Source organism: Primulina eburnea, chromosome 16 (assembly GCF_022965805.1).
Source record: "Primulina eburnea isolate SZY01 chromosome 16, ASM2296580v1, whole genome shotgun sequence".
In the NCBI taxonomy this organism is placed as follows: domain Eukaryota; kingdom Viridiplantae; phylum Streptophyta; class Magnoliopsida; order Lamiales; family Gesneriaceae; genus Primulina; species Primulina eburnea.
In genome coordinates, this window is record NC_133116.1 from 10,585,437 (window position 1) to 10,657,525 (window position 72,089).

The following is a 72,089-nucleotide window of genomic DNA, read 5'->3' on the forward strand; positions in this document are numbered from 1 at the left end:
GTTGTTCTTTACATTTATAGTAAAATACAGCAAATGGAAGAATGACACATGGATTTGTTTGTTGCAACTAACATGCCAGACTATCATTCAGTTGGTTAGATTCGTGAGTGGGCATTCATCAGTGTTTTCTTGATGGGCCAGGCTTTGTACACATGATTATGGGCCTTGAATCTTTGGTCTCTTGACTTGGTCGTCCTCAGTCTTCTTTCTCATGCCTATTATCGAATATTCGGGTAAAATCTTTTAATTTCATAAAAGCATGACATATAATCATTTAATCATGCAATCATACATTTAATCATTTAATAAATGTCATGCAAGCATTTACAATTAATTAAATAAAACAATTAAATATGTTTAGAATTTGCATGCATGTGGTTTATATAGATTTGATTTTTCGGACGTTACACAAATACCAATGCTTACTAGTCATATCATATATATTTTCAAATGGAATCACTTTACTATATATCCTGAGGTAGGAAACGAAACATAGCTGTGCTAGGTGTGGTTGGAGGAATCTACGTCAGAAATTATCTGTTGCGACTGTGAGGTTGGACTTTGAGCAGCATTCTATATAACCCGGTTGATACAACATGACGACGCTCCGGTCAAAGATGTAAACTATTCAATTTATTATACGAAAGAATGATAAACCATTAAAAAAATTAATCATATGAAATATGATACATAGACTGAAAACTTTGTGTAATTGCGTGTCTTTGAGTTATATTCTTTTAAGAACATGTTCGATAGATATAATATGTCAGCTATTATAATTATGAAAATTGATGATATTTTTGAAAAAACTTAAATGATTAGAGAGCTGAAACAAACATTTGAAAGAATACAGAGTTAAAGAAAAAAGTTATATATGAAGATGAGAGTTATTAATAGTTTGCCCAAAATATTTGTATTTTTATTTTTTAAAAAGAAGTAAAAGCAAAAGTCTAAAAATAAAAATTCTAGTTCCTAAAAAAATATTTTTTAAAGTGTTTTTTAAAAAACAATTGTAATAACCACACTATATTTAAAAAGTGTTTTTTGTCCATTAATTTCTCAAACCAAACACTCGTAATACACATAAAATGTAACTTAAATTTGAAACATGCCAAGTCACTATACCGACTAAAGATTTAGAAAGGCAAAGAGGAAAATTATGCCGAGTAGATAACAAGTCACGCCTCACTTGGAAGGACGTTGAAGAAATGATAAATTTCATCTTCATCAATCACTCCCACTTTTGTGAAACAAACTGAGCAACACACATTTTTAAACGTTTCAGCGGCTGCTTCCGTCTCAGATCCTCTTCTGTCCCTTTTACGCTTGCTTCCTGGTTGCGTTGCTTCTTCTATGATCTTGCAATTTACTACAAATATTGCTCGGTACCGGGTGACGATTTTTTCGTGCCTACAAAGTTTGCAATCAGAAAAGGTCACCAGTTGCTTGTAATAACCTTCGGACTTACACATTAGGGTAAACTTAGGAGGAACGAAAATTTGGCAGATATATAATATTTTTCAGAAAAAGCAGATAACACAAACGAAGAGAAGTATACCAGAAGGAAGAACCTTGATATATTTGTAATATATTCCTAAAAAGTAACTGACGCCAATATGGGGGTGCAAATGAGTCAAACTACCGTGAGCGGCTCGGTTAAAACTCAACTCGAGCTTATTGATTGAGTTCCAGTCGAGTTCGAGTTTTTAATGTTTCTTACTAGCTACAAGAATACACACACACACACACATATTTTAGAATATATATATAATTTAGGAGTATTTTTGTCCATACAATGTAAAATTAAAATAACCTAAAATTTTCGAGCTCAAGATCCATTATGCTACATATACTTTCGATCTTTTCGAGCACGAGCTCGAGTAAATCGGTATTTTCATGAGTTGAGCTCGCGTGTGAAATTGAATACTCAATCGAGTTCGAGTCGAACTCGAACCTACAAAATTTAAATCGAGCTCGACTTCGACTTGACTTGTGTGGCCTACGCCTATATTAGGTGATGTGCTCATGCTGAGGATCATTCATTCCGTAATATCATTAATCAATTAATCATTCTAAAACACTCACATGGCATACTTGAGCTTGGTTCATTTTGACTACCCAGTTAAACTTAAATCTGATTGTTGAACACCAATATCATAGACATCCCTAACAATGCGGCAATCATTGTAGAACTACGGCTCGGAGTTTTTACCGCATGGAATATATAGTCAAGAGAACAACAACAAAATAGTCAAGCTGCACTATAAGGAATATCTTCTTTATGAACATACAAGTCAAGTATCTTTTTCTCATCCTTGTACGTAACCACCTAGCCGATAACCTGTGACTTTGCCAAATCCAAAAATGGTTGCCCTGCTGTGTAACTAAAGAAGATAAAAATATCACACAACTCATAGAGATCCTGTCTTGCCCTACGTTACCATTAGTAAAATGCGTCGCCTAATTTTATCGCCACCAACCGGAACAAGGTAGCACAAGTTAAAATCTAACATCTAAACCTCTTCAACACCTAAAATATCGATTTACTCAAATTGTTCTCAAAACTATTGTGCCAAAGTTACTGGATTGTGATAATCATGTGCTTCAAGAATGATAGTTTAGGAAAACCATAGGTCAGCCTCTAAATAGAAAAAAATTAAGATTTCTATACATAGTTTCATAAAAGTGAATGTTCCAGCCCAAAAATTCACAAATCATTCCCCTTCTCCTCCCCTACTCGAGTATCTTCACATCCACCATAATACATTAATACAGTTGAATCATCTACCAGAGCATCAAATATAAAAGAAACAATTACACAAAGTTTGCATATAAAACAAGAAAATCAAACAAGAAACCAAAGAAGACACCAGGAATCCTTTTCTACTTCCCAACTTGGATTTCTGAGAAACGTGGAATCCAAATATAGAAAAGAAAAACTTTATTTTCTGAATTCGTGGAGGAAAATGAACATACCTTTGAGAATCTAAACACAAGGTAGTAAAGCAAGCTGGGCAACTGAGAACAGCATCAGAAGTATGGCCTCTTCTTTGTTTCCGAGCCCAAATCTCATCATTCTCGTCAAGTTCTGGGCCGTAAAATTCAGGCTTCGAGGAGTAGTCTATCTCATCGTCGTCGGAAACTGTTGAATCTCAGGATAATTAAAATAAGTAAATCCCTAATACAACATCAAAATCCACAAATTTCAGCAAAGTTGACGCATATTTCGAATCTAAGAACAATAAAATGACACAAACAATCGAGATGGAGAGAAAATTACGAAGAACCTTGAGATTCACCTGTTTGCTGGGAGATTAGAGACGCGGAATCATCTCCAGTTCGTTCTTCCATTTTTGCAGCTTCTCTGATGAACGCAGCTCTGAGGTTCTTAATTTACGAGGTTATTTACGTTTGGACCCTTTGATTATCCAATAACAGCGCTTGAGATCGTTTCCAAAGTTCACACTCTTGTTTACACGCTGGATTCGAGCTTTTATTATTACCGGATATTTTGCACTAACAGATTTTTTTATAATTATTTATAGATTAAAGTGAAATTTGACAAATTATCGAAAAACTAAAGTGCTATTTGAATAATTGTAATTTTAAAAAAAAATAAAAATGTTGTTTTCTGAAATTAAAAAAAAAACAAAAATTTAATTGTGATATAAAATAAGGTCAAAATTTGGAATTCAAAAAACAGACCAACTTTTTGTCACTATTAGAGAGATTCTTAATAGATAGTAATAGATTATGTTCGAGTTCCAACTCGACTTATTTGAAATTATTAAATTCATGAATAGTTTGAGCTCGATTTATTAATAATCTGTTTATCATGTTTAACGAGTTTGACTCATCTCGGTTAAAAATGCTCATTTTCGAGCTCGTCGAGTATTTTTATCCAAAAAGCTAACTAATATATGAGAACTTAAGATGTATAATTATCATTTCATAATATCTCAATAACTTACATTTCAATAAAATAACAATGTGAGTAAAAAATTAGTGGTCCAACAAACTAGCCAAAAAAAAAAAAAAACTAGACGAGTCGATCTCAGACTCGAGTTCGAGTTATGGCTCGAGCTCGCGAGCGTACGAGACAATTATCCTTAAGCTCGAGCTCGGTGCGACAAAATAGTTGAGCTCGAACTCGACTTGATAAATTTAAAGAACGACCTCGAACAAGTTTCTTACCGAGACGAGTTACGAGTAGCTCACGAATGGCTTGATTCGTTTATATATCTAACAATATGTGGTGTTGTAGTTATTGAAATTTATAACTTTGCTCTTGTGAGTTGCATATTATTTTTGGTCTGATTATTAATTAACTTACCATTTTAGTCAACAAATTTGCATCTTAAAATTAAGTAATGTACAACGCCACATTAGTACACTTTAGTTCTGTGTCAACATTTTTCAGTATAATATAGCGTTCTGATAAAAGAGTTAAATTGAAAAAATGCAAATTAATTGACCAAGACAGTAAATTGACTGACAACAATATAAAAAAATACAAAAATAATGTAAATTACATGACAAAAATATAATTTTTCATATTTTCTATAGATTATGTTATCAATTTTGATTATATATCAGACAAAGAGTTTGCCGTTTTATAAAAAACTATAATTTTAGTAACAATATAAATACATCGACTCGAATTCTATATTACAATCGTAATTATCGTGCTTGAGACGCTCACAAATTAATTTGTGCAAACTAGTATTATTATTTTGTAGAGGACCCAACCAAAACCCATCCTCTGAAGCCCCATGCATGCACATGCAACCTTTTGCCCACACCTTCTCCCATCATGCTTCCTATCAAGGATAATTCCAAACACTCCCTTCCATCTATACATTTCATACCATTTTCAAATTACTACAGGCATATATATTAGGTTTAATACATCAAGAATATATATAAAATTTAATTCAGAAAAACAGAATAATTAAATTTGAGTATATATATTCGGCGTTTACGTAACCTATTTCGAACAATCTGATTTTTTGATATCGACTTCTTGTTCTATTGACAAGTACTCGTTACGTCACACAATGTCATATATTTTTCATGTGATACAATGTATTGATTTGTCAGCCTGAATAAAAAAAACACGTGCGTTTATTATCGATAAATCGATGTATGGATAGAGGTAGAAGACCATCTTCCCATCGTTATCATATGATATAGTTAAAGTGATGCACTGCATACAGTTTTAAGTCACCGTTGAAAAATTTAATGGCGATGGTTGCCGTTGCATGCAGATTGCATATATGGATGAACAAAAACCCTCCAAAAAAGGACAAAACTAAATTAATAAATTTTAAAATATTATTATTTTTGTCATGGAAAATATTTTATGTTTGGAAACGATATTTAAATTAAATTTACTATTATTCTAAAGAGAATAAATAATACAACTCGAGAATTTATTATTTTTTGAACAAATATTTGGCCAAATCAAATTTTGGTTATTTCGAATTACCGAAGTTGAGATTTCGAGTTCGAGATTTAATTTGTTTTTTTTTAACCAAATCATAAATTTTGGTTATTTCGAATTATCGAAGTTGAGATTTCGAGTTCGAGATTTAATTTGTTTTTTTTAAAGAAAAAACGAAAACAATTAATTTTTATACCGTTGGTTCACATCAAACGGTCAAACCATCTCGGACCAATCAATTTCACCTCTCATTGGTATCTACACTTCATCCAATAAACATTCGCCAGCTGTCAGTTTCCCATTCGTCCTTTCCTAAGAATCCTATGACCCCGAGTGTACTATATAATAAAGCAGTTACTCTGATCATTCCTTACTTGTGTGCTGAGCCAAATGGCGCTAAATCCTCCCCAATTCCCGGCAAATCACCGATCATTCTCCACCGCCGTCATCCTCCTCCTCCTCCTCCTCTCCTTCCTTCACCACCACTCCGCCGCCGCTGGTCACGACTACCGCGACGCACTCCACAAAAGCATTCTTTTCTTCGAAGGCCAGCGCTCGGGCAAACTCCCCCCAAACCAACGCATCCGGTGGCGCAGAGACTCCGCAATGCATGACGGAGCCTCCGCCGGAGTAAGAATCGTCACACTCCTGAACATCTAACGTCTGATCTACTGTACATCGATTGAGATGATTTTTCTGAAAAAATTCCTTTCGTTGCATTCAGGTTGATTTGACTGGAGGTTACTACGACGCCGGGGACAACGTCAAGTTCGGTTTCCCAATGGCGTTCACCGCCACATTGCTGTCGTGGAGCATCATAGACTTCGGGAGGAACATGCGCGTCGCCGGGGAGCTGAACAACGCTGTGGCCTCCCTGAAATGGGCCACCGATTACTTACTGAAGGCCACAGCACACGAAGGCGTCGTATATGTGCAGGTGGGAGATCCGTCGTCGGATCACAGCTGCTGGGAAAGACCTGAGGATATGGACACCCTGAGAACTGCGTATAAGGTTGACGCCAACCACCCTGGCTCCGACGTCGCCGGAGAGACAGCCGCCGCGCTCGCCGCAGCCTCCATCGTATTCCGTTCACGAAATCCCGCCTACTCGAACCTTCTTTTGAATCGCGCAATTAAAGTAAGTGAACATTAATGCCGTTTGCTTTTCCTATGTCGACAAATGTATAAATATACAAGAACACAACTTTCTTATATTTTCTATTCATTCATTTCCTTAAAATCAGGCTTTAATAATTATTTATTTTTTAAAAAACAAAATTAATAAAAATATTATTCTATAAAATAACGACTCTTAATTACACATTAACTTTATACAAATGAATTTCGAATACTATTTTTGGAAATAACGTAACTATATTAATATTTGGGCAATCCATATAATTTGCACGTATTTTTGAATAAATAAACCACCTAATCATTGAATAAAATCGAAGTCTTAATTTATAACAACATATTTGTAATTAATTGAAAAAATGGAGTTTTTTTAGCGATTACATAACATGAACTAATTACAAATGTTGGTGTAGGTGTTCGAGTTTGCAGACAGGCACCGAGGTCCTTACACTTCGAGCCTACAGTATGCGGCCTGCCCTTTTTACTGCGATGTCAATGGTTTCCAGGTATTCTTAATTTACCTTATCTAATTACTAATCTTACAAGCAAGAAATTCACATATATACATATATATTTTAAAAGTTACATTGGGTTGTGTGTTCGAACTTACGTCTGATCTCCCCGACTACTACTCCGATATGGTTTATATAGATATATATATATATATATACACGTGGTGTACGTATATAGGATGAATTGCTATGGGGTGCGGCGTGGTTACACAAAGCATCGAGGAGGAGAGAATACAAAGAGTATATAGTTCGGAACGAGGTGGTATTGAGAGCTGGAGACACCATTAATGAGTTCGGTTGGGATAACAAACACGCAGGCATCAATGTTCTCCTTTCCAAGGTTACATATAATTATTAATATTAATCATCCCCAACTTTTTCTTTTTCTTTTTCTTTTTTTAATTGGGTTGGTTACTTCGATTCCATCATCAAGTGTTATAGGAAAAAAAGATTGTAAGTTTACCTAAACAAATCTAATGAATATCAAACCACGTAACCAACCATGTTGAATCGATTATATTTGTATATTTTCTCTGTATATAGAGAGAGATAAATCAAATTTTTGATTGATATTGTGATCCAACAAGTCTTTTTTGACCCAACAATCCGAAAGTACTCTAGAGATCATAACATGCAAATAACTTTTATTAGTGTAGCATTGAGAAAATGACAGTAACTAGGTTACTTTTCTTGAATGAAAATGGAAAGTTTAAAAAACGAGAAAAAATAATTAAATAATAATCGTACGCGGGCTCTGGTTAATTTTCGCCAGTGCTGCTGTATGCATGTGCAAAAAGATCAATGGCTCTGATCTGCGCAGTTACTTTTCACTGGGAAAAATGACCGTGACTTCACAGTAAGTACTCTATGGATCCAATTCCACAGTACTTTGGATTTTCTATAAGACAAAGAATATATATATATATATATGTGTGTGTGTGTGTGTGTGTGTTTGGTTTTGAACTTTTATTTCGAATAAAAAAATTATTCATCTTTTCTTGAAAAATTGTGAATGATTCTGTGGCAGGAAGTGCTAATGGGAAGAGCAAGTGATCTAAAATCATTCCAAATAAATGCAGATACTTTTATATGTTCCTTATTGCCAGGAATTAATTCTCACGCTCAGGTTCAATATTCTCCGGGTATGTGTACAAAATGTTAATTATTCTGTATAATTTCTATTCAGCATTTGCGCAAATTATTCCTTTTTTTAATTGAATTGATTTCATAATAAATTTAGTATCGCTGGCAATTTATTAGGAGGTTTGATATTCAAGTCTGGAGGAAGCAACATGCAGCATGTAACATCCCTATCATTTCTACTTCTGGCTTATTCCAACTATATAAGTCACGCCAAGCACGTCATCCCGTGTGGCGCGACGTCGGCCTCCCCTTCACTTCTCAAAAGATTAGCCAGACGCCAGGTAACATAACCCTTTGCCCGTATGAAATAATGACACAACGGCTAGTAACAATGTGAGGATCACAGCATATATCTTTTTTTTGTCTATATCTACATGTTTCAGTTGTTATTCTTGGCCAACTGTCAATGAGTATGTAAATTTTGTCGGAAAAATCTATGTTACACGGGTGTACTAACATCCACCATTCATTTGGTATGAGAACCACATATTTGAATGGCTATGATCCATCGGGTGAAGCAGTGGACCCATGAAATTTCCTACTTGACCAAATTTAGTCTCTCTTTTTTTTGTTGAGACGAGGATTAAAATTTAAGTATTTTTTATGATAGTCGCAAATACTAGCATGGTTTAATAAAAAAAACATGTTAGAAGTGTAAAGATACTATGACAAATATTGTATCTTGGTTATAGTATCATCCATCTCCATTCGATAAACTAGCTCATTCCATGTCAGGTGGACTACATTCTAGGTGATAACCCATTGAGAATGTCTTACATGGTGGGCTACGGTCGACGGTACCCAGAGAGAATCCACCATCGAGCGAGCTCGTTGCCATCATTGGAAGCCCACCCTTCTCGCATCAGATGCAAAGACGGGACTCGATACTATTTGAGCCCAGCTCCGAACCCAAACTTATTGGTTGGTGCGGTTGTAGGCGGGCCTAATAGCTCAGACTACTTCCCAGACTCGAGACCTTTCTTTCAGGAGTCCGAGCCAACCACATACATCAATGCGCCTTTAGTGGGTCTGCTTGCTTACTTTTCAGTCCATCCTTGAATTTTCAGACCGATGAAGAAAGCAGAGTGGTGGGCAAATGTCACCCTCTTTACGTACTTTCTATGAAATCAAATAGTCTTAATTCTATATTTTTGTACGATGACATTATCTGAAAATTTGGGTCACTATGATTCGATTAGATATGCCTGTGCTTCTTATACCCCACCGAACTATATATATGTATATATATAGTTTATATATATAATTTCTCCTACCTATATTCACAATGCTTCCTAATATCCCGATAATGAGTAGCTGACATCTGGAATATGCACATCAATATTTCACCACAACTCAGATAGGATATTTCGACCCGAGTATAACGTACAACTTGACCAAAGATCATTCTACTTTTTCACGAGAGCACATTCCCACCTTTTCGCTCCAAGGATTCTCCCTAGATGGAAACCTCTGTCCAGTACCCTTGAACAAAAGATCATTCTACTTTTTCACGAGGTCACATTCCCACCTTTTCGCTCCAAGAGCACAGCCCATCGGATCAAGTGGTGTTTGGGGAAATTTTTGGATGAGTTGCAGCATAGATGGAACAATTCACATCAGCTTTCAAGTGTGAAAGAAGATGTTGCACATCTGGACGTAAATTTTCGGCTGCTCTTCCAATGAGAGCAAGGATTTCTGGTCGTGGTTTACTGTTCGCTTGTACAGGACCTCCTTGCCCGTCAAAATGAACAATATGATGCCTGAAGAAACATTGAACCATTTACAGATAAGCTCACCGCAGATAAATATACCACATGGTATTAAATTATTAAATGCCATTATAATTGAGAAAATATTGGCATACAAGAAGTCAATAATGTCTGCAATCTCCGGGGCTTCAATAGAAGCCGATTGCTGGGAGTTCCTCCCAAAGACATCAACCATGATGCTCAAAAGCAACGAGAGTGTCTGAAAGATGATGATATGAAATAATCAACATGGAGAAAATATAATCCAGAAATTAATTTTGTTCAACAAAAGTGGGTGAACATATTTCTCGCTACCTTACTGAAGAGGGTGTGAGCATTGACCACTCGAGGAAGCAATGGACTCATAATTCGGAAAGCTATTCTCAGAGCAGCGATGGATGTCAACGGTCGCAGATGCTTAATGATAAGATGTGTTCCCTCTAGCCATTCCAGGGGGAGGTTACTGAAGAAAGAGTGCAACAATGCCACAACATTGCCTACATGAAAACCGTCAAGTAAAAATGATCTGCATTCTAATATAAAAAACATAATGTAGAAAGGAAAGAAAACAATGAAGTTTACTCTTGGCAGGCGTAAGACAATGAGTCAACCACAGTAAACCAAAGCAGATTTAATGTACTGGATGCTACAACCATTAGAAATGTCCATTTTGATTAATTTTTTTTGTTTAAATTTAGATTACTCCACGTAAAGTCTACAGATTGTGTGTTGCACAAAAAGTCTAGCTTAAACTACTTTCAAGTAAGAAATCAAAACCATACTACTGAACTCTGGCAAAGTATTACAATCTTATTTCTAGTTGAGATAAATTGGGATGTAATTTACCCAAAGAAAAATAATAAAAAACCTCAGCCCTCAGGATGAATATTTCTACGCAACTGTTAACATTGTAGCAGAGTAGAGTAATAAGATGGATCGAAAATGACACAGGCCAGCAGTGGATAAAGTTGTGCAAACATTCAAATAAATTAGAGAAAATTAAAGAGATGAAATATCTCAGTGAATGATTTCCTCAAAAGATGCAGAAAAAGTGAAAAACTGGAGGAACATACCAATGGCCGTAGAAGTATTGTCCTGAGCAGCCCATGTTGGATCTAACAAAGCATAGCTGACAGCCGATTCTAGTTCACCAACCGACCTTTTCCCATCAGCAAGCCACCAGCTCTCTTTTATAACACGTGCCGCCTCCATATAGAGTTGAACATGAAACTCAGCGGGAAGCTGTGCTAAAAGAAGACCACATGCTTGGATCAACAAGCATGATAGTTGCTGGCATGTATATCCACTTCTCCAGACAAAGCTGGAGGAATTTATTCCTGAAACCAAAGGAGTCCTGGTTGCACCAAAGGAATCGCTGCTTCCGCCAGATGGAGATGTTGGCAAAACCGAACTTTGTCCAACTCCATTGGATAGAGCATGTAGTCCATTGCTACATTGAATCAGAGTCGGTTGTATGTGAACAACAATTTGCACAAGTGACGAGACAATTTGGGATGAATTTACAGGAAGAGAAAGGATTTCTATGACAGCCGTCTCGAGGATCAGCTGGGTATGTGTGCCAGGATCTTGGATTTGATAGAATGGTTTCTGGCCCTCAGGAGTAACTGTTGGGACTGGCTGTGCTGTGGCTTGAGGCTTATTATGTGGAGCTCTCACTGAACTGTTTGAGACATCTCTCGTTGGTCCATTTTTGGAGGAGTTGTTCAAAGGAGGAATAACATTATTCACTAAACCTAATAAAAGGGTGGCAAAGTAGTCCAGTGGTGGACAAATGGCTGCATTAGATGTATTAGACGAGTTAACGTGCTGAGGGAAGGACTCCGAAAAGGGAATCTGTAACAAATAAGAAGAAAACTCAAGTGAGAAAAGGAAAGGTTCCAGAGAAAATAAAAAAGAAGAGTCATCATTACCTTTTTCACATCTAAAACATTTAATATCCTAAGGACCAGTTTCCCTGAAAGATGACCATAGAAATAGCCAAGTATATCCCGCACAAATGTAAAATTCAATGGATAGTAATGAAGGAATGTTGAATAAACTTGTAACACTCTGTCAGCAGCATCAATAGCGTCATTTTCAATAAATCTGTAGATGACCAGAGGGATCACTGGGAGCAGACGTGCGGCGATATCATCAAAAAATGTTGGATACCTGGAGCAAACTTAGATGTGAGGACCAAATTGCATTAATTAAAAAAATGAAAATACAATTGGGTTGGGAAAATTACGAAGTTACAAATACTTAACATGGGAAACGAAACAAGTTACAACAAACTTTGCGCATGAGAAATAAGTCAATAACAAATACGGAACATTAATCTTTTAAAATCAAAAGTTTCTGCAAAGCAATATCTGTAACCACACATCATGAGTATAAGCCATTACCATAACACCTTTAGTTGCAACCGTACTGAAACTACCTGTCATTGTTGCATCACATGTCAACTTGTCAAAATTGCTGTCAATATTAGAGGTTTGCAATTATGCCACATACTCTCGTGATTCCAAACTTTAAATGGGGAGGAAAATATGACCTCCTGCATGCTTTGGGCATCGAGGGTGTTGCAAAATCACTTTATTTATGCTCATTCGTTAACATACTAGACCATTTTGCTAACAAATGTCCAACAATCTCCGGTCAATTTGATCTAGACTGGGATTTTCCGTCCATGATCAACTTAGTGTTATAAAACTGAACACTGGGAAAAAAGGACTCAAAGTGCATCAGCCAAAATTCTACAAGTGCGTTAAATCAAGGATCTGTTTAAACTTTAAACTTCACTTAGATTACTAAACAACATTCAAGTACACAAACTATTTTAACAGCATTTTCAATAAATCTCATGGTTTAAAAACTTACCTTTCCTTCCATGATAGATGATTTCCCAGGGCCTTCTGCAACTCAGTTCGCTTGAAAGTTCCAGAAAAAAGCCAATGCTCTGGGGGACCATGATTCATAAGATACAGTTTCACTCTTTGTTGCAGCTCCTTACTGTCAAGCAGGTTAATCTACAAGGAAAATAACCAAACAAAAATATCAACTGAATTTAAATACTGTGTCATCTCTGCAATTCATCTGATTTCAATCGAGAACTTGAAACATTGAATCACATGAATTCAAGTAAATTTTAGACAAACCGGCTTCGGATAAACATCTTTTTTTTCAAAAATTACTTAAAAACATTCCACTGCTCACCAGTAATGGACTACAGAATAAATTTTGTTCTTACAATAACTCATAAAAGTTAAAAATAATACTAATTAAAAGAAGATTTACTATATACTTTGAGAGGATCACACAATGAACCAGATTTCCTCACACATTTTCTTCAACCATAAGTAGCGGCCAGTCTATGGCCTCGGATAGAAGAAAATAAAAGTTCCTATAGCATCGTTAATATTAACAGAATGAATAAGATATCGAACACCTTGCTACAAAGAGACATACCACAACACTCAACGAACCTGCTTTCTCACATTAAATGAAATATCAACGAGAAAATATGGATGCAACTACATCCCATTCAAGTTGGACAATAGATAACACCAATTATTCCAATACCGCTACAGGCTTCTGAAACAACTGCTGTTTTCAAAGACAACTATTCAGCATTACACAAAACAACAGAAAGAAAGTGTTTCGCTTTAGTCGATGAGTTATAGGCCATTATGATGAATCAACTGATGGAAGAGCATTGAAAATTAATAAATTGAAAAGGCTTAATAATAGAACATACCACGATTCTCAAAGCATGGGGGTCATCATCACGGTCGATTAATGCTAATAGTAAAATGTCCAAAGGTAGGAGTTCATGGGTCCAGATGAAGAAGGAAAGATTAGTGCATGCTTTCAGCATAAGATCCTGAATTGCAAAAATGGGAACTTTGAGCTCACAATATTTGGTCTGCAATTTAGCTACTTATATAACCACCTCAAACGAACAGAATTGAAGAACGGTAATATGACTCGAATACAAATAACGAGAATAAATAAAACAGAGAAAAATTTCAAGAGTATTTATATTAATGGTTTTGGTAAGAAAATGGAAGTAATTACAATTAAAAATCACTCCAGCGATGGAGAATGACCCCAAATTTATTCCCTTTGTTAACACTCCCCCCACCCCCACACACACACAAAAAGAAAAAAATTAATAATAAAACACATGCAAATATCCCATCCTTTTTACCCCTCATGGATCCTCCTGGATAAAGTTTTAGTATATAAGGTTTTGAAAAATTAGGGATACCTCGTCAGTGTGTTGACCGATTCTTTAAAGCCCCTTATCTACAGTATAAGATTAAAAAATGAAATACAAGCTATGGCAACTCAAGGAGAATACACCTGCAAGGAACGTCCACGCTGCAGTTCCAAGCTAAAATGATGCAGTAGAACATCCACCATTGTGTATATGTTAGCAGTCACTTCTTCAGGTGAAAACTCCCTCAAGACACGACCCTAATCATCAAGGGACACGCGAGTGAACTCAACCAAATGAATGAGAGAGATGTTACAAAACTCCTTTCCCAACAAAATTGATGAAAGAATATCAATCTTCGTAAATTAGGTTACTTACAAGATGCAAACTGTTAATGCTCTCGGGGTGGCCATACATTAGAATCCATGCACCAGCACAAAGATATTGGCGGTGTTGAGGAAAACTGTGATTAATATAAGTCGTGACATAACTTGGATCAGCAGATGTTGAAAGAAGCTGTGTGCATTGGTTAATCACAGTTGTCTCTGCCTGTCAATAGCCATCAACATTTTAAAACGAGGTATTGGTGTCCAAACTGTATAAAATATTCAGGAGTAGTATGTTTGCCATATCTAGCAAGTGATTTAAAACTTCAACGCAGAGTAACATTTGGGAAGTTCATACACTTGAGGAAATTGAATGATTCAAGGATATATTTTCTAGTAACCAAGATTACAAATATTCACTATAGCGTGAATCAAGGAGAACAAGAGTTCGAGATAATTTGTAAAAGCAAAGGCTATTTTTTACCAAGAACTATTTTCGTTTACCTGCTGCCATAGCTGAATGGCCAAGCCCTTTTTATCTACCCGTCCAGCCAAGGCATCACGTAAAATAGAAGGAAAATAGCGAAGGGTCTTCTCCGACCATGCATGTTGACTTGTGGCAAGTATCTGTTCCAACATCGTTTGGAGGTATACCAGGTGCTCTACCTCTGGAATGCCACGAGTTTTGATGATGATAGCAAGGTTAATTACTGTTATCCGGTTTAAAGTTTCAGTGAAGTCAGTTGGACCCTGGAACAGGTACATTGGTGGGGCTGGAGATCAGTGTCATTATACCAAACAAATTTAAAAGATATACCATCTAAAGATTGTTTGCCCACCTTCCCTTCCCTCTTCACAAAGAAAAATTCCCTCATTGATGATATAAGATTCATGCATAAATTTTCTGCCAGCCTAAAAATACGATGATCTCCACGTTTGCCCTTCAATGTAGCCACCATTTTGGTGATATCATACATCAGACTTTTGCTCTTCCCTTGGTACCTTGAATAGAAAATATACAAATATTTGCTACTGAAATTTGATTGCATAAGAGAATTGATAATGCCAAAACTAAACCAATACATTAACATCAAGCAATTCAAGATCCTCCCTAGTTTGGGTTCAAATCTATCGAGCCACTGTTCAACTCTATTGGTATGTCGTTCGTTGTCGAAGGGTTGTTTCCCACTAGAAGCACACTCAACCATCGGGTTCACGTGAAATCCTCTCTGATGCCAATTTTGGCTCAGAGGAAGGGATGTTTAAACAAAATAATTAAAAACTCAATTGAGAAATAGTATGAATCTAAATTGAATGTTTGATACTAAGCCTAGTTTTATACCAAGTAGGACACCAAAAATCCTAATAGAATACTAATACTAATCCTAATATGGTAAAAATCCGGAGATTCCTGATATAACTAAAATACTAAGCAATTAAACTAAAAGTTATCATTATTGTTGCATCATTATTGTTTACCAATACTTCATATGGTAGACTCAAGAACAAGGAAATCAAGGTATAAAGCCTCTAATTCACTTCGTTCTTAGGACTCTAGTCAATATCTCATGTGATCTATAAACAAGGGAAGATTATAAATAGTTATCTTCGGATTTGATTTATCATTAGTAGTTGATATAGAGTAGATTTTGTATCTATATGCAGTCGAAATGAAAATAAAAAATTAATGAAAAATTTTCTCAATAAACATATTTCTAAATTATTGAAAGATTCTCTGTAACAGACCTCAGTCCAACCATTGAGGCCACAGGTTGAAATGGGAGAAAATCTAACAAGAAAAAGAACCACCACCGATTTTGAGGATTTTTCCAATCCATGGTCCCATGACAAGATCCAAAACTCAAGATCGTTGCGAGAATGTGACATAGAGGACACAATTTCATGAATCATACCATATATAAAATTACATGGAAAAACGAGAAAAAGACATTGAATTCCGTGTCAATTTTCATAAGCCATGTTCGGTGTTCCCGTGTTCTTGTTGAACACCTAAAGTGTTCCACTAGGACACATTCAACATGAATACAGCATGCCTTAGTTTATCAACTCTCTTGACCTCCAGTAGTGTATACTGTATAAGTTTGATGAACCAAAAAAATCTTCTGACTAATAGAACACTCAATACTTCACCTGTAAACTGATAGCAACCGGTAGTTCAGAAGTTCAAACACCAAGATAGAAGCAGCAGGTTTACTGAATGAGGTTTGATTCCTCTGGGCCAGAAGCTGCAATTGAAATTCTAAATTCAATGACAGAGTCGAGCAAGTATAATAAAATTGTGAGAAATCAAAGTAGGAAAAGACAGAAATCAATCATATATACAATGTTTTCACATGTTAATACAAGGAAAAAGTAATCAAACATATACAAATCAAACTTCTTTAACCAGAATTCATACGAAACCTCACTATGAAACCAAGGCATCTAAACACGCCTATCTTTCCAAAACATCTTTTGTTATTCATCCCTACAACCAGCTTCTTGCTTACTATATTCCATTTTATTTACAGTATGTGCAGAATGCGAAAAAGCGGCCGCAAACACCATAGTTGCTGTCTCAAAATGAAAAGCTATGGAAAAACAAAACAAGCAAAGAAAATGAATTTTATTGCTCTCCTCATGGCCGTGTCACGAGGGTTACCATAGGACAGATTGGGCACATAATCTAATACAAGCACCACAGAGGTATATATAACTTTTTTTCTGTAGGTGAAACACAAATTGAACACGAAGTTCTGCCCCACAAACAAAATGACTCCGCCAAGCAAATAACAACAGGATGTAGTAAAGCAGTGATGCAATAGACAGTTATTAAAGTGGAACATTCGATACGGGAAATTAAGATTTTTGTACTTTGACATACTCCTCTGCTAATCAGTAGTGGGATCAGAAATCTTCCCTTGAACATCTAGGAAATATGCCCCACGATGAGACAATACCTTCAGACCATAATATAAGACAACTCATCAAAAGAATACATCATGTATCATTTAGAACAATTTGGAAGGTTCACTAGGCTATTTGGACTTAACCAAACGGCTAGTGATGCAGAAAATGCTGCAGATCTTCATGATCTAGGTTTTGGAAAAGACTTGCAATAATTATATCACAATCTTCCCTCAAAGTTCAAATGGCCTTGTATTATTATCTTCTTCTTCTCGTTCTGTTTTCAGCCTTTTGCCCTTATTGCCCAATTTTCCTCCTCAGTTCTACAAACAACTAAAGACACTTCAACTCATTGCAGCGGTTATGTTCAGTACTAACTGCCGAAATAGAAGCTCCATCATCCTACTACGTCTGATAGACCGCATTGGGAGCTCTATCGCTGATAGACTGTTATAGTTTTTCATTGTCTATCTCACCGCTCGTCAATTTTTTTCCTTCGTCTTCTTTTCTAAGTTAATTTACAGGGTGATAGATTCTACGTTAAATGTGACTTGACCAAAATCTTATAATGTTCCTAGATAGTTGCTTTTGAATTAGGATAGAATTTAGGTCTTAAATACACTCAACAAATCCTAAGGTCATTTTCATGAGGTGTCATACATAAAATTCTTGTTATAGATTTTCCTTGCAAAGCAGTTATTCACGACTGGAGACTGAGGATCCCTATAGGATAAATTTTACTGTCCATATACTTGATACAATAGTTCAGACTCTTAAAATTGAGGTCTTCTGATCATCAAATTTATACCCAAGTTTTCCTAATAATCAAGTTCCTAGAACACATTGTTTCTCTGTGCACCTGCTTTCAATAGCATTCAATATCTATACAGAAAAAAAATTATCGACAAAATAGCATTTGTCTTGCACTTCTTTTTTTATTTGGAAATTCATTCATCTTATTTACTTTCTGAGGCTAACTTTATTCAGAACAATTACGAGACACCGCAAAATCATAATTTCACTGTAATAAGTACAAGGTTTTCAGCATACGTCCAATATAAAAAAAGACTACGGTGAAATATCATGTGTAAATCATGTTCCCCAACTAGTAATGAAAATCATTAAAGACGGTACAAACTAATATATTGAACCATCAGATATTCCTAAATTGGAAGAGTAGAAATTTTAATGAATAAAATTGCATCAAGCACACAAAACCGTGGTATCATACACACATGAATGGCATCAAACAAGAAGATATCTAGATCAAGGTATCATCATAAACTAAAACTAGTATAACATGGTGACTATATCTTAATTCATTCTCACCTGGGGATACGTTTTTTTGTCATTTATTTTAATGTCAACATTAAAAAGGAAACAATAAACCTTGTGCCATAGTTGAAAAGGGGTCATCATTTAAGAGACAATATAAAGGCTAGTATTCAGTAAGTGGAATGACTTTGATTGGAATTTATAAAGCAATGGCAAATTGGAAAGCACAACTTTTGAGAACATAAAAAAAACTTACGGTCAAGAGTGAACGGAATAAAGCATGGGGAGCAACGAGAAGCACTCTAACATATGTTTCAACCATTGCAATGCTTGGCACGATCTGTTTCAAAATGCATCATAGTCAAAATAAATGTCATACACAATTTACTCATCAACAAAAGGGTGATTATCACAAGGAAAATCATGACCAGCTTCTTATGAAAGTAGGACCAGCATCACAGCAATGACAAGTGACAACAATAAGGTTCCATTAATATGCAATCCACATAATTAACTCATTTGCTGAAAATACAAGTACAGTATTCTCCAGCAATCTTGCTGACGTTGACATATTCATATTTTTTTTCTTTATCCAGTGTTATATCTTGTTACTGTAAGGGTGTATCTGATGCATGTGGGTAAATGTGTGGGGGAACTCATGAATTTGCATGTGATTGAGATTAAAAAAAAAAGTACAGCAATAATTTACCTGCCCAGAAAACATAGATTCTTCCATCTGATATACAAGTTTCAAACATAAATTTATGGAAAAGCCAGATATTAATGACATAGGCACTGGGCTAACTTCCTGCATCACCATCAGTCTCTCATTTGACTGTAGATTTGGTCCAGATATTACCTCTGTTACTCCAGCAGAGGTTAACCAATTCATCACAGTTTCACAAGCAGGTTGTGCCATGGTATAAGAGACAACCCAAAACATCCCAATCGATCTTTCATCCATATTCATGTAGTCCATGATCCGTTCACCTAGTTTTAAAGGGAAAGTGAAAAGATTTGAGAAATAATAAATTTCAAACTATAAAATTTTATGCCCTTCGTGTGGGCAATATGGAACCTACCAAAGGTTGAGCCAAAATATGTTTTCTAAGTGGCACAAACAATAAGAATCGAGGGATCCCCATAATTCTTATACCAACAAACTCAAACTCGCCTTCATTACTATATAAACTCCTAGTGGCCTTCGTATAGTCACTGCCCTTTATCATCACTATGTCATCAAGTCTTCTAACATTTGCTACAGTTCCCTATTTCTGCCATTTCGAGTAGCAATTGCAGCACCATTAACGGCCTTGTGACTCAAAAAAAAAAACCAGCATATTCAGCTTCATTTTCTCAACTGCTTGGGAACAAAATCTACAGTCTTTCATATAATTCTAACAGCAATGAAATGACATCAATTTTGGAGTTGTGGAGCTTGGCCAAGAAGTGTGTCAACCTACGCGGTATGTGGCATAACCTGAGCTCCAATCCCAGCATTTATGGTAAATTATTCTTAAATTAATGGCTACCTAACTATAGATCATGGATCCATACCTTTGTTTAGTTGCCTCCACCATTCATCTATTTGCTTCCCCTTTTGCAGCTGCTCATTGTTCAAATATTCTCTGGTAGATGTGTTTAATGTCCAAATACGTAAATTCTGGCAACTGCTAATGAAATCCAGTAAGATACTTTGGGGGTTATTGGGGTCAGAGCTTCTATCTTCTTTATGAAATGAAAGGATTTTTCTGGTTGTCTCCACCTACCAGCAGATTGAAATAAAAAGTCAAAACTATAACAGATTAAATTAATTAGAAATAGACAGCTATTCTAGCGGTTAGGAATCAAAGATTATACATAAATGGCTGTTCGAGTGTCCAAGTGTAAAAAACTAGTGATAATATATGAAGAAAACGTGAAATGAGATTGAACTGTACAACCATAAAACCTCTTTTATTCAAAAGGTAAAAGATTGGAATGAAAAAGAAAATATGATAAGCAGAGGAAGTCTGTGTTCAAAGCGTTCATTACTAGCTCAACCCTTATAATTTTAGCAAGCAACCACGTAAAACCTCTGTTATTCAAAAGGTAAAAGATTGGTATGAAAAAGAAAATATGATAAGCACAGGAACACAAGAAAGCGACCTTTCTAGAGTCTGTGTTCAAAGCGTTCATTACTAGCTCAACCCTTATAATTTGAGCAAGCAACCACGTAACATGATTTGTCCTGAGAATATGTTGATCACCATCTTGAAGCCGCGAAACCAACTTGTCCACAAAATCAACAAAATCAATGCATCCATGTTTCATGAGAAAAAAGAAAACATCTGAAAATATAAGCCACTCCTGCCAACAATTCATCTCTGCAGATTCATAGACAAAAAAACGTTACTAGAAACACAAAAGTGTCAGCTGATAGACAAATTATTTTGAGCTTTCCAAAAGGTAAGGTTATAGATAATGTAAGGTTATAGATAATTTTCTTGGGACAAATAATATAGCAACAGAGGGTGAACTACAATGCGAGGAAGCATATACAAATTCTCGACTAGGAATAAGCATCTAGCTTTATCGCAGAAGTATTTTCACGCATCACAAGGGATTATAACCCTTCAACAGTGCAAAAAACTTGTCCTGTTGGCAGCCAAAGCTCATTTGTCAGCTATGAACACAACCTAGGCTTTGCTCTAGGAAACCAATTGAGAGGGAGATACAGAGAGTGCCAAAACCCTTAACCGAGGATAACTAATTAATCAACATATATCATTCCGAGAAGGTTTTTGACAAAATAATAGATGTCATCCAGACAAAATGATAGATGCCATCCAGATAAATAAATTTAATAAAACTGCATAAAGTTATGAACGGATGACTGGATGCTGATAAAAATGAAATCGGTGCAACGGTCATTTCGGGAGATTATAGAAAGGACTTCGGTTTTTTGATAATTTATGTTACCTTAAAACTTGAAATGGAGATACGGGAGAGTAGAAGACAAGTTATAAATGCATTATTGCAATAATTTCTCTTTCAAAAAATTACTAAATTTGTGATAGTTCACAACAGTGAGCGAAAGATTTGGTAATTGAGGTTGAGCCATCTATTACTGAGGAAGTTGAGGCATTATCGTAGTCATTCCCTACTTGACTTTAAAATATGAATAATGAGGATTTGGTTTGGTTTCCAAGAAATGGAGCCCCAAGCACTCTCTAATTAGAATATTTTACAATATCCATCCATTATACCAAGACAAGTGAATTTATAATTATCGTTGTAAGAAGTGATATGCTTGAAGAACAGATGAAAGGAAGCACAGTACAAAATTGAAAATTTTCAGAAATGTTGCCTGAATTCGTCAGCTTCAGTAATTCAACGATCCTATCAATTGTTGCTTCGCTAATCATTTCAGAAGTAAAAACTGCACCAGGCGTAGGCCCCTGTGATTGATTCCTGTGACAAGGTGCCAAAAGCAACACTCGCCTCCACCAATCAGGAGATGGAGTGTTGCGAAAAGCATGCCTCAAACATCTAAGGGCTCGATCCCAGTCAAGACTTCCTCTCCTGATGGATGCTGCAAGTTCCTATGCTCCAAAATAAATAAAATCAAATGAAGTAACAAGCATTTAGGAAATCTGGTTCTATATTATTCTGCTTAGCTAAATTAATCGTTCAATAGGAAATCGACAAATCCATTTGCTTGTTGGCTTCTCTAACAGACATACTTTTACATTTCAAAAAAGGGAAGGCCGTACAAATTAGACATCAAACTCTAGGATTACATCACACAAAAGAGTCTCACAAAGGCTGAAGGTAGATATCTTCATGCCATATTGATGTAATTGATTGAGACCGCAATACACCATCATAACAGAAGATGGAACTTTGATGAATAAATGTCGAATTGATCTTTAATGCACACAACTATGAATTGCTTGGTAAAAACAAGTGGTGCAGTTTTAAAATTAATACAAACTTTAATACAATTGAGGTCTTGCAATTTTGTTGCAAGTAAGCTGCACAATTGTCCAAGTAAAAATTAGATTGTTAACAGAATAAATTGTGCTGATTCACAAGGAGATTGGTTTAAATGTCACTATAATAGACATCATTGTCACAAATTCAAGTGAAACATGTTAATTACAGGAAATGGTATTACCTCTCCATGCAAAGGTTCTCCAAGAACACTTGGATATGTAATCGGTGAATATCTCATGTTAGTCACTGGTTCGCCAGATACATTAGTAGTGGCCTGAAGCAGAAGTCGAGGAGTTCCAAAAGTAGGGCAGTGAAGATGTTGGTCTAACATCTGCATGTGTGTTGCCATCATATCTCTCCTCCTATGAATCTCCAGAATAAGCGTAAACAATGCCTCATCATCTGGTATATTCTCAATAAACTGTAAGCCACTACGTATTAGTTCATAAAAGGGCACACGACATCTATTATCCTCAACCAACAGCCAAATCACGTCTAGACAGCTGTGTAACCATTCAATTAGGGCTTTGTCAGGTTTCCATAATCTTGCAGAATCAAATTCATCGAGCCCCGGTTGTTTTTGATCCCAGTTAACAAGCCAATTCAAGATGTGATAAAAAATATCTGCATGCGTGACAGGTCTTAGATTAGAGTCAAGACCGATCAAAACTATTTTGCAGGACAATTGTCGTAGACTGCTTATAGCATTTTCTCGAATCGATAGATTTGCTCTTGCTGACTTTTGGCTAGTGTAAGTACCATCATTTGACTTTATGGGAGATATTGTGGCACCAGATGATGGCTCAGCTGCCGACTGGGATGGGGAACCAATACCAAGAATCGAAGGCAATGGAGATACAGGATTTGATGGTGGAAAATTCGTGATATTAGGAACTGTATTTGAAGGTGGCAAGGTCCCTGGATGTGATGAAGCAGCAGAAGTAACAGCTGCCACTGTTTGACTTCCCTGACCAACGGACATCTCTGCAGAAGAAACTGAAGAGAGAAGACATGGCAAGAACGTATCCCAGTTTATGTATCCTATTTCACACAAACCGTGTAGTGCAAAGAGCAGAAACTCTGCCCTTGGGGCATGACTACAACATTGGATAACTAGAGATATTAGGACAGATTCAGTCACAGCACGTACTTGTTCCTGGTCCTGAAAAAAGATTCACAGGATTCAAAATCAAAAAATTTATGTGATCAATCAACCAAACGACATCACAACATTAACAACAGTTTAAAAGTTTCATGGCTCACTGGGAACTGGCTCTGTAGTTTCTCAAAATCAAAGAGAAATTGTTCGTTAGGAGGAGGAAGTTCTCTGTTGATTGCAGTGATGCGCTTCTGTGTCTTGTTCCTGTAATTTACTTCTGCTGAGATCGATAACAAAGGAACTTTTGCAAAAAACAGAATGATGACAGAAGGTACCACTCCCCCAAAAACAGGTCATTTCACACCGATCAGATACGCAAGTAAATGGCATTTGCAATCCCAACCCAGTCATCCAGGTGAATAAAAATTCGTTTAAAAATCAACATATTTTTTAAACCAGAAACAAAGCCAAGGCATTTCCAAAGGCAATCCCAGTTAAGGTACATAAAACTTGTTTCAATCAGATACAGTCACCATTTAAATAGCACTCGAATGCGAAAAGAAAAAATATATTTACAAGTGATCACAATCATTATTATAGCCGGTGTTCTAAAAGACGTCGCCTAGGACTGCAACGCCCACCACCCCAATTTTTGGATCCACCTAGACGGCCGCCTAATATAATATATAGAATTATAAATTTTTAAAAAAAATAGTCAAATGTATTTTTAAATCAATTTGTATCGGTTTAAGAGGAGGATATGTCGTTGATTTTTAGTTTGAATCCAATATATAGAAATAGGAAGATGAACAAAGAAAATTAGATATTTAGTCAAAAATAAATCCCCTCTACGCTGGCTAGGCAGTGAGTGACCGTCCGACTACCAACTACCGCCTGCCATGTTTACAGAAAAATGGCCATCACAAGATTTCTATTTAGAAAATGTCAAGTTTGCATTCCATGTCTCAAACCCAATTTAATGCCATAGTACGAAAGCCATCATATACAGCTTCCTACAGCAATCAACAAAACAAAGACATAATTAAAAAATACTTGTTAACTTACGGAGGTTCTCCCACTGATTCATCCGATTTCTGCCCTGAACTTCTCTGCAAAAAAATCGACAAAAAAAAAAACTCAAATCAAATCAAATGAACGGCAGTGAATAAACTACTCAGTCGTAGAATATCTTCACTACAGTTTATCAAGCTACCACGCCTAAGTAGAGATTGAAGAGGTCTAGTATGGCGGGGCGGGCCGGGTGGAATTGGTGGGCCCGAGAAGACGAAGACGAAGAGACCCGCGGTTGATGTTGCTGGAGCTGGGTGCCGGCGGCGTTCTGCTGCTCCATTTCGTATATGGGCTGGGTCGATTGGCCCGGTGTTGGAGCCCGCAACATTTTGGTACCTTCAAACGAAACTTTTAAAAACGCAGTCTGGCACCGCTTTGTCGCTCGGACCGTATAATTAAGGAAATTTAAGTATGAATGATGAGAAAAATTGAATTTGTAGATAAATATTTTATATTGATAATATGTACGATAAAATGATTCTCCTTCTTTGTTTCGTCTCTAAGTAATATTATCTTTTATTGTGTATTGTGATTTGTGAGTTTACGTGGTAAATAGTTGTTCAATTCATAGTTGCTACGGAGAAAAAGAAGTTAAAAAGAAGAAAATCAAGTCGATCAAAACATGAGCTCAAGAGACTAAAAGAAAATTGGTTATCTCGTCGAACTCTAAAAATGATGGGAGAAGATCCACCTGACTCAAGTGTTTAGTGTGGCCAAGAAGGTGGCTGAGCCTAAGCCGAAGGCTGAGAAGCCAAAGTAAAAATTCAAATTGATAAAATACTGTGTTCTTATCTCCAGTCTGATTGGAGTGAAGATAATCGAAAGAGAGGAAGCGGATACTGTCCAGGCTGCCAATCATCAACCTCGGGCCATGGGGAAGCAAATCTTTATCGAGCTTGTTAACTGCCATCCATCAACATTGCCTTATAGAGATTTGATGAAATTTCGAATGAAAGAATGAGCATGTTTAATACTTGAGTGGATTATTGAACCATTGTTCATTTTGACAGAATCATAAAGAAAAAAGAGCTCAAGGTCGTGGCTGAACTTGAGCAGAAAATTCTGAATGGGCCGAGACTGAATTGATTTCTGAAGCCTTGCAGCGACGGGACTTCATTGAGATGGATCTAAGGGAGAGAGTGTTACGCCAAATCATCAGACAACAATGCGAAAATTTTGATGCACACCGCCCAACACCTCGAGATGATGTTGCAGTCATTAGTCAGCTTGAAATGGATGCATTGTCCATTTCCATGGCTGTCAAGAGGCGGAAATATGAACTTTCTATAGCATAAGAATAAGATTTTAAACAGATTTTGAACAATAAGGAAATCAAGCTGGCGACCGGCCAAATACTGAACAGACTCAAGCCAGAGTCCCGCCAACTCTAGCCGCTGAGAAATCATCTGAGGAAGATCTACAGACTTAAGCCGCTCCAACTCTCATCCAGGCAGAGCCTACAATTCTGACTTCTGAATCGGTTGCTGATCTAGTACCATCATCTCCTCAACCTTCCACGGAAAATCAAACTGGTGAATTTCTAGATATGCCACTTATAAGCACGAATTATATAGCGTTTTAGGAACTTTATTTTGTCATATTCGTGCTTATCTGGCGTTTTTATTCCGAGTTTTTTGCGCTTTATTCGTTCTATTGTTGCTATTTGTAGGTTTGACCGAAAGATGGTTAAAGCCAACGAAAGGGAAAGAAAGTCAAGCTGCGCAACGTCATGTCAGAAATACCCGGAAAAATAGGAAAATAACAAAAAGAAGTATCTGGACCCCTACACGGACCCCGTGTAAGGGTCCGTGCCTTAGAAGCCGAGGGAAGATTTTGATAGATTCTACACTGACCCCGAGACGGACCTCTACACGGGGTCCATGTCCAGTGTTTCCGAGAATTAGTTAGTACACAGACTACACGAACCCCTTTCCTGATGTATGCACGGGGTCCATATACATGATATCGGATTCAGATTTGCGAAGATCTTGTGGAGATTGGAGGAGGAAATAAAAAGGTAAAACCTAAGACTTTTGGGAGGGACTTTTTCCAGACGAGAAGAAATGGAGACTTTCATAATTTGTTGACGGCGACAGCTTGGGAGAAACAAGAGAAAACTGCACACTTCACACGCAAGATCCGCGCACCATCGCTGAGATTTTCTCCTTTCTTGTTTTCTTATTTTCATTCATGAATTCGAACATTAGATTTTATTCTAGTTTTGAATTTATAGAGTAGTTTTTTGTGATCGGGACCACGATAGGAACAAACTTTTGATCTTGTTCATTCACTGGATTATTTGATTTACGAATTAATTTATGTTATTGATTATAAAAAAAAAGAAGATAAAAAAATAAAAAATATATAAAAAAAGAATAAATAAATGTAAACATATGTTATGATAACTGAGGAAGAAGATGTCCAATTTTAAGCTGAGTTGCAAGTTACGATTGATTACTCACAAGATCAAACGGCTAAGGCTCAAGCTTCACATGTCTCCAGCCAGGCACCGAACCGACATAAGAGATTCGTGAGGATATTCTTGTGCAATTCTAACCGGTGGGAAACTTGTCATTCATATGGCTTCCAAACTCATCCTAATCCTCTCGATATACAAGAATGTCCCTTCAACATCTCATGGCGACCAAGTTTTTGAGCCTGATGAAGAATGTGATGAAGACTCTATGCCACAACAAGTGATGAATCAGTTGCAAGATGTCTCCAAGTCCATCAACAATTTGGATATCAAGCATTTTCCACATTCTATGACATTTGATAACTTCAAGTCACATATTCTCAAGGATATAAGTTTCATTGGGAAATTCTTCAACAATCTAAATTCTGACCAGCTTACATGGATGTGAGGCTCGATCATCTTCAGACTACTCTTGGTAGCCAATTACAAGAAATTCTTGAATTTATGCAGCGTGGTAATACCGAAAAAGTGGAAACACAGTACAAGAAGCTGAATGAATAAGAAGAAGGACAGAGAGAGCCAAATATGAAGAGGACAAGAAAGCTGAAGAGATGAGAAGGAATGAAGAGGAAGACAGAACAAGGAGAGGTAGTGACAGTGGCAGTGGCGGTTCAACTCTTAGAAGATAGATTTATTTTAAGGGATAATAGGTTTTAATTTTTCATGCACATGTAATAATATCATTTCATTTACTCAATAAAATACAGCTTCTTTAAATTGTCTCTGCTTAACTGTTTGTATGTAACAATTGTATTTTGTCTTCGAGCTTGGTTTTTTAATCACCAACAAGTGATTTTTTTAAAATTTAAAATACCATAAGTTTTGGTAATGACAAAAACAACATCTAGCTATTTCAAGTTCACGTTATTCTCATGTAATTACAAGACTCAAGCTGCTGGACAAATCAAGATGTTCATATTCTATCAAAAACTAAAGTTGCAGACATTATCAGAAGATCATTACTTGTATCTATTTATAACCAGATCGATCTATCGTAGAAATGCTCAAGTTTTGACCGTTCAGCTGTAACCAATCAAATATTAATAGATCAATATGAATACAACAACTCAATTTGTTCACTGGATATGGGAAAAAGCATCAAGCACGGTGTCCTACCAACTCCCGACATAAATGTTAAGAGCCAATTAACTTTTCAGAAGTCAAAAGAACAGAAGCCGTAAAAAGCAAATGAACGTTAAATGAGTTTTAATGCAGCGTACGATGAAGAGAAGTTGACAATACCAATATGTGAGGATAAAGTAAAGATGATCATTGATAAAGTTTTCTGACTGTTGGAAGGCTTCGAGTATAAATATGCATATTTAGAACTTCATATAAAAAAAGAGAGAAATTAACAAGTTTCAAGCTTCCATAATCTGCCATATACAATATTTCAAGCATACTTATTCTTTCTAAGATATCAAGTTGTTCACCTAGTACATACTTATTTATTCATATCGGATCATTGTTGATCAACTTGTGTAAACCTATCAAATATAGTCGTCCAAAGCTAACCGTTGAAAAATTTGTTGTCTTTGGTGAATCGAGAGTTCTTAAACAAGTCCAAAACTATTTTGTTGAGATATTACTTAGAGTTTTAACTTAGGCAGTGTGATAAGTCTTAGTCGAAATGGGTTTGTACAAGGGTTTTATCAATCAAATATTTTACTGAGTTCGTTCTTAAGTGGAAGAAAGTGTGACGTATAAGTTTTTTCTCCAGATATCCATATAACTTGTTTACTTAAATTATACACTTACTTCGGTATTTATTTATCTAATTATTGTGTTGATTGATTGTATGCGTTGAATATATTATGCATATATAACTAGTCTAATCGGACTATTTTAGTATTTAAACTATTTTTAGTAATCTAGTTAAACCTAATCATTTTTTCTAAAAAAAAATTGGCAATTAATAACTATAAATACAACCAAAATTTTAAAAAATATTTTGAAAGACTATTTCGACCTCAACACAAATATATACTAATATGTGTTTGTATTGTATGTACTATTGTGCTGACTCAAAAGGCCAAAGTACATGCATCAACTCTCATCTCTTCTTTCTCAAATCTGCTGACTATAATATGCTTGCTTAGCGTTTAAGCAAGTGTTTATTGGAGTTTTAATTGTTTTTGCTGCCCAAACTTTTTGAGTTTTTTGACATCGAATGATCATATGTTTTTAAAAATTCGATTCGAACTTGAAATTCAATATTTTATTAAGTTCGAATCTAATCTATACAAATAATATGATATTTGAGCTCAGATCGAACTTATGCACATCTTTATTAAAACTTGAAATTTAATATTTTATTAAGTTCGCATTCAGCTATCACAAGTAATATGATATTTGAGACCGAATCGGCTTATGTACGCCTCTATTCCATACAATTAATAAAATGATGACGATGATGATAATCAAATTAGACAAAAATTTGTGTGAGACGGTCTCACGGGTCGTATTTGTGAGACGGATCTCTTATTTGGGTCACCCATGAAAAAGTATTACTTTTTATGCTAAGAGTATTACTTTTTATTGTGAATATGGGTAGGATTGACCCGTCTCACAGATTATGATCCGTGAGACGGTCTCACATGAGACTCACTCATCAAATTATTATTAAGAACTAATCCATTATTTCCATTAATCGTGTGCGCATCACAGTGACAATTCTTTGGATTAAATAATAAATATATATATTAAAAAATATGATTAATAAAACAACTTATGACTCCAATTAATGCACATCATAAAATAAAACAATTCATACATTATCATTGGTTATCATTATCATACAACATATTAATCAAAACAGAACTTTGGAATTTTAAAAATTATTTCAAATTCGGAGCATAACTTTGTCTATATGTTCGCCTTGACCATATAAAACATTTCATGCACCCCAAAGCAAAAGAGACCATCAAGGCAAGTTGACAGACGTTCTTCTCCCAGCGCCAAACCAGCCAGCCATTTCATCCTCGTTATCATCACCACCAGATTCAAGATATTCACTTCTTCCATGAAAGATGTAAGAATTAAATCTGTTAGTATCGTCTCCTGCAGCTCGAAATGTATCTCCGATCTTATCACCCACTTTCATTCTCCATAATTCTTGCTTTCGGATATCCCGGGACATTTCACTCTTACCTCCAACTACAGGGAAGTCCATAATACCCGGCTCCTCATTCCATGAGCTTAAGCTACTCTGATCTTGATCGTCATTCTTGACAAATTCATAGGACTTATTATGACACTTGTTGTCCTTAGTTTGGTTTTTTTGTCCAAACCAAGGATGTGTTAGATGATTCTTTACCGTATTGCTAAAATGTTCAGATGCGGTAACGGTAGCATTAGATGTGATTGGTCTCTTATGATCGCATTTCAGGCATATCATATTTCTCCGGAAATTGATATAATTACATCTGCAAATACTCATTATTTGGAAGTGCATCACAAGCATATAAAACTTCGATAAAAAATATTAGTGATAAATTTGCTTATGTTGATTTTGAAGAGACAAAAAGGAACATAAAACTCTTACGATTCACATTCCCACTCCCCAGGATTGAGTTGCCGCTTTGAAGGCTTCTCATGACACATCAAACACCTAGTATTTCTTGCGAAGTTCAAGAACTTACATCTGCAGAAAGTTAACCTTCTGAGAACAAATATAACGAAGGCAGACTACCAGTTCAAATCTAGACGATAGTGAAAAACACAAGTAAACTAGATTCCGAAAAATCATTACTTATCACATAGCCAGTCTCCCTTCTTTAATGGAAGATACTCCATCTCCTCCGCTATTTTTGCCAGTCTTTCTCGTGACAAGCTGTCGCATCGCAAGCACTTGAAATTTTGGGTGAGATTAACGGACTCACATCTATAAAATAGCAGATTATATTTTTTCAATTTTACAAACTGTAAGAAAACTATGGGATTTATAAATAGATGCCCAGAAGAGTGATGACATTACTTTGGGCAAATCCAACTGTCTTGCTTTGTAGGAGATTGAACTTGATTCCTTTCTACGCCATCTCCATTTTCTATCATTGGTTTAAAATCGCGTTCCTCGATACTTATTACGTCCACCATCTCTTTCAGCAAGATCCTGACTGATTCTTCAATCTTTTTATTTAAGCATGGATTGTTCTCCACTGAATTGACTAGGGGAGCAAGACTGTACGTCAACAAGAGGCGCATTACATCGACGGTCCTAACACCTTCATCTTCATTAGCCTTTACATATGCCCTATCGCAATCTCCCCTTAAAATGCAGGAGCTGCAGACCTACTAAAAACGAATGCCATAAAAAATACTACTGATCAAAATACTAACTCTGAGTCAAATGCACAATTAAGACATACATTTTCTTCAGTTGCTTCCTACATAAGCTCGTAGGCGCTTTCCTGAGTTGACTACTTTTCTATCTGTGCTTGGACATCCAGTCCCAGCAATCTCTAGAATACTTTCCCGGGACAAGTATCTGAGAAAACAAGCATTTGTCAGTTGTAAACAGCATAGAAAAATATTTCAAGGGGGTGATAAAATTTTGTTGAGAGATTGTATAATACTTAAAATGGATTTGTAGTGTAACATGGAACTAAACTAGCTTTGGCAATAAAATCTAGGGGTCCAGAGAATAAATTATGCCTCGGAAGAAATATGTAGATACTTTAAGGAAACAAATTCAAACAGTCCATGAGTAGGATACAAAAGGTGGTTCCCAGTGGCAAATTCGCAGCCATTATTTTCAAGATTTCAGTTACCTTCTCTTTAGGGAAGAACCAAATATCTGAGTAAATAATTAATAATAACAGCTTACACGAGGTCAAATATTTTTCATATTGTCCCAAATATCAAACATTCAATCTTCTTGCAGTTACTCTGTTACACAAACAAGATTTTTTTACTCGGACTCGTGGGGAAGAATCAGCACCTTATAAGTTGATGCTGATCACGAGCGAAATTCAAGCAAGCACTCCTGATCGAATTCGCCTCCTTGCTTCCCAGCTCTCCATTTCTGGCAAAAGGGTTTGCAGTCGCATCAAAATACCCCTTTTTCAACAACTCGTTCATTAAACTAATCCATTCACGCCACGGGTGTGAAATCTGGACATTGGTTAGAACCGCACTCTTTTCCGGCGGAAAAGAAGCAGAACCGAACGATGTGTCTGAATAACGCAGTTCTTGAGCTTCATCTTGGATGATCTGGTTTGCCGGGCTGGTGATCGGAGGTTTCCCGGAGACGTGCTTGTGGAGATGGGAAACTGGTGAATGAAATCTAGGGTTTTGGAATTGGGCCTTGAATGATTTGACGTAGAAACGAGCTTTGAACATCACTGAGAATACCGAGCTACGGTGTTTTGCGATCGTCTGTTACAAATATAAACAAGCACATGAATACTCATCATTAATAAATCAAGTTTATTTATAAATAACTTTTTAAAATTTTAAATTATTATTTAGATAAAAATAATATAATTATACTGTATATGTGATTTGTTGAGATAACATGTGAATTTTTAAAATAGATTAGATATTATAGTGAGTGGGTCTCATATGAGACGTGTCAGCCCTACTCATATTCATAATAAAAGTAATAATCTTAGCATAAAAAAATAATATTTTTTCATGGATAATCCAAATAAAAGTAATAAACAAGTTTTGCCTATTACAGTTATGAATAGATTATATATCGTAAAAACTAATTCGTGTCACAAAATCCAAAGTTAAAAGTTTTCATATTTGAATGATAATTATAAAATTATTGACGACGAAGTATTACAAATTTGGATAAAACTTGGTATGTTTTTTTATCCCTAGTGTGTAAACAATACCACTCCAACTTGGTTGATCTGAGACGGAAAACAAAAAAAAAATTGAGTTCGGGTTGCGATTATGCTCGATTTTCGGACGCGGCCGAGATTCATGAAATTGCAGCGGCGGAAAACAATTTTGGCTCGTAATGAAAGATGGAAGAGCGTGGTTCGATTTCAGCAGATAATCCATTGGCATCCAGATACTTGTTATTATTTATGCTAGTGATCGAAATTTGTACCAACTAGCATAGTGGAAATGTTTGTCAAAGTAGTTGTCCTAGAACAATGGGTCCGGTAAAACATACTTCGTATTCGAGTACAAACAAATCAAATTGAATCAAATATTAATAAAATTTAAAATTTGAATTCGACTCTTATGTATATTCGAGTTTGATTTGAAACTGGAATACTTAAATTTTTTTATTCGAGTTAGGTTCGAAATGTTAAAAACTATCCGTCAACTATTCAAATTATTGTTCGGACATTAAGGGTTGGTTAGAAGCTTGAAATGTATATATATCAGTTTAGATTAGAAGTTATTTTCCCTCGGTAGTGTGAGAACATCTTTGTTCAGTTCTCATACACAAACTCTCTCAACCAGTCAAATATATTCTTGTAAAAAGACGTTAAACTCGTGTATGTAGTGTTTGACACATAGACATTAAAGAAGTGTTGGCTGGAAGGTGTTGATGTAAGTCCTAGCTGAGTGGGTTTATACAAAGTATTGTATAAATCAAAGTCTGTTTCGACTTGGGTTAAGGAAAATGCAGATTGAGTTACGAATTTAGCAATCCATTTCAAAACAGGTCAAAATAAGTTTTTTTTTTTTTTTTTTGGGTTACGAGTTGGGGCAAGTTTGTCCGCCACCTTTTTTTATACAAATTAATTTTTGTCAATTATTAAATAATTATTTCTCAATTCTATTTTATTTTTATGTGGTTGTGTAAAATCTGGGAGACTATATTATGTATATGTAATGAGATTTATATACGTGATTAAGCAAAACGTGGTTTTGACACTAATAATTTCAAAACTAAAATAGATGTGATGAGTAATAAATTATTTGAAAAGCAAATATTATAATAAAAACTAGGCAAAAACTTGTGTGAGACGGTCTCACGGGTCATATTTTGTGAGACGGATCTTTATTTGGATCATCCATGAAAAAGTATTACTTTTTATGCTAAGAGTATTACTTTTTATTGTGAATATGGGTAGGGTTGACCCGTCTCACAGATTGTGATTCGTGAGACGGTCTCATGAGACCTACTCTAAAAACTATATTTTGTTATTGGTGGGAAAGGTTTTAAAAAGATATGACATTTTAAAAATTAAATAAATTTAACAATTATCCTTTATCATATTTAATACAAAATAGATTTATATGTGTGTTGAGTTCTTAAAAATATTTTTTTTTTAAATATATGAAAGATTCGTCCATCTAACCCGTAACCCATGGTGAGTTGATCTACCTAACCACAACCCATGGTGGGGTTGGGTGAGATTTTCCAAACCCGCAAAACAACGGTCCACCCGCCCTTCTTGATGATGGGCTAAAGTGGGTCGGACTGGCCCGTTTTTAGATATTTAATGAAATATGTTTCTTCAGCATTTAATACAGATTTTTCATGGCTTAGCGGATTTACCGGTTTTCTTAAAAAAAAGACAAAACATTAGTTTATTTGTCTTTCATGCTATTATCCCAAAAGTGCCAACTGTTTTGTTGGTAATAATATAATGTTAGATCCAATTTTCTAACATTGGTTTAGGAGTGAGCTTCATGTGAGACCGTCTCGCGGATCTTAATCTGTGAGACGGGTCAACCCTACTCATAGTCACAATAAAATGTAATACTCTTAGCACAAAAAATAATATTTTTTCATAGGATGACTCAAATAAGAGACCCGTCTCACAAATACGACCAGTGAGACCGTCTCACACAAGTTTTTGCCTTGATTTAGATCGCATGAGCCACACATACCTAAATTAAAATTGAAACATTTTATCCGATATATCATATCGCTATCAAATTAATATTTCATCGATTCATACCGTCACCCTATCAACATGTTGGTCTTCTATTTTAACTTATGATTCTCATGAATTGCTAATTACTAGTTATATCTATTTTTTTTAAAAAAAAAAAAACACCACATAAAAAATATCTATTTTTTGAGTTAAATTCGTTTTGAAACACTAACCATTAGTAAATATATAATATATTTAAAATTTATATTATGATAATTATAGTCTATATAATAATCACTATAACGATGTACAATAGCATTACAATTTTACAAATAAATTATAAATTCATTTGTAAAAAAATATATACTGAATCAACTACTTTTTTTATTCATATATAAGCTTCAATAATTTAACATGCTTTAAATTAACCCTGGACGTTATTGTTGTATTTATAGTGCATTGTGTATTATATAATAAATAATTTAGTACATGAATGTAAATTTATATGTTTTTTAATATTTTATATTTAGATATATTTAAATTGATTTTTATAAGTTTATAGAAATTATATTTGACCATGAGATAACAATACGCAGTTTTTTGAAATTTAATATAAATACATGTATGTAATAAATGTTTACTTTTCACAATAAATTTTATTTTTATAATATGTGTTGGTTTAAAAGTAGACAAGAAATTATAAAATTGCGACAACATATGATAAAATTTAAGGATTTGTATTGACATATAAATTATTAAAATAAATTTATTACCAACTACGTGAATTAAAGCAAAATTTGCTAAAATTGAAAGCTCCCACCACAAAATAAATGACTTGACATGTGAATGAATCTTTTGTCCATTTAGACACACCATAGGACCACGTAAGAACCATATTTTATGAATGAAAATATTCTATATTATATTTTACTAAATCTACTTAATGGTTTTTTTTATTCTAAAAATTATTTATAACACAATTACGTGAATTCTATGTATATCTTTGGCTAATGTTATTTAAATTTTATTATAAGTTCATGATGATTTTACTCATAAAATGAGGTACATTCAACATAATTTGAAATGCAAATGATGTCAATTGATTTTTGGATTAAAGTATTCTTATTTTGTAAGATAAGAACACACACATATATATATACACATTTTTTATATGTTGCACACTAATTGTGAGCATCTATATAAACGAAATTGATGTTTCGTTCACATATTAGATGTGATGAAATATATGACGAATACAGTGTCACTTCTCTATGGAATGTGACGAATGACGTGACACCTCATGGACGGGTACTGTGGATGGATTGGTGTGTACTTGTATCGAGATTCATATAAATGTTGTAGTAAATCACAAAAAATATGAAATTCGACCAAAATACAAATATTATTCAATGCATTTTTATTGATAATTTTTTTTTTTTTGCAAGACTTCTCAATTTTCTTAAAATAATTACATGTGAATTTAAAGATATTTGAAGATATAAACTTCATTTATCTTCTGCATTGATTATATAAATTTTTTATCATTTAAAATTTGAATTTATTTTTTATATCAATTTCAAATATAATTTATGAATTTTATGTTTTCAATTTCTTTTACTCAAGTTGAAATTGGTCTCCATTGAAAAATTAAATAATTTTTAAAATTTTCGTCATTATATCATTTCGTTTAATATTTGCGTTGATTTTGTGTTACTTTAATATTTTAATTGTTAATATAAACAGTATAAATAATTTAGTACGACGTCACGTTAAGGCAATAAATTTTCAAACAGAATAAGAAAATGAATCCCATGTTTGTGTCATATGTGAGGTAAATCATTCAAAAATTCATTGAATGTTTGAACTCTGATTAATTCGTTGATATTTTTTACGATCTATTCGTGTATTGAAACAATGAAGATTTAAAATGTATCTTCCATGATAAAGAGGTTATTATTATTTTTCATGATCAAGAGATTATTTTTTTTTCATACATTTTATTTTTATAATTATAGTGATATTGTTGAGGTACAAAAATTGTCTCTGTTAGCAGAGCGATCTAACTACGACGCTTGAGTTGATATACAGTTTAAAAGATTTGAGTTACAATGTTACCCGTAAATATAGCTTTTGGTAAAATGACAAATGCCCGGTCCTACAATTAATATCAAAGCTTAGGTCATTAGTTCGATTCTCATTGATTGCAATGAGTGGAAGAGATATTGTTGATGTGAAATAATTGTCTTTGTTGGGTAGAACGACCGAACCATGACGATTGAACTGTATATAGTTTAAACTATTTGAGTTGTACCGTTACCACTATCTATAGTTTTTGGTAAAACAGCAAACGTTCAACCCTACGTAAATTATTAGATTTTCTTTATATTTTAGGGTTCAACACATACATGACACAATCAAACGTCCGATCATGGAAACAATGAAACATATTCTCAAATAATGTCATATATTTTCAAAAAAAAAAATGTCATCGTGGAATAAAATATCATGAAGTAAAAGACAACAAACACATATTAATATTTGTCATTAAGAATCATATATGCAAGGTCTTTGGTGATATTAGATATTTAAATATTTAAATTTAAAGACAAAAAAATACCAGTGACATATAGGAATTAGTGATAAAATAATAATAATTTAAATTATTTACTTTTATATATTTAATTTCACTATTCTCTATCATATTAAATCAAATATAATTTTTAATATAATATTACGGTTTTCGAATTTTTTTAAAAAAGTCATCCTGATTTTTTGGTATGTTAATTGCCTGTAAATTGTTATTGTTATTATTATGTATGTTAAGTTAGAACTTTAATATAAATATTTTTTAACATATCCTAAAAATAATTAAAATTTTAACCAAAATTTATTCACCTAATAAATTACAAATATTTTGATTTTTTCAATAATATTTATTTATTTTTAAAACATTTCATAAATAAAATAATATATGATTTAAAATATTTTTTATTATTTTATTAATAACAATTCCAATCAAACAATATAAAAACTAAATATTGATATCCTCATTTGACCTAACATTAATGTTTAAAATTTAAATTTATTCAAAAACTAAAAGATACTAATTTTAATAATTAATGACCTAACATAACATACGTGGGGATCATATGGATGAATTACCACTTAAACAAAAAAAAAAAAAACACATAAATGTGTGTGTGTGTGTATAAATATCTGGCTCTACTAACTGCATGACGTGGACGATCCAGTGTGGCAGATTCGGTACAGATATTTTCCCAGCTAAAATATCTATCCTACGAGGAACAATGCTTTGCCTTCTTCTTTGACCTCCAATTTGCATGAAACTACCAAAAAACCCATGCCTTTCAATAAATATCTCGCGCATATTTTCCTTTACCGGATTTATATAAATAGACAAGTAACGCTGCGTTTGGTTGGAGGATAAGGTGGGTTGTTTGGTAGAATTTTTATTTAATTAAGTCAATCGTTCTTATGAATGATTATGTTATATAACTGTGATAAAATAATCACTATTCACCCTATATGATTATTTATCCTATTCTTTTTTTTTGACGGCATCTTATTCTTAATCCATCATATTTTTTCAATTTTACCCTCTCCTAAATACAAACTCACCACCACTTCCTTCCATCGACCATCGCCCGATGCCGCCTCCCGCCGACGCCGCTGTCGACCACCACCTTCGACTGCTACCGACCACCCCCTCCTTCTGTCGACCGACCGGTGCTGCCGCCGCATCAGACCACCTCCACCTCCTGTCGGCCGCCAGCCGTCGCCGCCGCCGCCTTCGGCCGGCCGACTGCTTCCCCGCCGTCAATCACACCGTCGGCCGACCACCACCGCCGCAAAAGTGGAAGGAAAATTTTGTTAATTCATCAAAAGATTATTAATTATCCAATTCTTAACCATCATACCAAACATAATATTATTTTATCATTATCTATTTCAATCATTTTTTTTATCATTTCTCTTTTAATAATTTCATAATTTTATCCTCCAACCAAACGTATCCTAAAACTTAAAAAAACCAAACAAATAATCACATGACATAAGACGATACATAAAGAAAATGTAAACATGATGACAAAGAAAATCGAAAAATAAATAGATTTATCCAACCTTTGATTTTAATTTCTAAGAAATAATTTTTATTTTCCAAAATAAAATAATATAACCACATAGTTTATTTTTAAGGGAATCGGAAAAGTGTGAAATCAGGTGAACTCATGACCAAAATTGGAACTATAAATTAGTATTACATGTTATGATCTTGTAGTTATTACACATTTAATTAACTAATTAAACAAGTTGATCTATATAAATTCAATTTAAACCTAATTTTTATTTCAATTTTAAAAAAGGTAAAAATTTGTGTGAGACGGTCTCACGGGTCGTATTCGTGAGACGGATCTCTTATTTGGGCTATCCATGAAAAAATATTATTTTTTATTGTGAATATGAGTAGGGCTGATCCGTCTTACATATTAAGATCCGTGAAACGGTCTCACATAAGACTCACTCATTAAAAAAATCAAAATCATGATATTATTTTATAAACAATCAATTTCTTGTATACGAGAAAACTATATTTTATTAATCAGATCGAGTTTAAGATCCGTGCACGATGAGATTGCTATTTGTTTGAACAAGGTGAGGCAATTTCACGTGGAGCTAAATTATGTTAGGCGGATGGTATGGTTTTCGTTCAAAATACTAAATCGATGGCATTTCCGTAATTTCAATTCCTTCTCGTCCAATTCCCTAACGTCCCCGAAAGATATCTCCCGTCACACTCAACACAGTATATATATTCATGTGTGACACATGTATGCATATAGGAGCAGGAATTTGGAGTGGTGAGGCAGATATGGGGATGGAGGAAAGCCAAGAGGAAGAGGAGGAGTTGTTTCGCATGAGCTGCGGGAAGCGGCTAAAATTCGATGGCGGAATGGAGAAGGATGAGGTGGACCTGGCGTCGCGCATCGGGGAAGATCGAGTGTTCTACGCGCCGGCGGCGCTTCCGACGTCGATCGTTGTGTCGGATGCGATGGAACCGGATTTTCCTATCATTTACGTCAACACTGTCTTTGAATTCTCCACCGGATTTCGTGCGCACGAAGTCCTTGGTCGCAACTGGTAATTTCCATTAACAGTTTGTGCGAATATGCTTGCTATTTTTTTATTTATTTTTTGCAGAATTTCCTTGATTTGATTTTTTCTATAGCTTCCGTGCCATAAATTTAATTTGTTTTGAGCTTCTGTGCTAAAACAATTTACGAATATCCTCTTAACTGACTGGTTAATTATTTATTTATTTTTGGTATGAAGTGGTGGTGGCAGGTAGATTTTTGCTGTTTATTTTCTTCTTCTTTTAAATTTTGAGTGGCAATTTGTGAAGATCTAGGAAATTCCTTGGTCCTCTATTTAGTCCCTGTGTTAGTGCTATCAGTTAATTCTTGACGATAGATCCTCATGCCCACTCCCCTACTCGGTGGCAAGGAAAATTCCAACTATGAAAATTCATTTAGAAATTATCTGCTTCATCTCCATTGAGATTGTTTCGAGAAGTATGTTTTGCGGATTTATTTTGTCTTGTGGGTTTCAAATAATCAAGCTTGGAAAATGAAGCATGCCATATGTACACGTGTGTTTTTTACTGGGTTCTTTGTCTGCTAATTTTATTGAGCAAGTGCTCATTTGTGTATCTGCTACATTTCATTTTAAGCAGTTGGCTTAACGGTGTTTTAATACGGGAGGAAAAAGCAAAAGGTGTTTTTAAATGAACGCTATATGGTCCCTAGAATGAGTACCTCTACCTTTGCATGGATGAATCATGTCTTGTCCGTGGTGGCGTATATGTCTTTTCTCGTCCATAAACAGACTGCCTAAAGACTTGACAATCTCAGTATCACCCACAAGTCCTTTACACTCCCTATATTTGCTTCTGGAAAAAATCAAAGGACGAAGATGTCAGTATATGGAGACTATATGCGGGCAATTGCATCTATTGGTAATACTAATTTTGGGATCGAAACACGATTGCTAACACGTTACCATCTTAACGTGAAAGAAATTTGACAAACTGTATCTATTTACAGTGTCAATCATGTAACCGAGTGTAAATTATTTGAGATGGGATCAGGAAGTCATAGGTTTGGCCCATAGGATCATTGACCTGGTCGAATGAGACTTGAAGTGCACAGTTTGTGAAAATCCTCAGAAATCAACACCAAGTTTGTTTCAAAACAATACGTGGGTACTGATTTGTCAAAATGGAGATCTGATTGAGATCCAATGGGCATTGAGGTGTTTTTTATTGGAGTAATCTAATGGTTTGTGGTTAATGATATATGGTCATTACTACCCTGCATTATACAGGAGCTCTATGTGGCAACATCTGCTGTTAGCCGTTCTTATTAGACATAACTGTTTGCACTACTTTGACCGACATAATCCAAGGAAATAATTAGTTTGAGGGATCAACTGTGGAACAGCTGAAGAATTAGCAGATGTCTCATTGCTTGTGGCCTTTAGGGGAATCCACCCACACATGGATTTTCGAGGCGAGACAATTATTGGGCAACACATAGTAAGTTGTTACTGATGGAATGACTAGAGCTCAAAATGAAGGTTAGTGTGCTAATATCTATTGTTGATCATTTCATGTCAAGGCGTTCAATGCAGTAGATCTTCTTTTCATTTGGTATAGTAATGTGTCAGCACTAAAACTAGCAACCGTCAATCAAATACTATTCTTAGGATCTTTGTACCCGTGAAATATACGAGCTAGAACGGACTTATGGGTTATGTTGTTCTGTTTAGCGAGTGTCTATTCATGGTGCTGCTGGAATTGGAAAAGCTATTCATGAATTGGCTTGTTTAGCATGCCTTATGTGATTTGGGTTTATATTAGATTTTTATTCAAATAGAGCATCATGGATATAGAGGAGTCATCTAGTTGGTTTTATTTAGTTTAGGGACTAATGCTACTTGATGATAATGATGAATTCATTTCTGTTACTAATGGTGTTTTTCCGATAGCTCTTATTTGAGAGGTGATATTCTTGCTGTTGATCAATTATGTGTTGGTATGCCCTTGCCCAAGTGCATGCAAGCAAATGCTACTTTAATAGATACTTATTGATTGAAAATTAAAGAATATATGACGTGCATTAAATTCTTCAGCCGGTTCCTGCAATTCAGAGACCCGCATGCCAATAGGCGTCATCCTTTGGTGGATCCTGTTGTGGTTTCTGAGATCAGAAGATGTATCGAGGAAGGCATTGAATTTCAAGGCGAGCTCCTTAACTTCAGGAAAGATGGTACTCCCTTGGTGAACATGCTAAGACTTATTCCGATTCATAGTGATGACGGCATGGTTACCCATGTTATAGGCGTCCAAATATTTACTGAAGCCAAACTAGATCTGAACAATGTATCGTATCCAGTTTTCAAAGAAACTTGTCAACAGGATAGCCACAAGTCAAGTGAGCCCTTTTACCAGGGCGGACAGTTACAATACACCCATCATCTGGAAATGTGTGGAATCCTACAACTATCAGATGAAGTGCTAGCTCAAAATATTTTGTGCCGCTTAACGCCTAGGGATGTTGCATCGATTGGATCAGTCTGCAGAAGGATTCGGCTATTAACAAAGAACGAGCATGTGAGGAAAATGGTATGCCAAAATGCATGGGGAAGAGACGTAACTGGTGCACTGGAATTGATGACTAAGAGATTAGGATGGGGACGTTTGGCTAGGGAATTGACAACTCTTGAAGCAGTTCGTTGGAAGAAGTTGACAGTTGGTGGGGCAGTTGAGCCTTCACGTTGCAATTTCAGTGCATGTGCTGCTGGAAATAGGCTGGTCTTGTTTGGAGGTGAAGGAGTCAATATGCAGCCGATGGATGACACATTTGTCCTTAACCTTGATGCAACAAACCCAGAGTGGCGTCGTGTGATTGTTAAATCTTCTCCTCCAGGACGCTGGGGTCACACACTCTCGTGCTTGAATGGTTCCTGGTTGGTGTTGTTTGGTGGGTGTGGTAGTCAAGGATTGCTGAATGATGTTTTTGTTCTTGACTTAGACGCCAAACATCCAACATGGAGAGAAGTGTTTGGTGGAACACCTCCTCTCCCTAGATCTTGGCATAGTTCTTGTACTCTGGGGGGCTCAAAGCTAGTCGTGTCTGGTGGGTGCACCGATGCCGGGGTCCTCCTCAGTGACACGTTTTTGTTGGATCTCAACATGGACAAACCTACATGGAAAGAAATTCCCAGTCCCTGGACTCCACCATCTAGATTAGGCCATTCACTTTCGGTTTATGGGAAAACGAAAATCTTGATGTTCGGCGGTCTTGCTAAGAGTGGTCACCTGCAGTTGAGATCAGGGGAAGCCTATACAATGGATATGGACGACGAAAAGCCACAATGGAGGCAGCTCGAGTGTTTTGGTGGCCAAAACGCGGTTATTCCACCTCCCAGACTCGATCACGTTGCAGTGACGTTGCCTTGTGGGAGGATCATAGTTTTTGGTGGTTCAATATCTGGGCTTCACTCTCCGTCTCAGCTCTTTCTGTTGGATCCCGCTGAAGAAAAACCATCCTGGAGGATAGTGAATGCAGCCGGGAAGCCACCTAAGTTCGCTTGGGGTCATAGCACGTGTATAGTCGGGGGAACTCGGGTTCTTGTTCTGGGTGGACACACTGGAGAAGAATGGATACTAAGTGAATTGCATGAGTTGTGCTTAGCATCTCATCAAGATTTTAATCCTTGAAGTTGGAGCCCCTATTTTTCAACATAATGTTGCTTTCCTTGAATTTGCGGTGTCTTGTTTTCTAATTGTGTGCATATTTTTTTTAAATATTTATGTTAAAATGACTCTTGGTCATGTTATATTTGTGTTATTAAAGATATGTTAATAATATTCTCCTAGATTTTTGAATGGCCAAATTTATGTATCTTGCACCAACATGAAACTATGAGTCAAAAAATTATATAATTATTTTAATTATTCATATAAAAAAATCATCTATGACTTTCTTAATTTTAACAATATAATATTTAAGAATCTGAATAAAAAAAATTAATATTTAAGAATCTAATAAATTGATCTAATTTACATTTTTAGGAGGCTAGAATGAATTTAAACAATTTATTCATGTGAAAAATTTACCCATTAAAAAATCATGACAAAAACTTGTGTAAGACGATTTCACGGATCGTATTTTGTGAGACAGATATCTTATTTGGGTCATTCATAAAAAAATTATTTTTTATGTTAAGAGTATTACTTTTTATTGTGAATATTGGTAAGATTGACCGTCTCACAGATAAAGCTTCGTAAGATCGTCTCACAAGAGAGCAACTCAAAAATCAATGCATTAATATATGTAATAAATTTAAGATGTCATATATTTATAAAGCTTATAGAAACGATCGAACAAGATAAATAGTTTACACTTGCACTAAAAATTTCAACTCCTTCTACGGTAAACAAAAACAATATATCTTAAATATTTCGTTTTTCGTTCCTTGAAAACATATATATACTAGTCTCGGACATACACACTTTGAGTGAACATTATATGTATATAATGAAAAAAAGTATTACAATGTTTTTATATATAATTAATTTAATTTGAATGAAAAAATAACATACATTTAAAAAGACGTGTTTGAGTGAACATACACACTTTGAGTGAACATTATATGTATTACAATATTTTTATATATAATTGTATTATTTAAATAGTTGTTTAAACAATAGAGAAAATGTAACGTAGAGAGAAAATTAAAGAAAACAAAGGTAAGAAGTAAAATAGATTTTTGTGAAAGTGTGTTTATTTTGTTTGACGGTTTCATCTATCATTTTCCATGATGCCGATCAAGTCAATTAATACTTAAACCGAAAAGTAATATTTTAAACATAAAAATTAATAACTTTTCATGAACTTGATCATGATCCGTCTCATAAAATTGACTCGTGAGACTGTGCAACATGATTTTTTGGGTTTATGATATTTTTTTAAAAAAACTTCACCAACACACCAATAAGGAGTTCAAATTTAGTATTAACAATATATTTATATATTTATACATGTGTTTAAGTTTGTTTCAAGGAACAATAGATCGTTTCGAACAATTTGTGCAATTTTCCAATGACATATAAAAGTAGTAAATTAAAAACTCTAATTTTATGCAAATTTTTAAAAAAATGATTGAACACGGGAACGTAATAAAATTAGTTACATTGAGTAATAAAAGTAACTAAATGATTGAACACGGGAATGTAAATGATTAAAAAAATGATTGAACACGGGAACGCAAATTTCCAAAGCCATTTTATCCTAAAAAGGTTTTGCAAATTTTTTACATTGAGTAATAAAATTAGTCATGTTTGGATGGTTTAACAAAATGCCAACTAAAATTAAGAGAATGATTGATTACTGAATTTTAAAAAGATGATTGATTTGAGAATCCTATCGAATCATAAATAAATTAGTCAGACTTCTATTACAAACATTCCCTGGAATTTGTCAGTTTACTCCAAGTCAAGGATCAGAGCTCAGCTGAATTGTCAGATAAATTTTTCCGTATTTTAATAGTCTTTGATTTCCGTTAGAATGTAGAATTCCGTAAGCGTTAATCTCAGTGTACTATTGTCAGAAATGACAATGAAATGAAAAATGATGTGACCGATAACTACTCTATTCGGAACGGATATCAAATTTGATTTTATCGGCCATTTGGTCAAAGTTTAGAGGAAGATATCACTTCGTCTATCCCTCTAGCATCTTTGAAAAAGTTCAAGTATTCTCAATCTTTCAAGAACTCAACTGATAAAAGTTTTCAAGCACATACTTGATTGTTTTAATATGATCATTAAGGATATTTGTGCTTAGTATTTTATTTCTGAATCACTTGTAATATGACAATAAATGTGCATATTAGTTTTGTTGAGTGTATTAAGATTTTCAGCTAGGAAATGTGGTAAGTCTTGCTGAAATGAGCAGTAACAAATTGTTGTAATTGTCAGTTTTTAAGTGAAATCTTTCCGCAACGAAGAAAGGGTGACGTAGGATTATTGAACTCTCCGAACATCTAGAAACAATCTCGTACTACTTACATTACAGTTAGAATTTTCTTGTTCAATATTTGTTAGCCTAACCCCTCTTATCTTAATCCATTTTTTGTGTTCAAAACTTATCAGTGACAAATTAATCTCTTATTGATACCCATCTGACAAGAGTTTCATTTCAGTATTTCTAACCCAATAGAATATTTTCAAAATTTGTTGAAATTATTTATTCATCTTCTCTAAATCAATCTCCGATCCTAACAAGTGTATCAGAGTGAGTTAATTATCATCTCTGAACATTAAAATCTAATGACCTCCTTCACTAAAATTCTCATGTTCTCCAAAGAGGACTTTGATGATTGAAAATCAGTATGCAAGCTTATTTAACTGCACAAGATGTTGATATGTGGTACGTAATCACAGACAGAGCAATGAAGATCATGAAAGCAAACTGTTGGAACATTTCATAATCGCAATCTTGATTTTGATGGTAACAAAACTTGTTATTTTGTTTCTAATTATTTACTTTAGTGCGAAGGTAGCTGAAACTGATCAGGCTTCGAACTGATCAGTTAAGCAAGGTAAAACTGAAGCTATCGAGATGTTAACTGAAAACACCAACCGATCGACCAAACTGAATCAGTTCAACAGACCTAATAAAGAACATTTCAACTGATTGTCCAGCTGATAGGTGGTTCAACAGAAGACCTTCAAAATCCCGGTCAGCTGATGAAGAGTTCAACTGATGAAGAACCCAGCTGATCAGTTCAACTGAAAGAGTAAAATTAGTTCAACCGACAATTCAACTGATTTCACTAGCCCAACAGAAGATCAGTTCAGATAACTAATTAGGAACATCAGTTAGGAACCATTCAGTTGCAGATCAAGACAATCTTATTGAAACGTCTGCTATTCGTTTCCTTAAAACGTGTTAGAATTTTTTTTTCCAAACCTCACTTAGCATTCGGTCGAACCATAAAATATTTTTGACATCATTTTAAAGTAATTCAATCGACTAACATTTGAAAACCAAAGAAAATAGTTCATACTATAACATCTCAAAAACCACTCATAATTAATTACAAGTCATAAAAATATTCTTAACATAACTTAGAATTATAAATAATAACTAGTGCGAAAAACTAGCGTCGGTCGTCGGGTTATGCCACCTTCAGTCCAGCAAAGTCAACTATCAAGACCTCCATTAACATTTTATCATAATAACCTGCATCAATCACACCTAGTGAGTCTAAAGACTCAACACACCATAATCTTGATAACAAGTAATACGTATATCGCATCTAACAATGAAAAATACTTGTACTTAAAATATCGTTTTCATGAAGATGCATAAACTTAATGCATAACATTTTCATAATTCCTTTTCATAAACATATTCAAATCATCCTCAACATATTCATATTCATATTATCATCAACATATACGTATTCATTTTTCCTTTCGTTGAATTCAAATCGTTAATTGTGACTTTCGTGTTCATCTACGTCTACGTCTACGTGTTGGGCGATGGATCCATCTACATGTAACCACAGTACTGGACGGTGAGGACACCAACAACACTCTCACCGGTCAACTGGGCCTTAGCCCTACGTATTAACATATCATCGTATACTTATACATATTCATATCCGTGTCCAAGGAAACACGATCGTCGGGCTCTCACAAAGACCATAACCCTCACGAAATTTTCAACATATCATCGTATTAGTTACAATTAGTTCAATTCCTTCAACGTTTCATATTATCATCACTTTATAAAATTTAAACATGCATGTAACGTTTTTTTTAAACCAAGCATGCGACATTTCTTTTAAATGTCAAGATTAAATCATAAAAATCCATAAACGTTTAAAAATCATAATTTAACATATTAAAACCATAAACATCCATAAAATTTTTAAAATAAACATTTTAACGTATTAAAAATCCGTAAACATTTAAAATAAACGTTATTAATATTTAAAAATCATAAAAAGCCGTAAACATTTTAAAATCCACATTTTAACATCATAAAAATTTAAGTCACAAACATTTAAAATAAATGTTTTAGCATATTAAATCATAAGACGTTAAATATATTAACATCTTAAAAATCCATAAACATTTAAAATTGACATATTAACATACAAAAATTCATAAACATCCATAGTCATTGAAAATAATCATATTAGCATATAAAACAGTATTCAGGACACTGCCATGACGTTTACTAATTTCTAAGTATAAAAAGACAGTTTTACCCCTGGACGTAAAATTTCATGTTTTTGACATTATCTTAATTCCATTGACTCTAACATGTCCCAAATAATTATTTAAGCCTACATGAATTTTCTCATATTTTTATTTAGCTTAAATCGAGAACTTTTAAATTAATCTTTAAATGTAACGTATTAATGCGTTTTAATCCCGAATTAAACCAAATCTTAATATAAAATTCTCAAATTTAAAAATCTAACTTATAATAATTATTTAAGCTTAAATATAATTTTTCATAATTTTATACAGTTTAAAACTAGGCGTTTCAATTAACTCGTTAATTAATGTTTCGTGCGGCGATTAATTCCCGAATAAATCCAAAACTCGTTTTTGATCCCAAACTTTTAACATAACATTTTTATGATTTATTCTACCATTCCAAGTCATTATCCACACCCGTGGACCCATGAAATCAATTTTAGTTATTAAAATCTCGTTTTTGACACATCGACGAACACACCGAGCCATCTCCCAATTTACTCGAGCCACGCCCGAGCCACCTTGAACCAAAACCTAGCCACCCACCTAGGGACCCTCTTGACCAAGCCCAACCCAAAGAACCAGCCCTAGCCCGCTCAAAAACTTCCTGGAACTCGACCCAATATTTTGCTGTGTTGTATGTGTGCTTCCTTGTATGTCTAGTACTCCTAACCCAACTATGACTCTCCCAGCCGAGCCACCACCAAGCCCACACGACCCTAACCTTCTCTGACCACGCCCAGACCAGCCCACACCATAGAACCGAAGCTGCGAACACCTGGACTCAAGGACTGCAAAATGCGCGTTTGCTGCCATCCTCACGTTTCCTTGTTCTCTCGAGCCACCAGCTAGCCAACCCACACCAGCCCATAGCCTGACCCTAGGCCATCTACCTTAGACCCCATAGGACCCACCGGGCTCGCCCCCAGGCCAGTCGTGAGCCCTTTCATCAGAAAGTCCAGAAACCTGCTCTTGCGCGAGGAGTCCCTTTTGCATGGGACTCCTCCAAAACTGCGCTCCAGGGGTCCTAGCCATGCTAGGACCCTTCCTGACCCTGACTCACGACCAGCCCGAGCCCCCCCTTGAGACCTGGTCGAACCCCAAGCCCCCATGCATAGTGATCAAGTCCCCTGAATTTTTTTTGCGAAAATCACGACCCCTACTTGCTGTTTTTTTTTCTATTCTACCATTCCAGGTTTCTTTTACTCTTGTTTGAAGTGTTTTGGGGTGATTAGGACTCTTTAAACTTGTGTAAAACATGACCCTAACATCTCCTAATCATGGCAGCCCCTTAGATGCATGAAAGTCATGGTTTTTGGATCAAAATTCATGTTTTAAAAATCATATAATATGCATATACGAAAATAATAAGGTGTGTGCCTTGTTATTCATGCAAAACAATTTTAAATAATTACTATGGTGTGAAAAATGAGAAAAGGAAGAAATATGACGTGCCTTTACGTTTTATATGCACGAAATAACGTTGACGACGAAGAACGGATCGAAACCTTGGCTTGTTTCTCCTTGAACCTTCGAAAAAGCCTTCAATGTGATGTGTAGGTGTGCCGTGTGTGTTGTGTCTTTGTTTGGGAGAGTTTTCTGAATTTTTTGGGAGAGGGAGGCGTTACTTTGAGGGTAGGGTTTTAGGTGATTAGTGTATTAAATAGCTAATTAGATACTAACAAGGCTTTAGGCCTATTAAGCCTCTAAATTAAGTCCATTAGTCTTAATTAGAATTTAATAAAATTTTATCAAGGTTTTTTGTTTAAATAAATTTGTGAATTTATTAGCTGGGTTGCTAAAAAGTTCGTATTTTTGTTGAAAATTTAACACCATAAAAATTACGTACCGGCATATAAAATCACCTCAAAACCCCTTATTTTCAAAAATAATAAAAAGCATCACCCTTAATTAAAATAATTAAAAACAATTATTGAATGAAATCATTTTTTATTTTTCAGCCCTCGGTCTCCGTTCCTCGATCGCAACTCGAATAACCTTTAAAAATACATTTTATGCAATCATGTAGAAAAGTATATTTTAAACATGCAATTATGCACAACATAATTAATTAATACAATTAAAACATTTAACTAAAATACAAGATAATTTAATAATTGCATACATGTGGTTTGCGTGGACCTTTAAATTTTCGGGGCGTTACACTTATCTTAGTGGACTCCAGCTACACTCAAAGATACAAATATCTGTACAATCAAAGGTACAATAATGGACGTTGGAGCAAAGATTAAAGCCGAAAGATTCTTGGAGGTTTGTCAGAAAAGTCAAAACACATATACCAAGGAACGCATTCAAAGCTGCAACGATCACATGTGATGAGTATTGAAGTACGGTCTCAATGTCTCTATATATATACACACTCAAAACCATTAGCAAATAGTGAAACGTCTGCTTAATCATTTTCTTAAAATGTGCTAAATTTTTTTCCCTCTTACATATATACATACACACACACACACATATATATATATATATATATATATGTGTATGTATAAATACTTTGAAAATACCTTGCACCATTTTTTTTAAAATAAACAATTATCTAACATTTAAAAATCAAAGAAAATAGTTTAGCATAAAATTGTCAAATGTTTGATCAACCTAAACGTAGTAAATTTGAAAAGTATCATCCTCTCAAAAACCACTCAAAAGTCTAAATCAAAATTCGTAAAAGTCTTTTAGCATAATCGTAAACTTAAATGCAGAAAGTAGAAGCGCTGGTCTTCGGGTTATGTGCACCTTCAGTCCAGTCAGGTCAACCATCAAAACCTCCATCAAACTCACCTGCATCAAACACACCTAGTGAGTCTAAAGACTCAACACATAATATCCTTGATAACAAGTAATACGTAATGCAGTTAACATTCAACAGTGAAAAATACTTGTACTTGAAATATCATTTTCATAATAATTGTTAGACATGAATTTTATTGTGGCGATGATTAACTAAAACCAGCAGACCAGAACAGTAAACTAACTTATCAGAAGCTACTGGTCTCATAAAACTAAACCAGTAGAAAGGATAGTAATACAAAACCAGTAGAGGACGTTTCCTAACGTTGCTACCTTTATTGTTACCGTTAAAGAGTTCCTAGTACTAGTATTAATTGCAGCGTTAAATACTATACGGAGTCATTTAATGCATTTTACCCAATTAAGTATGAAACAAGACTGATTATTTTATAGATTTTCTGCAGGAACTTCTTTTGGTAATAAAGCTGATTGTATCAGTTATCTGAAGACATCCTCTGATTGTGAACGTTGAACTCAGTCGATTATATATACATGGATCAAATCCTTATACGACACGACACTTCGCATAATATCATCTTTCAAGGAACAAAAGCTATCATCTCTAATCAGACAAATCTCGAAATTCCTTGAGTACTTAAAGTTCAACACAAAGAAAAGTAGCACACGCTTCATAGCTAATATCTGATCTTTTGAAGATCATCTTGTGCTACTGATTCTTACACTCTTCACAATCTTTACATCACTTATACTTTATCTAGAAGAGTTTGTAATCTGAAAAGAGACTTTTCAGAACTTTGTGTTTCGCATTTTTGTGAGTTGAGAAACTAAGAGTTTCAGTAGGCCGATGTATAAGTCCTTCTGAAGTGGGTGTGTACAAGAGTTGTACTGTAATATCCAAAGTCTTTTAGTTATACCTTCTGGAAACAGGAGAAGGGGAGACGTAGAAGAGTTTATCTTCGAACTTCCATAAACAACTGCTGCCTACTGTTTTATTGTCTTTCAACTACTTCATCAGATTGTTTCCGCACGTTTTATTGTAATCAGGTGAAAGTATTCACACAAGATAAACTACTATCCCTAACAGGATTTTAGTACCTCATCAGAAAAGAAAGAAAAACGAATAGAGTTTATTCACCCCCCCTCTAAACTCAACTTCGATCCTCAAAAATTTGTATCAGAGCAGGTTATTCTTGTTCGTGAAAAACTACAACAAATGGCACATTTCAGCAAGATCCCTATGTTCTCTAATGAAGATTTCGATGACTGGAAGATCAGAATACAAGCTCATCTTGCAGCACAAGATGATGACATGTGGTATGTCATCACAGATGGTCCACTGAAAATATTAAAGCCTAATACAGCTGTTGCTGTTACTGTTACTGAGGGTGCACCACAGATGGTTGAAAAATCAAGAAGTGAATGGACCAGTGAAGATAAGAAGAAGGCCAACCTTGATAATGTCGCGAAGGATATACTGTATAAAACTCTCGACAAGAACACTTTTAGCAAGATCAAAATGTGTTCTACTGCAAAGGATATTTGGGAGAAGCTCATCCAGATATGTGAAGGAAATGAGCAAACGAAAGAAAACAAACTGTTTGTAGCAATGCAAAAGTTCGAAATCTAAAAATGAGAGTTGGTGAAACTCTAAACGAGTTTGATGAAAGATTCAGTAGCCTGGTTAATGAGCTAACAACTCTGGGTAAAGAGCATAGCAACAGAGAGATAGCCCTCAAGGTGATGAGAGCCTTACCCAGAGAATGGGATGTTAAAACAATGGCTATGAGAGTGTCCAAAGATTTGAACAAATTGGAACTGCACGACTTATTTGCAGATCTGAAAGCTTACGAGTTCGAATTGGAAGTAAGAAGTGGAGAAGAGCCTTCAAGCCTACCTACCAAGGCTCTTGCTGCTACTGCTACTGCTTTCACTGCTACTGCCACTACCTCTTCTACTGCTGCTGCAGTTGCACCTCAGGCATTACCTACTGTGATCATTGACAATACATTGGAGAAGACTGCTGAACAAATCAGTAGTGATGCTATGTCCTTATTTGTAAATAAATTCTCCAGGTTCATGAAGAAGAACCATCGAACTTATCAGGGTCCCAATCGCAACTTCAAGAAAGATTCACCATATGGTGATATGGGATGCTTTAACTGTGGAAAGATAGGTCACTTCATTGCTGATTGTCCTAAACCAAAGAAGGATGACCAAAAGAGAAATGATCACAAGAGAAATGACAAAAAGAACAGAAGAGATCGAAAAGCAATGATTGCCGAAGAAAGCAAATCCAAATGGGCGGAATCTAGTTCTGAGTCATCTGACTCAGAAAGTCATTCCAGTGATAGTGATGCAGAAGAAGTCAAATGTCTCATGGCAGACAATGACTCAACCTCGACATTTGAAGAGGTATTTGATTTTGACTCCAATGAATTTACACGAAATGATTTGATTGATGCACTGCATGACATGGTAAAAGAGTATTCCAGACTTTCTCAATCATTTGAAGAAGTTAAGATCGAAAATCAAAACTTAAAGAGTCAGAACAGTAAGTTAACTTGCTTGCAAGTAGACAGCTGTAATGATTTACAATTTAATATGAGTAAATTAATAACTGAGAATGAAAGAGCCAAAGCAGATTACCAGAAGGTGCTTTCTGAAAACCAGAAGTTGTCGCTACTGGTGAATGCTTGGAACAAGTCTTCTGTTTCATTGGAAAAGATGCAAGAATTACAAAAACAATCAGGAGATAGAAGTGATCTCGGTTTTTGTAATAATGAAGGCACTTCTGAAACTAATACTAAGCCAACACTGGATATGTGCAAAGGGAAATACATTCACTTTGTGAAATCCAGTGTGGTACAGGAACCAGAGGTACCTACTGCTTCAGTTGAAAGGAATGTAAATCAGATGAACAGAAGAATGCACTATGGTCTAGGTTACGTTAAACCTAAGGAAAAAGTTGACCAGAGTTCTAGATTCAGAAAAGAATTCAACTCTGGAAGACAACATCCTATGAAGGTTAAAAACCACCAATACTACAACTCTAAACCTGTTCAGAAGAGATACAGACTGGAAAACAGAAACAGAAGGGAGGAACAACATTTTAATATGCATACTGTTAGAAATAACAGACCCTCTATTGCACACACATCTTTGGATACCCGAAGTACAAGGTCACCAAGAAATGTACAAATGTGGGTCCCCAAAGGACTGATAAGGCTTGGACCCAAATAGATTTGGGTACCAGATACTAAAATTTGTGTATGCAGGAATAACAGAAGAAAGCAGAAGTCAGTAACTCTACATGGTATCTGGACAGTGGATGCTCCAGACACATGACTGGACAGAAAAACCTACTTTCCGAGATAGTGAGTTGTACTGGACCAAAGATAACTTTTGGAGACAACTCAAAAGGTAAAACCATGGGTAAGGGTAAGACTATCCATGGTAACATAACTATCAATGATGTGTTATTAGTTGACAATCTTTGTTACAACCTAATCAGCATTAGTCAACTATGTGATAATGGTTATTCTGTAGCTTTTCAGAAGCATTCATTTATAGTTAGAGATTCTGCTGAAACTACTGTGTTAATCGGAAATAGAGAAGGCAATACTTACAGAGTCTCTTGGAACTCAAATCATGTCAATACTCCTACATGCTTAGTTGCTTCTATTAGCAATAAACACTGGCTATGGCACAAGAAATTGAATCATCTGAATTTCAAGTCAATCAATTATATCAAGAAGCAGAATATAGTTGATGGATTACCTGATATTAACTTTGTTAAAAATCATGTTTGTTCTGCTTGTCAGCTTGGGAAACAGATTAGATTCAGTTTCAAGAACAAAGATAGCAAATCAACTTCGATGTCTGGAACTACTGCACATGGATCTTTTTGGTCCAATCCCCATCATGAGCTTAGGGGGAATGAAATATACTCTTGTTGTTATTGATGATTTTTCTAGATTCACTTGGGTAATATTTCTCGCAGGAAAAGATCAAACCAGTAGCCTCTTGATCAAGCTTCTGAAAAGAATTCAAAATGAAAAATCTACTACCATCATTAAAAGCAGAAGTGATCGGGGTACTGAGTTCACTAACAAGTATCTTGAGTTATATTTGAATGAACAGGGGATTCATCATGAATATTCAGCTGCCAGAACACCTCAACAAAACGGAGTAGCTGAGAGAAGAAATAGAACTCTAAAAGAAGCTGCTAGAACAATGCTAGCAGATGCAGACATCTCTCAGCGCTTCTGGGCTGAAGCTATCAATACTGCTTGTTATACACAAAACAGATCTATGGTCAACAAAAGGCACAATCAGACCCCTTATGAAATATGGAAAGGGAAGAAGCCTAACGTATCTTATTTTCATGTGTTTGGTTGCAAATGCTTTGTGCTAAATAATGGCAAAAATCATTTAACTGCATTTGACTCAAAATCAGATGCTGGACTATTTCTTGGTTACTCTGCTGTAAGCAAAGCTTTTAGAATCTTCAACAATAGAACTCTTAATGTTGAAGAATCGATTCATGTTGTCTTCGATGAAGACAGCTGTGAAGTCCCGAAAATTTTAAGTCCATATGAACCACGTGCGTGCAAGTTATTAAAATCCTTATGTATTTTATTAAATGATTTTAATGCATACTTTCATTTAATTTATGAAATTTATTATTTTAATTATTCATGTTTATTTAATGTATGTTAAAATGTTTCTTGAGTTTTATGTTTCAGACGATTATTCGAGGCGAGATCGAGGAAAAGAGATCGGGACGACTTTTAGTAAATTTTAATGCAGTATTTTATTTAAAGATAAGGATGGAGTATTTTAAATAATTTAATTAATTTTAATAATTTACGAGATTAATTAAATTATTTAAATGATTAATTGATTTTAAAAATTTTAGAGTTGTAGTATTTGTGCATCTTATTTAAATTTAAAAATTTATATTAGAGTTAATATGAGATTTATTTTAAATTAGTATGTTAAATGTTTTTAAATAGATTGTAATTATATTAAAAACATATGTTACAATTGTTTATATATATATGTAGGTATATATATACATACACATATATATATATATCAACACACAAGCACACACCACTACACACACACTCATGCTTTAATACAAACCACACACATATATTCAATTATATATATACACCCACACGTTAAATAAACACACGCACACCACATATACACATAAAACAAAACACATGTTTCTTTTCTTCTTTTTGACTAAAGAGGAGAAGAGAAACTAACTTAAAACTCTTCTTCCTCAATTATATGCTATATTATTCCTCTTCAATTGTCCCTTGAACCATCGTTCCATTTCTCTCAAAATTTCCAGCATCATTTCATTGAGGTTATTTAAAGAAAATCGAGCTACGTTCGTCCCGGATCGTCTATCGCTCCGTTTCCGCTTCGGTATCGTCGTTACGGTATTTTTAAATATCAAAAGGCACGTATATTCTGTTCTTGATGCATCGATCATGTCATATTATGCGTTGTGTTGTTTTTAAGCGTAAAACCATGTGTATGATGCGTAGGAGTTTGAGCGATTACGTTGGGATCACTTTTGAAATACTTTTCAGATTTGAAATTTTCGTTTTTGATGTTCTGTAAAATACTGCAATTTTTAGGTACATATTTTGAGAAAACTTTCAACTACAAAAACGTAGATCTTTTCGATACGTTCGATTTGATATAAAATTCGAGTTATTTGGATTAAAAACGAGTGAGTTATGGTATTTTTAGTATGACTGCTCAAATTAGATCCGAAAAATCCTGTTTTGATGTTCTGTAAAATACTGCAATTTTTCAGTAAAGATTTTGAGAAAACTTTTAACTACAAAAACATAGATCTTTTCGATACGTTCGATTTGATATAAAATTCGAGTTATTTAGATTAAAAACGAGTGAGTTATGAAGTTTTTAGTATGACTGCTCAAATCGTGTTTCAAGAAAGTTATGAATTTTAATATGTTCTTGAAGTTTTTATGTTGCAGGCTTTGTTGGAGATCGACGGGTGATCGTTGCTGCATATAAGAAAGTTAGTAATGATGTTTAGAGTATTTTTGAGGTTTTGATTCATGTCGTTAAGAGCTTGAATTATTAAGAAGTCGTAAGAAATAAACTTTAATATAAATGACAGTATTTTGGGTCGTATGAATTGTAGGGTGATTATAAAAGTTTAGTTCATTGTTATGGTGTCCATAGTGATGAATCTTGATGCATTATGTGTTAATTGGGAGAATAGATATGTCGAAAAATTTTCATAAAATAATTCGTCAAACAGAGCGGACACGGACCCAGACACAGAGGCAGGCACGGGGTCCGTGCCTTCTTATTTCATCACAACAATTTTTAAGCGCACGGACACAGACCATGATACGGACCTAGGGACGGGGTCCGTGTACCTTCAGATTTTAGGTATATTCTTTTATTATTTAAGGTTTGATTTGAGGTTTTATACCATGGTTTAATATGATGTTTTACAAGGTTATGACATGGGAAATTATAGAATGTTCTAAGAATTTATTTAGCTTGGGATTAAGCATGACATTTACGTTTAAGTTGTACAAGTTAAGTTTATGTATTCAAATTAGTATGTTGTAGCAACGACCCGATTGACATCCAACGAATCCCTCAATGCAAAGTAAGTATGTATGACGTGCAAAGAAAATATTTGAAGTTTTTGAGGTATGCTAAATGTCTTGTGACCAAAAGTGAATGGGTTTGGAAGTCGGTGAACGTGGCCGAGGACCTCTCCACCCCGTTAAATTATGAACGGGTTTGAAGTTAGGATTGGAAAGCGTTAAATTATGAACGGGGACCAATCCGCCCGTTAAATTATGAACGGGTTAGATCGTGGTTGTGAAGCGTTAAATTATGAACGTGGATCAACTGGCCTGTTAAATTATGAACAGGGATCTCATGTATGTGGCAGTGGATACGTCCCTGTCAGCCCAGTACTGTGGTTTGTCTGATCAGATATTTATTATGTTATGGGTCACTTGCTTTGAAACATCCTCTACGAAAATGATGAAGTTACGTATGTTTAAGTATGTTCAAGTATGCAGTATGTTTATGAAAGTTTATGATGATGGCACGTCAGAGTATGTATGTACGTATGTTCAAAGTTATTATGCAAAGTTCAAAGTTATTATGCAAAGTTCAAGCTATTATTCAAGTTTAAGTTTCAAAGTATGTATGTTTAAGGTTTAAGGTTATTATGAAAGTTTTAAATTTATTATGAAAGTTAAAGTTTATTATGCAAGTTCAAGTTTCTAGTATATATGTTATATTTTGAAGTTGTATGTGGTTTTATTATGTAGTACTCGTTATTCCCAGTTTATATGTGTTGAGTCTTTAGACTCACTAGACTTGATCGATGCAGGTGCTTATGTTGATGAGGAGGCAGGAGGTGGCGACCAAGTGGCAGGCTTGAACTGAGCGGGAGGCTAAACCCGAGGACCGCCATGTTTACGTTTTTATGAAAAGTTTAAAATACTCTGATTTATATGATGTGATGGGAGATGTTTTGAGTAAGTATTTTGTTAGCAGATTTTATTGGTGATGTTGAATTTCAAATATTTTATGAACGACTCTTTTGACAACCTTTTCTTATGGGGGATTTGGTTGTGATATTTTATGGCAAATATTGAAGATTATTTTATATTAAAGAAAATTTTAATTTTTCCGCAAATTTTGAATGGTAAAAAGTACGGTACGTTACAACAGCAGTGCTCCTGAAATATCTAACATATCTGATTTAAGTAACAGGCTAGACATGATTCACTTGGAAATTGACAGTGAAGATGATGTAGAAGCAAACATCAAGGATCTTCAAAATCCAGAACCAGACATTCCATTAGTGGAAGCAGAAGTACAGACTTTGGATCTACCAATACCAGCAGAAGACACTCAGGAACCCACTACTGGTTCCATCGAGAATAATCTCAACATATCAAATCAGGAAGATATCCTTTTAAATCCTTTTATCTGGAGAAAATCTCATCCTCCATCATTAGTTATTGGTAATCCAGCAGCGCCTTTGAGAACCAGAAGGCAAATGCTTAATGAATACATGCATGCTGCTTTTATATCTCAGGATGAACCAAAGAAAATTGAAGAAGCTCTTCTGGATCCTAGTTGGATTGAAGCCATGCAAGAAGAGCTGAATCAATTCAAACGAAATGAAGTTTGGTTTCTAGTACCTAGACCATCTCACCAAGCTGTCATTGGAACTCGGTGGGTATTTAGAAACAAACTCAATGAAGAAGGCACAGTGGTGAGAAATAAAGCAAGATTGGTTGCTCAAGGTTTCAGACAGGAAGAAGGAATAGACTTTGATGAGACCTACGCACCAGTAGCAAGGCTCGAAGCAATCGGAATATTCTTAGCCTTTGCTGCTTTCAAGAATTTCAAAGTATATCAAATGGATGTGAAAAGTGCCTTTCTGAATGGTCTCTTACAAGAAGAAGTCTACGTCGAACAACCTCCAGGTTTTATCGATCATTTCTCACCTCATCATGTATTTAAATTACACAAAGCATTATATGGTCTAAAACAGGCACCTAGAGCATGGTATGACACTCTATCACAGTTTCTTATTGATCATGATTTTACCATTGGAGCAGTAGATAAAACTTTGTTTACTTTAGTCAAGAATAAGCATATTCTTTTATTACAGATCTATGTTGATGATATCATTTTTGGGTCAACTAACCCCAAATTATGTGCAAAGTTTGGAAAATTGATGCAGGATAAATTCGAAATGAGTATGATGGGAGAATTAACATTATTCCTAGGATTACAGATTAAGCAATCAGAGACTGAAATCTTTATAAATCAAGCCAAGTACACCAAGGAGCTTCTGAAAAAGTTCGGAATGGAAGCATGCTCTGCTGCTTCTACTCCAATGAGCTCATCTATTAAACTTGATAAAGATGAAAGTGGTATTCCAGTAGAGGTAACTCAGTATCGCGGTCTTATTTGTTCATTATTATATCTAACTGCCAGTAGACCAGATATCATGTTTGCTGTTTGTATTTGTGCTAGATTTCAATCTAACCCCAAACAATCTCATTATATTGCTGCTAAATGTATTTTGAAGTACTTGAAAGGAACTCAAAATGTCGGCTTATGGTATCCCAATGATTCATCGCTAAATATTATTGGATATTCAGATGCTGATTATGCAGGTTGCAAACTAGACCGAAAAAGCACGAGTGGTTTTTGTCAATTTCTTGGCGATAGGCTGATATCCTGGTTTAGCAAGAAGCAGACTTCCATAGCCACATCTACTGCAGAAGCAGAATATCTGGCAGCTGGAAGCTGCTGCTGTCAGATATTGTGGATTCAGCAACAGTTAAAAGACTATGGGATTCAGGCCTCCGAATCACCTATATTCTGTGATAATACCAGTGCAATTGCAATCACACAAAATCCAGTACTTCATTCCAGAACGAAGCACATTGACATCAGACATCACTTCATTAGAGATCATGTGCAGAAGAAACACATTCGTTTGGAATACGTTTCTACTGATCAACAAACAGCAGATATCTTCACAAAACCCTTACCAGAAATAAGTTTTCTTACTTTCGTAATTCTCCTGGTTTGATAGATTTAACTGGATTATTTTCTGTTATCTTGGTTAAATTTTATTCTTACTCGTTTATTTATCGTATTGAACTAACAGTAAGTTATTCGCAGAAAAACAGAAGGAAAAGTCAGATACGTAAACTTGAACTTTATTAGAAACCATTTCAGTACATTACTCGATGCAAAAGTAAAATCAGTAGATCTACAAATGCTCTTTAACCAGTAGCGTTACATTTAGTTTTTGTCTTCAGTAATAGGAGCTCCCTGCAATTTGCTTGCAAAGTACTTCAACAAAAACAAGAGACTTCAGCAAGCTCAAGGCCTAGAAAGAATCTAGCAAGCTTGGGTCTTGTCAGCACTAATGTATTTTTAGATGCCTTACAGGGCATCATAGATGATTTCAGCATCATCAATCCACCAGCACTCTCTTATTGCATTAGCATGCTTCTGGAAGGAATCGATGCTACATTTCAAACTCAATCGAAGCAACATATTTGCTTGACTGTGGAAACTACAACTCCAGGAGTGTGTTTCAAGGATCATTAAGTAGATAATGATATCCTTAAACTTCTCTCTGAACATTTTTGCTTCGACTCCTGGATCCAACTCTAACTTACTTTTATCTTGAGTTTTCATTTTAGATTGTGTGTGTTTTATCTCGTTCCAGTTGTGCAGGTATTTATAGAAGAAACAAAGACCCTTGCGACTGTTCATTTCGACGGTTCAGATTGAAAGATGGCCAAGAGTCACTTGTCGCAATTATGACCACTTATTAGTTGCATTTACCGAGGGGGAACATTATTTTAGTCAGACTAAGAGTTTGACACCTTTTCAGAAAACAGATAGAATGTTTGTCTTTTCGATAAAACTACAAGTCTCCTAATTTTTGTCAAAGTGCTCAAATATTTCAGCACCATGAAACTTCCAGCAGACGTTATCATAAAACGACAAATCCTCTTCTGATTTCTTTAGTAACCGTCTGGACAGCCCGCCTCTTTTTTTTTTTTTAAATTTTCAAAATCATTCGTATATCTGACAGTTTCTGCAAAACTTTTCAAACACTCAACCTAAAACATAATGACACGTGTCTTTATGTTTATTTGACGGCTGTATATTTTTTCTCAATTTCACCTTTTCACCTTTACTGTTTCATAACTATCGTTATTCAGCTACTGATTTCTCTCTATCATCTCTAACTACTGCAAATTATACCTGCTTCTATCCTTATACAGAAATGGCTGGAGCATACACTCTTAACGCTTATCAAGTCAATTTTGCCTCTGTTCTCAACATCAAAGATGCGAATCTCGTTAAAATGTTTCAAGACATTGAGAAATCGGGACTCAGAAAATTCCTGGAAGCACCAGCCGCAATTTACAAAAATGATCTCCTGGATTTTTACGCTAAAGCATCAGTACATGAAGGAAAGATTGTTCACTCTCAAGGAGATGCATCTATCTCTATTGATGCCGCACTTCTTGGAGCGACCTTCCTTCTTCCACTCTCAGGTATTTCTGAACTATCTGATATTTCCAAAACAGATATGTCTGTTGCGCTTAGCTCGTTCTCAGCCTCTGGAGAAGAAGTGTCTCCCTCTTGTCACAAGAAATTACTCAAAATGTAATATCAAATTCTGGCCGATATTGTGGCAAAAGCTATTTTGATCAAAGCTGGTACCTTCGACAAGTTGACGAAGGAGAAGGTTCAAGTGATGATTGTCATCACTAAGGGAACCAAAGTGGACTGGAGTCATTTTCTCTTTAGAATTATAAAGGATATGGTTGTCAGGAAAAGTTCTGGATTCGCTGTTCAAATCAGCGCAATGCTCAAGGATGCTGGTTTCGCCTCAACCAGTGATCAGGATGCTGTTTCAGTAACCATGATTGATGCTGCGAACGTACTTGCTTTAAGGCCTAAGCCAACCGTGGCGGAGTTTGTTGCCTTGAAAAAGGAAATTGGAGAAACTGCTTCTGAGGTTCCAAAACCTCAAAGGACAATTAAGAGGAAAAGATTGATCATTTCGACTGACTCGGACAAAACAACATCAGAAGAGTCTGCTGCTGCTGTTCAACCACCAGTGCCGACCCCAGCCAAGAAGAAACCTCATACCATTCTTAAAATCAAGAAGACAGCAGCACTGTCTGAGATTGAAAAAATACCTATCAGACAGGTAATCCAGAAGTGGTTCCTTCTGTTCGACCCATTACTTCTGCGATTGCACAAGCTACTGCATCTATTCCAGCACCATCTACTGCTTCTGTTTTCAAGCCATCATCTGGAATAGTGATTCGAGAATCAACTAGTGGGTCCTCTGCTTTCCGACCTATCATGCCTATTTCTTCATCTGATAAAGGCAAAGGGAAAATGGTCGAAAAACCACCAATTTTTGGACACAAAACAACTGTAACCACCGGCGTTGATCTTCATCTAGCAGAAATTGAAACCTCTGCAAATGATGATATGAATTTTTTTGATGAGTGGCACTCAGTTCGTCTTTTCCATTCTTTTGCTTACTTTAAGACTAAAGGGAACTATGCCAAAATGATGATTGCAGAGAAGAAAATTTTTCAGCTTGCAAAAACGGAAAATGTTATCGAGGCCTTGCGCAGAAGGAGTTTCATCCTCGAGCAGCTGAAATTTCAGAAGCTAGAATCAGTTCTGAAAGTCCTTGAATCGAATTTTGATCCTAGTGTTCCTACTGCTGTTCAGGATCAAAATGTTATTGTGATTCTATCTGACAAGTTCAAACAGATGCGTGAGCAATTTCTTGCTCAAGAACAAGGCTTTGGCGAGTCTACTGTTTATCACATTGGCCTTGTTCCAGACTTTCAACAGAATCAGACAGTTGAGGAAAGGACCACAGCCTCCCCAAAGGCTTCTGCTCTCAGTACTCCTGCATCTCCGACAAGGTCCATTCAGTCCTCATCGCTACTATCTGTACATGAACTGGCTTCGGTCGAAGAAGTCATTGAGTCGATTGTTCCTACAGTCTCTACTCCTCTGGAAGTCGCACCGACTACTTCATTGTCACCTTCTGCTTCTCCGACCCCAGTTCAACACATAGCAGAACCAGATGCCTCTTCTTTATTGCCAAATTTAGAGATATTTTCTGCTGCTCATCAAGCAGCAATGCACATTCTTCTGGATCAGCCTTCCGCACCTTCTACTGAAGAACCATCAGTCTCACAGGCTGTTATTGCACCAACAGAAGAAATTTTGGCCTCTGATTTGGCCGTTCCCGCTGAAAAAATTGTTCTTCCACTGGTTGCTGCTGAACCTACTGTCTCTACACTTCCAGAAGCACGCACAGCAGACCCTGGTCCTTCTACTGCCTTGATGGATGCTAACCTTGTTTCTACTGCATTGACTATCTCTCATCCTGTTCTGACTGAGACGAACTCTCGACTTTCTGAGATTAAGCAACGCATGCTTGCGCGAACTCCCTCCCCGGAATCAAATGCATTTAACCTGGAATTTCAGATTGAGTCTCTACAACGGGAACTCAACAACATATCTGATTTAGTGAAACGTATGTCCTGTGAAAACATTTCAGAATTCAGTAATGCTCAATCTTTCAGAGAACGAATGGGCAAACACATCTATAACACGGCGGAAACCATGGAAAAGATGTATGCTGAAACCGTTGTTTTCAGACAGGCTATATCGAGAACTCACGGTACCATCATGCTTACTCAAACTGATATACTCAACCGAATCACTGAGCATGATGATCTCTTGCGACCACTTTCTACTTCCGTGGAACTTATGGATGCCAAGATTGACTCTCAAAATCAATCTCTCACTTCACTGGATAATCGCATCTCTTCTCAAACTCCGTACCTGGAGATGCTAACCGATGGCATTCAAAACTTATCCAGAAGACTGAATGACCTCTTCGCCCATGTAGTTGCGGCTGATGCCAAAAAAGGGGGAAGATAGAGGAGATCCAGCAGGAGCCAGAAAACCTGAAGATGAAGCTGAACCATCAAACAGAAGACTTCAAGAACCTCAGAATGAAGAAGTCATCTTCAAGTATATTGAAACTGATTGATCATTTTCTTTGATACTTTATTGACATTATCCTTTTTGTTTAAATGATTATCTGCTTTATTTATCAACTTTCTACTGTTTAGGTTTTGGCATCACCACAAAGGCGGAAATTGTTAGACATGAATTTTATTGTGGCGATGATTAACTAAAACCAGCAGACCAGAACAGTAGACTAACTTATCAGAAGCTACTGGTCTCATAAAACTAAACCAGTAGAAAGGATAGTAATACAAAACCAGTAGAGGACGTTTCCTAACGTTGCTACCTTTATTGTTACCGTTAAAGAGTTCCTAGTACTAGTATTAATTGCAGCATTAAATACTATACGGAGTCATTTAATGCATTTTACCCAATTAAGTATGAAACAAGACTGATTATTTTATAGATTTTCTGCAGGAACTTCTTTTGGTAATAAAGCTGATTGTATCAGTTATCTGAAGACATCCTCTGATTGTGAACGTTGAACTCAGTCGATTATATATACATGGATCAAATCCTTATACAACACGACACTTCGCATAATATCATCTTTCAAGGAACAAAAGCTATCATCTCTCATCAGACAAATCTCGAAATTCCTTGAGTACTTAAAGTTCAACACAAAGAAAAGTAGCACACGTTTCATAGCTAATATCTGATCTTTTGAAGATCATCTTGTGCTACTGATTCTTACACTCTTCACAATCTTTACATCACTTATACTTTATCTAGAATAGTTTGTAATCTGAAAAGAGTCTTTTCAGAACTTTGTGTTTCGCATTTTTGTGAGTTGAGAAACTAAGAGTTTCAGTAGGCCGAGGTATAAGTCCTTCTGAAGTGGGTGTGTACAAGAGTTGTACTGTAATATCCAAAGTCTTTTAGTTATACCTTCTGGAAACAGGAGAAGGGGAGACGTAGAAGAGTTTATCTTCGAACTTCCATAAACAACTGCTGCCTACTGTTTTATTGTCTTTCAACTACTTCATCAGATTGTTTCCGCACGTTTTATTGTAATCAGGTGAAAGTATTCGCACAAGATAAACTACTATCCCTAACAGGATTTTAGCACCTCATCAGAAAAGAAAGAAAAACGAATAGAGTTTATTCACCCCCCTCTAAACTCAACTTCGATCCTCAACAATAATGCTTAAACTTTAAACTTGAACATTTTCATAAACATAATCATATCAACATAAACATAAACATATTCATATCCATAATCGTATCCATACTCATATTCATTTACATAATCGTATCCATACTCATATTCATATTCATGTTCGTGTTTGTTGAATTCAGATCGTGATTGTGGCTCGTATTCTTAATCGGATTAGGCGATGGATCTATCTAGATAAAACCATAGTACTGGGCGGCGGGAACACCAACAACACTCTCACAGTTCAACTGAGCCTTAGCCAACGTATTAACATATTCGTATTCGTATTCGTATCCGTATCCAAGGAAACACGATCGTCGGGCTCCCACTAAGACCATAACCCTCACGATATTTCCAACATATCACGTATTTAGTCACAATCTCTTCACGTCCTTCAACATGTTATCATCACTTAACAAAAGACATGCATATACGTATCGTTTTTATTTTTGAAACCAAGCATGCATCATATCTTTTAAATGTCCAACAATTAACCCATAAAAATCCATGAACATTTAAAAATCAGAATTTAACATATAAAAATTCATAAACATCCATAAACATTGAAAATAATCATTTTATCATATAAAACAGCATTTAAGGCAATGCCATGACATATAATAATTTTCAGGTGTAAAAAGACTGTTTTACCCATGAACGTGACATTTTACATTTTTGACTTTTTCTTGATTTATTTGACTCTAACATGTCCCAAATAATTATTTAAGTTTAATTAAAATTTCCATAAATTTATTTAGCTTAAAAACTAGACTTTTTAATTAATTCGTAATTAATCGTTTTGAAGGCGTTTTAATCCTGAAAAATCCCAAACTTTAATATAAAATTCTTTAATTCAAAATTTAGTCTTTTTATATTATTCGAGCCCTCGTGAACCATGACTCGACCCCCGTGAGCCGTGTGTCAATTAAATTAGCAATTAAAAACCCTAACTTGACCTTTATTAGCTAGCACCGAGCCATGTCTCGAATCCCCCGAGCCACCCTCGAGCCATAATGAATCAAACCCTGACCAGCACCCTTAGACACGCTACTGGACCCTAGTAACCCACATAAACCATCCCTAGCCCCATAATCGGACCATAACAGCTTTCCCATGAAGTGGCCGAGAACTCCCATGTGGGCAAGGACTTATGTTTAGGTGCCTAGGACTCTAGCCATCGACTTGGCTCTCAAACCAGCCTCTCTAGCACTTGCCTAGGACCCGTACGACGCACTCTAGCCCAGCCCTTGATCCCCAGACCGAGCCCCATCCCGTGGACAAGCTGCGTAACCCTTGCGCGCAACTCCCATGTCTCTCGGGTAGGAGTCCTTGTTGACAAGGACTCCTCCCAGCCCACTAACTCGAGTCCTAGCCATCCCAGACCCTTTACAAAACCTGGCTAAGCCCTGACTCAAGCCAAGACAGAGCCATGCACTCTTGAACAAACCTGAAGCCTAAACTATCCAAGACAGAAACTTGCTTCCAGCTTGCGTTTGTGATGGTGTGTGGTGCTTTGGTTGAGTTCTAAGGCTTATAAACTCGTGTAAAACAATGTGTGATCATACCCTAAATCATGGCAGCCCTTTTACACATAATAACATGAGTTGGGAATCAAAAACTTTGCTTGAAATTTCATGTGACATACAAAAAACGAAAATACACGAGGTGTCACTTGTTTCATATTTTTTTCATGCATAAAAACATATTATGGTGTGATGATGAGTAAAAGGAGAATATGGCGTGCCTTTGCGTTTTAAAGGCACGATTATTCGTTGACGATTTGCGAAGAACGGGGAAGAACCTTGGCTTGATTTTCCTTGAGCTTCTTTTGAATTTTCCTCTTCAAATTGTGTGTGAGTGCCGTGTGTTTTTGAGTGAATTGGTGAGGGAAAAATTCTGAAAGTGGCGTGTGTTTGTTGTGTGGGTTAGGGTGGGTTTTGTATAATATATACTAATTAAATCACTAACAAGGCTTAGACCTATTAAGGCAACAATTTAGGCCCATTAGTCTTAATTAGGATTTAATTAAAATAGTTTTGGCAAAATAATTTGTGAATTTATTAGCCGGTTTGCCAAAAAGTTCGTATTTTTGTTGAAAAACCAACACCGATACAATTTACGTCCCGACGTATATAATCATATCAAAATCTCTTATTTTCAAAAACATGAAAAACCATCAACCATATTTTAAACAATTAAAAATAATTATTAAATAAAAACATTTTACGTTTTTCAGCCTTCGGCTTAAAAATACAATTTTATGCATCATGACAATTAAATCCTATTTAACATATAATCATGCTTGTCACCTAATCAATTAGGTAATTAAATTAATTAATTACTTGTTTTTTGATATTTCTTAGATATACATGCAGTTGGGTTACGTCGTCTTAATTTTTGGACTTTACAATTCCTCCTCCCTTAAATGAAATTTCGTCTTCAAAATTAAAACTTAACGAATAGTTCTGGATAGCAATTCTTCAAGTCCCTCTCGGTTTCCAAGTAGCTTCTTCTTTCGAGTGATTCAACCACTTGACCTTAACAATTGGAATGACTTTGTTTCGAAGTCTCCTTTCTTGTCTTGCCAAGATTTGGACAGGTCTTTCTTCATAAGTCATATTTGGAGTCAATTTTAGAGGTTCATAATTTAGTACATGTGATGGATTTGACATGTGCTTCCGCAGCATCGAAATATGGAACATATTGTGAACTCCAGAAAGTGTCGGTGGCAATGCCACTCTATAAGCTAGTGTCACAATCCTCTCCAAAATCTCAAACGGACCAATAAATCTTGGACTTAACTTGCCCTTCTTGCCGAAGTGTATAACACCCTTCATATGTGCTATTTTCACAAATACATGATCTCCCACTGCAAACTCTAAGTCTATTCGTCTTTTGTCTGCATAACTCTTTTGTCGGCTTTGTGCAGTCTTCATTCTCTCACGAATCTTGACTACCAGCTCAGTAGTCTCTTCAATCACATCCGGACCAATATCTCTTCTTTCCCCCACCTCGTCTCAATGAATAGGAGATCTACATTTTCTTCCATAAAGTGCCTCAAAAGGAGCCATCTCGATTGATGATTGATAGCTATTATTGTAGATGAACTCCACTAGAGGTAATTTTGGTTCCCAACTGCCTTGGAAATCAATAATATATGCTCGCAGTAGATCTTCCAAAATTTGTATAACTCTTTCGGACTGACCATCAATTTGATGATGGAATGATGTACTGAACAATAACTTGGTCCCCATTGCTGCATGCAGACTCTTCCAAAAAGATGACTTTAATCTCGGATCTCTGTCAAAAACAATAGATGCAGGAATCCATGCAGACGAGCTATCTCGAATATATAACTCTGCATACTGGATCATGGTAAAGGTCATCTTAATAGGTAGAAAATGCGCTGATTTCGTAAAAAGATCCACTATCACCCATATAGCATGGAATCCCTTAATAGTTTTTGGCCATCCCACAACAAAGTCCATAGTGACGTTTTCCCACTTCCACTCGGGAACAAGAAATGGCTTAAGTTTTCCTACAGGCCTTTGATGCTCCGCTTTAACTTGCTGACAAGTCAAACACTCGGATACAAATATCAGAATGTCCCTCTTCATGACTGGCCACCAACATAACAACTGCAGATCTTTGTATATTTCCGTGCTTCCCGGATGAATGGAATATGGTGTGTCATGAGCTTCCTTCGTAATGAGATCTCTCAAAGAATTATCACTAGGAACCCATAAACGATCTCGATATCGAACTATACTATCCACCTCAGAATATAACCTCCGGCCCTTGGCTTCATCTCTAGCTCTCCACTTTTGCAATTTCTCATCGGTAGACTGCTCATCACGAATTTTATCTCTCAAAGTCGACTGTACTGATAATGTGGCAAGATTAGGGGCCTCGCCACTAGCATAGACTATAAGCCCAGATCGCTGTATCTCGGACTACAACGGTCTTTGGAGTGATAATTGAGTGATAACTGCTACTTTTCTACTCAATGCGTCTGACACAATGTTAGATTTTACCGGATAATAGCTAGTCTCACAGTCGTAGTCCTTTACTAACTCAAGCCATTTACGCTGTTTCATATTCAATTCCTTTTGGGTGAAGAAGTATTTCAGACTTTATCATCGGTGAATATTTTGCACTTCTCCCCATAAAAGTAGTGTCTCCAAATCTTCAATGCAAAAACTACTGTTGAAAGCTCAATATCATGAGTAGGGTAGTTTTTCTCATGAATTTTCAACTGTCGCGACGCATAGGCTATAACTCGGTCATTTGGCATCAGAACTGCGCCCAAACCATGTTTAGAAGCGTCAGTGTATAAAACATACCCTCCTTGCCCCGATGACATAGATAACACTGGTGCTGAAATCAAGGCTTGCTTTAACTTATCAAAACTGTCTTGACACTTGGATCCCCAAATAAACTTTGCATTCTTCTTAGTCCTGCAATAGATGAGAATCCCTTTATGAATTTGCAATAATAGCCAGCTAGTCCCATGAAACTGCGAATCTCGGTAACACTCTTCGATATTGAACACTCTTTCCCTGCCTCCAATTTACTCGAATCAACTTCAACGCCATCACTAGAAATGATGTGGCCTAAGAAAGCCATTCTATCAAGACAAAACTCGCACTTGCTGAATTTCGCATAAAGCTTCATGTCTTGCAGTACTTGCAGCGATGTCCTGAAATGACGACTATGCTCCTCTTTATACCTCGAATAGATTAATATATCATCAATGAAGACTATAATAAACTGATCTAGATACAGCAGAAATACGCGATTCATGAGATCCATGAAGATTGCTGGCTCATTGGTTAGCCCGAATGGCATGACCATAAACTCATAGTGCCCATATCTCGTACGATATGCTGTCTTGTGAACATCCGACTCTTTAACTTTCAACTGATGGTATCCAAAACGAAAATCAATCTAAGAAAATATCGATGCTCCTTGCAACTGATCAAATAAGTAACCCTATTAAGCTCTCGATAATCAATGCAAAGATGCATACTACCATATTTCTTCTCACAAATAATACCGGTGCGTCCCACGGAGAGTAACTAGGGTGAATAAAACCATTGTCTAGCAATTCTCGGATTTGATATTTCAATTCTTTCATTTCAGCGGGTGCTAGACGATAAGGCACTTTAGATATAGGAACTGTGCCCGGAATTAGATCAATAGAGAATTCTACTTCACGATCGGGTGGAATACCAGATACGTCTTCAGGAAAGACGCTAGGAAAATTTATGACAATATCAACATCTTCTAACTTCTGACTGATAGATGCATGTGCGGTAGTGACACATGATAGAAAGCTTGACATCCATGCTTAATAAGCTTCCTCGCACATAGACAAGATTAATGTGCGGCATATGCTTGTTTCTTGCCGCCTCGAAGACAAAAGGTTTACCACTAGGTGGTCTAATAGATACTAATCGCTTACGGAATCAATCGAAGCTCCATTCGCTGATAACCAATCCATCCCTAGTATAATATCAAATCCAGGCATATGAAGCACAATAAGATCTGCCCGAACCCTATCTTTGAATAAATGAAGCTCCAGATTCTTGACAATTTTAGACGTGAGCATTTGATCACCGGAAGGAAAAGAAAATTTGAAACCCAAACCCATATCTTGAGGAGTAATATTCAGTCTTTTAATGTGTGAGGTCCGGGGCCGAAGAGGGCGGGGGGTGATCGCCGGTGTCATGAGGTGGCACGGACAATGAGCGGCTCCTGGCAAGGCTTCTAGGTGGAGGGAACATGAATGAACCGATCCCACACCGGAATGAGAGGGATTCCGAGACTGTTCAATGTAATGGACTGTATAGTTGAAGAGGGTTTAAAAGATTTGATATGTACTACTCATTCCACGAAGGTGCATCTTCTTTTCGGTAGCTCATCACATAAGAACTCCAAAGTTAAGCGTGCTTGACTTGGGGCAATTTTGGGATGGGTGACCTCCTGGGAAGTTTCTCAGGGTGCGTGTGAGTGAGGACATAA

The 72,089-nt window shown here is 35.6% G+C and overlaps 4 protein-coding genes and 1 pseudogene across 6 annotated transcripts; 2 read left to right on the forward strand and 3 right to left on the reverse strand.

Moving 5' to 3' along the window:
* Window positions 1-1,029: 1,029 nt before the first annotated feature.
* LOC140817130 (uncharacterized) lies at window positions 1,030-3,503 on the reverse strand. 3 transcript variants are annotated; one of them, XM_073176736.1, is made up of 4 exons: window positions 3,418-3,503; window positions 3,300-3,362; window positions 2,977-3,142; window positions 1,030-1,410 (listed from the first exon to the last, which is right to left on the reverse strand). In XM_073176736.1, the coding sequence occupies exons 2-4, from the start codon at window positions 3,349-3,351 to the stop codon at window positions 1,179-1,181; spliced, it is 450 nt and encodes a 149-aa protein (XP_073032837.1). In that variant the 5' UTR covers window positions 3,352-3,362; window positions 3,418-3,503; the 3' UTR covers window positions 1,030-1,178. The 3 variants fall into 3 exon arrangements, with proteins under 3 accessions (XP_073032837.1, XP_073032836.1, XP_073032835.1); XM_073176735.1 differs by having other exon boundaries at window positions 3,300-3,440; XM_073176734.1 differs by lacking the exon at window positions 3,418-3,503 and having other exon boundaries at window positions 3,288-3,390.
* A 2,328-nt stretch (window positions 3,504-5,831) lies between these two features.
* On the forward strand, window positions 5,832-9,622 carry LOC140816254 (endoglucanase 8-like). The gene is made up of 7 exons (XM_073175380.1): window positions 5,832-6,073; window positions 6,168-6,581; window positions 6,991-7,083; window positions 7,268-7,429; window positions 8,117-8,231; window positions 8,350-8,513; window positions 8,968-9,622. Exons 1-7 carry the CDS (start codon window positions 5,834-5,836, stop codon window positions 9,289-9,291), a joined length of 1,512 nt encoding a protein of 503 aa, XP_073031481.1. The 5' UTR covers window positions 5,832-5,833; the 3' UTR covers window positions 9,292-9,622.
* LOC140816253 (mediator of RNA polymerase II transcription subunit 23) lies at window positions 9,483-25,253 on the reverse strand. Its single transcript, XM_073175379.1, has 21 exons — window positions 24,998-25,253; window positions 24,850-24,893; window positions 23,949-24,048; window positions 22,867-23,847; window positions 22,057-22,291; window positions 20,856-21,073; window positions 20,265-20,472; window positions 19,417-19,697; window positions 18,964-19,047; window positions 16,677-16,771; window positions 15,365-15,527; window positions 15,030-15,275; window positions 14,578-14,748; window positions 14,346-14,459; window positions 13,738-13,863; window positions 12,861-13,009; window positions 11,912-12,152; window positions 11,054-11,834; window positions 10,296-10,477; window positions 10,097-10,200; window positions 9,483-9,992 (listed from the first exon to the last, which is right to left on the reverse strand). The coding sequence occupies exons 1-21, from the start codon at window positions 25,181-25,183 to the stop codon at window positions 9,791-9,793; spliced, it is 4,911 nt and encodes a 1,636-aa protein (XP_073031480.1). The 5' UTR covers window positions 25,184-25,253; the 3' UTR covers window positions 9,483-9,790.
* A 4,793-nt stretch (window positions 25,254-30,046) lies between these two features.
* Window positions 30,047-32,722, reverse strand: LOC140816925 (uncharacterized; annotated as a pseudogene).
* A 7,240-nt stretch (window positions 32,723-39,962) lies between these two features.
* Window positions 39,963-44,079, forward strand: LOC140815929 (adagio protein 3). The gene is made up of 2 exons (XM_073174973.1): window positions 39,963-40,281; window positions 42,331-44,079. The coding sequence occupies exons 1-2, from the start codon at window positions 39,974-39,976 to the stop codon at window positions 43,919-43,921; spliced, it is 1,899 nt and encodes a 632-aa protein (XP_073031074.1). The 5' UTR covers window positions 39,963-39,973; the 3' UTR covers window positions 43,922-44,079.
* The last annotated feature ends 28,010 nt before the right edge of the window (window positions 44,080-72,089 follow it).

Bases quoted from the DNA above. Each gene is read 5' to 3' on its own strand.
- LOC140817130 (XM_073176734.1), bottom strand. From the start codon at position 3,351: ATGGAAGAACGAACTGGAGATGATTCCGCGTCTCTAATCTCCCAGCAA. The intron at 3,143-3,287 runs GTTCTTCGTAAT...GAGATTCAACAG, and splicing joins GCAAACAGGTGAATCTCAAG to TTTCCGACGACGATGAGATA. The intron at 1,411-2,976 runs GTATGTTCATTT...CAAACTTTGTAG, and splicing joins TTGTGTTTAGATTCTCAAAG to GCACGAAAAAATCGTCACCC.
- LOC140816254 (XM_073175380.1), top strand. From the start codon at position 5,834: ATGGCGCTAAATCCTCCCCAATTCCCGGCAAATCACCGATCATTCTCC. The intron at 6,582-6,990 runs GTAAGTGAACAT...ATGTTGGTGTAG, and splicing joins TTTTGAATCGCGCAATTAAA to GTGTTCGAGTTTGCAGACAG. The intron at 8,514-8,967 runs GTAACATAACCC...ATTCCATGTCAG, and splicing joins AAAGATTAGCCAGACGCCAG to GTGGACTACATTCTAGGTGA.
- LOC140816253 (XM_073175379.1), bottom strand. From the start codon at position 25,183: ATGTTGCGGGCTCCAACACCGGGCCAATCGACCCAGCCCATATACGAA. The intron at 22,292-22,866 runs GTAATACCATTT...TTTGGAGCATAG, and splicing joins GAGAACCTTTGCATGGAGAG to GAACTTGCAGCATCCATCAG. The intron at 10,478-11,053 runs GTATGTTCCTCC...GTTTTCATGTAG, and splicing joins CAATACTTCTACGGCCATTG to GCAATGTTGTGGCATTGTTG.
- LOC140815929 (XM_073174973.1), top strand. From the start codon at position 39,974: ATGCATATAGGAGCAGGAATTTGGAGTGGTGAGGCAGATATGGGGATG. The intron at 40,282-42,330 runs GTAATTTCCATT...TAAATTCTTCAG, and splicing joins GAAGTCCTTGGTCGCAACTG to CCGGTTCCTGCAATTCAGAG.